General features: G+C 42.2%; 1 protein-coding gene across 2 annotated transcripts; it reads right to left on the bottom strand.

Moving 5' to 3' along the window:
- Nucleotides 1-29,982: 29,982 nt before the first annotated feature.
- Nucleotides 29,983-66,895, bottom strand: ythdf3 (YTH N6-methyladenosine RNA binding protein F3). Of its 2 annotated transcripts, XM_043689293.2 has the most exons (5): nt 66,589-66,895; nt 66,271-66,295; nt 60,981-61,060; nt 49,364-50,932; nt 29,983-31,910 (listed from the first exon to the last, which is right to left on the bottom strand). In XM_043689293.2, the coding sequence occupies exons 1-5, from the start codon at nt 66,610-66,612 to the stop codon at nt 31,890-31,892; spliced, it is 1,719 nt and encodes a 572-aa protein (XP_043545228.1). In that variant the 5' UTR covers nt 66,613-66,895; the 3' UTR covers nt 29,983-31,889. The 2 variants fall into 2 exon arrangements, with proteins under 2 accessions (XP_043545228.1, XP_043545229.1); XM_043689294.2 differs by lacking the exon at nt 66,271-66,295 and having other exon boundaries at nt 66,589-66,894.
- Between the last annotated feature and the right edge of the window lie 5,194 nt (nt 66,896-72,089).

Below are 72,089 nucleotides of genomic sequence, written 5' to 3'. Positions count from 1 at the left end.
ATACTCTTAGGGGTTATTTCTATAGTTGTTTCCTACAGAAATGGTTTCTAGAGTGTTTGATGTAAGAGAAAACTTTTTCACTGAATTGTTAGGATATGGAATGCACTGCCTAACAATGTGGTGGATGCAGATTCAATTGTGGTATATGAGGGCAAAGAATATTTTTTTGGACAGTAATGATATGCAGGGAAATGAGGACTAGATAACAGAGCCGGACTCAATAATATGGCTAGTGCAAACATCCTGGACTGAAAGGCCCCCTTCTGCACCAGAACAATTCTGTGATTCTGTAATACAATGAGATTTGAACTCAGAACCTTGTGACTAAGCAGTGAATGTAATCCACAGAGCTGTGGTTGGTGCTAGACACTGCAGCAGTGACCTGGTTAAAAGCTGGAGGGAGGGTATGGAGTGGGCCTCCCCACATTGTCTGCACCCTTGGATTTACGACACACGTGTTGCTCTCAGATTCCTCATCACCATCCAATTCCACTTCACTTAAACCATCATGCACCACAATTTCTGCTCACCTCCGCGTAATCAATCAGACTGCTGGCTTTAAGCAATTCCCATGTCTGAACGTTTTTCTGAGACTGTCCTCCAACTATTACATCAATGTGACAGGTATATTTACCTGTGCCTGGTTGTTTGGTGACTCTGCGAGGCTCAGGGACCCAGACATCCTGGACGTTATTCCAATGTGTTTTGGAGGAATAGCCATCTATCAGTTTGAAGGTCAGTCCTATCAGCCTGAAGGTCAGTCCTATCAGCCCTACAATTATTTAAAGTTTTTGTTGTCAGCATGTCTTTCTCAATGTCTTGGACACTATTTTGAATGTCTGGCTTAGCCTTATGGTGTACAAGGTAATTTTTCTGTCCTGCTGAATCAGGCTGAGAAAAGTTGTTATTTTTGCAGTCTCCAGTTTGTGAATTTTTTTTGTTACTTCTCTTCCTGTTACTTCTCTACAGTTGGTGCTCGTTGACTGAGCAGTCTTCTATTGGCTATTGAGTAAGCAGATTGATTATGTTTCCATTCCTAAAAAGATTCATTACTTGGCTGCATTTTTGGTCACATAATCAATTTTTAAAAATTCTTCCACACTGATTTAAATTAGAAACCATTACACAACAATGGGGATAATGTCTGTTTTTTCTAGAGTTGTCTGTATGGAATGAGCTGCCAGAAGAAGTGGAGGAGGCTGATACAATTATAACATTTGAAAATGTGTTGCTGGAAAAGCGCAGCAGGTCAGGCAGCATCCAAGGAACAGGAGAATCGACGTTTCGGGCATAAGCCCTTCTGCCGAAAAGTCGATTCTTCTGTTCCCTGGATGCTGCCTGACCTGCTGCGCTTTTCCAGCAACACATTTTCAGCTCTGATCTCCAGCATCTGCAGTCCTCACTTTCTCTACAATTATAACATTTAAAAGGCATCTGGATGGGTATATGAATAGGAAGAGTATATGAAAGAAATATGGGCCAAATGCTGGCAAATGGAAAATGGGACTATATTAATTGAGGATACCTGGTCAGCATGGTCACAAAGGGTCTGTTTCCATGCTGTATGACTCTATGACTCTTATGTTTTGAGTTCAGAGACAGTCCACAGATTTTGAGGTTTGGATAAGCTCACAAACAATTTCACAGATAGTTTCATCTTGTTATATCAACACCAGGGACCATCTCACTCATGGTCAATCGTTTCTAGAGATTGGAAATAATCTACAGAGAAATTTCAAATATCACCTGACCTTTAACAACTACCTGATAAATTACATAAATGCGAGGTATTGCATTTTGGGGAAAACAATGAAGGCAAGACTAATACAATTAAAAGTGAGGCCCTGGCTAGTGTTGTAGAATTCTTTCAAATTTCTGTACATATGGACAGGGTGATTAAGAAGGTGTTTAGCACACTTGCCTTCATTGCTCAGACCTCTGAGTGTAGGAGTTGGGATGTCATGTTGAGGTTGTACAGGACGTTGGTGAGGCCTGTTCTGGAACACTGTGTCCAGTTCTGGTCACCCTGTTACTGGAAGGATTTTATTAAGCTGGAGAAAGTTCAGAAGTGATTTATCAGGATGTTGCCATGAATGGAGGGTTTGAGTTATAAGGAAAGGCTGGAATCTTTTTCGCTGGAGTGTAAGAGGCTGAGGGGTGACTTTACAGAGGTTTATAAAATCATGAGGGGCACAAATAAGATAAATGGCAGGTGTCTTTTCCTCAAGGTGAGGGAGGTCAAGACTGGGGGGCATATTTTTAAGGTGAGAAGAGAAAGAATTAAAATAGACACAAGGGCCAACCTTTTTTACACAGAGTGGTTTGTGTGTTGAATGAATTGCCAGAGGAAGTAGTGGATGCAGGTACAGTTACAACATTTAAAAGACAATGAATAAGTAGATGGATAGGAAAGGTTTGGAGGGATATAGGCCAAGCTCAGCCAGGTGGGACTAGTTTAGTTTGCAATATGGTCAGCATGAACTGGTTGGAGCGAAAGGTCTGTTTCTATGTTGTTCAACTCTATAATTCTACCTCAGCAGCCTTTCTAATGCCCACTTTTAACAGAAAATGCAGGTCTAGAATATTCTGTGCTGAACACAGTCTCAGTTTAATGTCATGAATCAAATATTCCTTCACTGAGCATGACACAATGATGCTTACAGCTGACCACAGTAAAGCTGCCCAGAGTGTGCTCACATTTGTTGTGTTATAAAGGGTGATCTCTTTTTATTTTCAATATGGCTCCAATCAATGGCATCTCCAGGCATACAGTAGCCATGATGTCACAAGCATTCAAGCACATTGAAGTATCCTTAAACACAGCAAACCTGAAAAACCCAGCTCTGGAGCTGCGGATGGACCCACTGTGGAGCATCCACGATGCTGAGGAGGTCATGGACAGTAGGTATACTGATTTGGAAACTGTTGCAGGAGATGGCTCACCAGGGGAGGGCAGCAGTTGCCAAGATCATTGCACCATGGCGGGTACAGCTGTTCAGAAGGGTGGGAAAAAGACTCGTAGGGCCATAGTCATAGGGGATTCTATTGCAAGGGGAGTAGATAGGCGGTTCTGTAGCCAAAAACAATAGACGCGGATGGTATGTTGCCTCCCAGGTGCTCGGGTCAGGGATGTCTCTGATCGGCTGTAGAGCATTCCGAAAAGGGAGGGTGAACAGCCAGTTGTCGTGGTGCATATGGACACCAATGATATAAGTAAAAAAATGAGATGAGGTCCTGAAAGCAGAATTCAGGGAGTTAGGAGAGAAGTTAAAAAGGAGGACCTCAAAGGTAGTGATCTTGGGATTACTACCAGTGCCACGTGCTAGCCAGTGTAGAAATGAAAAAATAGGCAGGGTGAACATGTGGCTTGAGAGATGGTGTAGGAGGGAGGGATTCAGATTTTTGGGACATTGGGACCGGTTCTGGGGAAGGTGGGACTATTACAAATTGGATGGTCTACACCTGAACCAGACTGGAACCAATGTCCCTGAGGGAGTTTTTGCTACTGCTGTTGGGGAGGTATTAAACTAATGTATCAGGGGGCTGGGAACCAGAAGAGAAGACAAGTAGACAATGAGTTGGAAACTAGAGACTGTAAAAAATAGGATCATGAAGTTACGACGGGGAAGAATAGGCTGAGAGCAGATGAACGCAAAAGAACTGATGGCCTGAAGTGCATATACTTTAATGCAAGGAGTAGTGTGTGTAAGGCAGATGAACTTAGAGCTTGGATTAGTGCCCGGAAGTATGGTGTTATTGCAATCACAAAGACTTGGTTGAAGGAAGGGCATGATGGTTGGCAACTAAATGTTCCAGGATACAGGTGCTTCAGACAGGACAGGGAGGGAAGTAAAAGGTAGGGGGGTGGAGTTGCATTGCTGGTCAGGGATGATATCACGGCTGTGCTAAAGGAGGACACTATGGAGAGCTTGAGCAGGGAGGCATTTTGGTAGAGCTGAGAAATAAGAAGGGTGCCGTTACATTGTTGGGGCTGCATTACAGGCCTCCCAACAGTGAGCGTGAGGTAGAAGAACAAATAGGGAAACAGATTATGGAAAAATGTAGAGGCAACAGGGTGGTGGTGATGGGAGATTTTAAGTCTCCCAACATTGACTGGGATACACTTAGAGTCAGAGGTCTGGATGGGGTAGAATTTGTAAAGAGCATCCAGGAAAGTTTTCTAGAGCAGTATGTCAATAGTACGACTAGGAAAGAGGCCATATTGGACCTGGTGTTGGGGAATGAGCCAGGACAGGTGGTAGAAGTTGCAGTGGGAGATTTCTTTGGGAATAGTGACCACAATTTGGTAAGTTTTAGAATACTCTTAGACAAAGATGAGAGTGATCCTAAGGGAAGAGTACTAAACTGTACCAAGGCCAATTATATCAAAATTCGACAGGAGCTGGGAAATGTGGATTGGGGGCAGCTATTCACAAGGCAAAACTGAGGACCTCAAATGCTGGAAACCAGAGTTTAGATTAGAGTGGTGCTGGAAAAGCACAGCCAGTCAGGCAGCATCCGAGGAGGAGGGAAATCAACGTTTTGGACAAAAGCCCAAAAATTCCTGATGAAGGGCTTTTGCCCGAAATATCAACTTTCCTGCTCCTCGGATGCTGCCTGACCGACAGCTGTTTGAAGGGAAGTCCATATAGGTTTAGACAGTGGATTTGGATCGGCACAGGCATTGGGGGGGGGGGGGGGGGGGGGAAAGGAGGTGAAGGGCCTGATCATGGGCTGTAAATTTTCTTTGTTCTTTGTAAAGAAAGCGAATGCAATGTTGTCTCTTATCTCAAGAGGGTTGGAATATAAAAGCAGAGATGTACTACTAAGACTTTATAAAGCTCTGGTTAGGCCCCATTTGGAGTACTGTGTCCAGTTTTGGTCCCCACACCTCAGGAAGGACATACTGGCACTGGAACGTGTCCAGCGGAGATTCACACGGATGATCCCTGGAATGACAGGTCTAACATATGAGGAACGGCTGAGGATACTGGGATTGTATTCGTTGGAGTTTAGAAGATTAAGGGGAGACTTAATAGAGACGTACAAAATAATACATGGCTTGGAAAAGGTGGATGCTAGGAAATTGTTTCAGTTAAACGAGGAGACTAGGACCCGTGGACACAGCCTTAGAATTAGAGGGGGTCATTTCAGAACAGAAATGCGGAGGCATTTCTTCAGCCAGAGAGTGGTGGGCCTGTGGAATTCATTGCCACGGAGTGCAGTGGAAGCCGGGACGCTAAATGTCTTCAAGGCCGAGATTGATAGATTCTTGTTGTCTCGAGGAATTAAGGGCTATGGGGAGAACGCTGGTAAGTGGAGCTGAAATGCGCATCAGCCATGATTGAATGGCGGAGTGGACTTGATGGGCCGAATGGCCTTACTTCCACTCCTATGTCTTATGGTCTTATGGTATAATTGCCTTAGGGACCTTATCGGAGTGACTGAAGTGGGCTGTACTGGATTAATAAAACACATATATAAATATGTACATATATTAATTTATAAATGTGTGTTACAATCATAGCTGTGATAAAGTATTCAATATTATTGATATCTTTCTCATAGACTTGTAAGGTCAGAGTCTATCTTCAATAATAAAGTGAAAATTGAACATGAAAGAGTTTAAACTTATCTGGGAAGCAACAGTGACACCAAATGGCTGTTAAAACAGAAAACAGAGCACACATGGCTTTCCCAATTCACTGCAATGTGGAGCTGCACATTTATTCAGCCTGGAAACGCAACTACCAATACATACACTTCACTGGAAAGCAAGGTATTTGGGACAAAGGTGAGGGGCTCTTTGGCACAGCGGTACTGTCCCCACCCCTGAACCTGGAGAGCTGGGTTGATGTCCCCACCTGCTCTGGAGATCAGGAAAATAGGTTTACTTTTAAAAATTAGGACAAAGGAACTAACTGGTGTTGGGGAAATAGATGGGTTTAAAGGTTAAATCCCTAAGCACCAATAACCTACACCCCAGAGTATTTCAGGAATTAGCCCGAGGAATATGGATGTGCTGGTGGCCATCTTTCAAGATTGGATAGACTCTAGAACAGTTCCAATGAATTGGAAGGTAGCTAATGTGACCCCACCATTTTAAATAATTCTGGGTGGGAGGTGAGCTGTGAGGAGGAAACAGAGGTGCCTCATTATGATTTGAACAAGTTGAGTGAGTGGGTAAATGCATGGAAGATGCAGTATGATGTAGGGAAACGTGATGTTATTCACTTTATTAGCAAAGATAGGAAGAACAGATTATTATCTGAATGGTGACAGATTGGGAAAAGGGAAGGTGCAACAAGACCAGAGTGTTGTTGCACATTAGTCGCTTAAAATAAGCATTAAGGTGCAGCAGGGGTTGAAGAATCAACCTTTACCATGAGAGGTTTCAAGTTCGGGAGCAGGAATGTCTTGCTGCAATTGGACAGGGTTTTGGGGAAACCACACCAGGGGTATTGTGTGCAGTTTTGGTCTCTTTAGCTGAGACAGAATGTTCTGGCCATGGAGGGAATCCTGGACTGATTCCTGTGATGGCAGGATTAATGAGAGGAAATTAGAAAGCCACAAAATTATAAGTTCCATTTTTACTTCTTTATCATGACATGTTGGGAACTCAAGGGTTAAAAAGTCCCACTATTAACAGGACTCACTGCAGTATTGATTGCATGTCTGTCCTTTTACAGAAAGAGACAGGACATCACAGCAGGGGGAGGCTGGCTGACTCCAGGAGAACAGAATCCTTTGGCACCATACATGTGGATTTCACTTCCAGCCTCAGGCAAAGGTGTTTGTACAAGACTGATTTGGAAGTGCTGGTGTTGGACTGGGGTGAACAAAGTTAAAAATCACAACACCAGGTTATAGTCCAACAGGTTTAATTGGAGCGCTGCTCCTTCATCAGGTGGTTCACCATCACCTGATGAAGAAGCAGCGATCTGAAAGCTAGAGCTTCCAAATAAACCTGTTGGACTATAGCCTGGTGTTGTGATTTTTAACTCTGGACAAGACTAGTTGCCTCGACCATAATCTTATTAACTGCCTCCTGCTCCCATTATCATCCTTCCCCTACCTATTAACATGGACATGTGAATTCACCAATGAGAACAAAGCAAAATCCTTCTGTTTAAATATCTATCCATCAACATATGATTATGAAGAGGGATAATCAGTTCCAGTAAACCATTCACTAGTTGTCACGGGAAATCGGCAATCACCAGGCATGATAAAATTGTCATTACCTGTCTTAGACAATGCAACAGTAATCAGCCATGTAACTTGTAGACCTCTGTATTATTCCTATACAATAGCTTCCCCTTTGTGTGTGGAGCAGACATTCATTGCGAAGCGCTACCCACAAGTAGGCAATACAACTCCCTTGGTGTCAGTGAGAATCTCTCATCAGCTGTCCAAAACTAAAGCTTCTACTGTTGTACTGAAACTGGCGTCATCTGAATTTGTGGAAAAAGTTCAACATTTGGTGCCGCAGCTCAGACCTCAAATTAGGGAACATCTCACCGGGCTGAGTAAGATTCAGGAAATCTGAATAGAGCAGAACCAAGCGGTAGGGGTTCCCCGGGGTATTTTACCCCAGACTGCTCCTTGTGTTCAGCCAGACAATATGTCCCTCGCCCAGTGGAACCCGGACCTTGAAGAGGTCACACAAACTACCTGGACTCAGCTTGTAAGGTAGGTAAGTTTGTCCAGTTGCTCTAAATTGCTGTGGGGTGACATTGGCTACACTGTAATTTTGCAAATTCAGGTTTGGGAGCTGCCTGTTTTGATTTTGGCCGGTGGAATTTAATAGGAAAGATATATAATAGAAAAGAGAGCAGTAAATTTCTCGCCCTGCAGTGCTAATACAGCCAGTGGAAATTTGCTCATCTTACAGCAGACAGGTATAATGGGACAATCACTTGATGTGGCTAGGAAGGGGACCCCCCCTCCTTCAAAGCATATTTGGATATTTACCTGATCAGGAAAACGATTTGTGGAAATTAAGCACAAACGGCTGGGGACAAGATTTGGCTTCTGGGGGGAGCTTGGGGACCTGGGTGCCTGTGAGCAAGGGGTGAACCTGGTTTGGAAGAGAAACAGTGGTAAAAGGTGGAAATCCATGATTAGGGAATGGAGGGAGAGGGCTGTCAGCAAATAGCAGGACATCCTACTAACCAATTGGAGAAATAATGCCTGCGACAGGGAGATAGAGGTGTTAACAGTGGATGGGACTCCCAAGGGTTGGGAGGCGCTTAAGGCTGAATGTGAATGGGTGGATGGTGGAAAGAAAGGGAACAGGACAAACAGCGCAAAGAGGCCAAAGCTGGGGAAAATAAACTAGAGGGGTTAAAGCTGCAGCACTGCAAGGAGAACGTGAGCACTTCTCAGGATCCCAAGCTCAGGTCTGGCATACTCCTGAAGGGCTTTTGCCCAAAACGTTGATTTTCCTGCTCCTCGGATGCTGCCTGACCTGCTGTGCTTTTCCAGCACCACTCTAATCTAGACTCTGGTTTCCAGCATCTGCAGTCCTTGTTTTTACCTGGCACACTGACCCTGTTTAAGGAGGGACGGAATGATACCAAGGTAGAGGAGGAATGGGGATGCTATCCTCGTGCATCGGAGCCCCCCCACTGAAACACCTATGACCCCGTGCTCACCACCCTACCCGAGTCCAGAGAGATCTTGTTTAGCCGATTGGGTTAAAATGTACGCTAGGAAATCAGCAGCACCTTGTTACCTTTGTGTTGGAGTTCTCCATCACCACGTCATCCCCAAAACGATGTTCCTCATCAGGCGGCTACCCAACCCCCAAAGCAGATGAGGAAGATAAGCCACCCACTATCAGGGTTTATGTCCCATGGAAACCCCAAGAAATGATCATGATTATGAATTTGATGCCAGACTGTAAAGATAAGCCTGCCCAATCACTCAGTACGGCCGGCACACCATCCAGTTGTACGATGCCACAGCCCAGGACCTTTTTGTCGTTTTTTGCATGACCCTGTCACCAGAAGAAGTTACTAAGTGGTAGGAACTGATGGGTGAGAGTGACCGAAAGGGCCTGGGCCACACTTATGATGACTTCAAAGCCAGCTTCAAAGCGGAGACTCAAGTGAACCAAATTGTCCAGTCATTAGAGTGCGCCCTGCAACAGCCTGTTAACATTAGCAAGGTCCTAGACTGCAGACCTAATGTGAGTGTGTCCAGGGGAGACTTCAGGGAAAGATTTATTGCCTGCTATGGGACCTTTGTTGGTGATCAAGTATTCAACTGTGGAAAGGACTCACCACTGTCTCACTCTATGGTTCTACTCAAGTCTTACATGATATGCACGAACAACATTGACTGGTCTGAAAACACCAGGTCCCAGATAAGAAGAGCCCTTCGTTATTACTAGGAAGGCCAGAATGACCCCAAACCATGCTTAAAACCCACTCAAAAATGGCTGAGCAACAAACACAGTACACTCTCAGTCAGTACTAACAAATTTCAGTGATATCCCCAGGCACAAACTCTCCCCCAGGTGTCAGTCCAGTGACACCCACCGAGTCGCCCTTCCCCATGGGGACCTTGGAGAGGGGAACAGGGGGTGTCCCCGATGTACCTTGGAAGAGGCGGAGACAGGGTCGATACCCAGTGAGGCAGCCAGGCCAGTGTTTCAACCGTTGGAAACCCGGTCACTGGAAGGCCGAATGACCTTTTTGCCCGGAACCCAACAACCCATGCCCAGATCTGCCGCCCTGGACTCCTTTCATCTCCAGCAATCCATTCGCCTGTTTTCCAAAAGGGAACTTCCCAATCGTAGGCACGTTCCCCCCAGCAGGAACCTAACATTACCCTTCAAAGAGCTGGGACTCCAAGGAACCCAACATTACCCTTCGGAGAGCTGGGACTCGAATCCTACTTATGATTGATACAGTGCAACCAATTCCACCCTCAAACAGGAAATTCTGAGGGGTAAGGGATTTCAGATATCAGGCGAGACCGTGGCAATCGCCGGGTTGGAAGGAACAAGCAGTGTTTATCCTAAAACTGTTCCACTGGAGGCTGAGTTCTGTGGACGAGCCTGCTCGGATTTCCCTCACAGTAACAGTTAAGATCAGATGGAACTTGACTGGGAGGGATCTGCTTTGTCCCTGAGGAATCAAGCTCACCCGTACAGATAAGGGCATTACAGTGGGACTACATGGCCAGATGCAATTCCCCCAGTTTGTGGATCCCCCAGTGATGGGGGCTCAGCATTGAACAATCTGCCTTTACACCACTATTCCTGACCCCAAACCCCCAAGTGATGGTTTGCTATGACTCTACTGGATGCTCCGTAGAACATAGCCGGTACTACCTGTCGCTTGAGGGCATGGGATTCTCCATTTCGGTTATCGGTGAGGTTGAGGGTGAGGAAGGCTCTGCTGATATTGTTCAAATCCGACACGACCTGTGGCGGCAAACGGGGTTGGTAGTCCCACACATCACTCCAAACGTTGGCCCATGGTATAAACCTTGCCTACACCCTGACACAACTTGCTTCTGACACTAGGGGACTGTGGCAACACTTCACAGAGGGCCATTTGAAATACCTATACTGGGAATTCCCCCAGCAGAAGGTCGGCATCCTGACCCACCACACATCCTCTGTGAACCCACCCAGGGACGTTGAACCCCAGCTGAGGGCTGCCTCCAACCACAAAGGTGGCTGCACTTCTTGACCGCCACCCCCCCCCCCCCCCCCCCTCCACCCCCCGTGCAAAAACAATTAAAATCCAACCAGACCATGCCCTCGATCCCACAGTATCCCATCAAACCAGAGGCAGAATGGGGAATCCAGACCTTCATTAACTCTTTCCTGGCACAAGGTATTCTATTTCCATGCAAGTCACCTTGCAACACCTCGATCTTCCCAGTGCCCAACCTAGGCTGATGGGACTGGAGGGTGGTGCAGGACCTGAGGAAGATCAATGATATTGTGGCATCGTTACACCCCCTCGTCCTGAACTCAGCTACCACATTAAGCTGCACACCCACTGATGCCTGTGTCTTTACCATCATTGATCTACAGCAGGCCTTCTTTTCCATCCCGCGGAACAGTGCCCTGTTCCAGATCATTTACGTATATCACAAGCAACAGTGGCCCCAGCACTGATCCCTGTGGAACACCACTGGTCAACTTTCTCCATTTCGAGAAACTCCTTTCAACTCCTCCTCTCTGTCTCCTGTTGCTCAACCAGTTCTTTATCCACCTAGCTGGAACACTCTGCACACCATGTGACTTTACTTTCTCCATTAGCTTACCACAGGTAACCTTATTAAACGCTTTACTAAAGTGCATGTCTATGATATCTACAGCCCTTCCTTCATCTATCAACTTGGTCACTTCCTCAAAGAACTCTAAGTTGGTAAGGCACGATCTCCCCCACACAAAACCACATTGCCAATCACTGATAAGCCCCTTCATTTCCAAATATAAATAGATTTTATCCCTCAGTACCTTCTCCAGGAACTTTCCCACCACTGACATTAGGCTCACTGTTCTGTAGTTACCCTGAATATCCCTCCTACCTTCTTATACAGGGGGACAACATGAGCAACCTTCCAGTCCTCCGGCACCTCACCTGTATTTAAGAATGCCACAAAGATACCTGTCAGGGCCCCAGCTATTTCCTCTCTCACCTCCCTCAGTAACCTGAGATAGATCCCATCCGGTCCTGGGGATTTGTCCACCCTAATATCCTTTAGCCTACCCAACACATCTTCTCTACTTATATCAACATGATCCAGAGTAAATAAACTTCTATCACTAATCTCAGCATTCATCACCTTCCCTTCCTCAGTGAATACTGATGCAAAGTAATCATTGAGAATCTCACCCATTCTCTCAGGTTCAACACACAGCCTTCCTTCATTATCCTTTCTCTGTTTCTCTGGTTACCCTCTTGCTTCTTATATAAGAATAAAATGCCTTAGTTTTTCCTTAATTCTGCTCACTAAAGCTATTTCATGACCCCTTTTAGCCCCCTTGATTCCTTGTTTAAGATTTGTCCTCCTCTCCCGATATTCCTCCAGGACCCGTTCTGTTCTGAGCTGCCTGGACCTTATGTACACTTCTCTTTTCCTCTTGGCCAGTCGTACGATTTCTCCTGTCATCCACAGTTCACGAATCTTGCCTTTCCTATCCCTTGTTTTCAAAGGGACATGCCTATCCTGTGCTATATTCAACCTATCTTTGAAAGTCTCCCACATATCAAATGTGGACTTCCCTTCAAATAGCTGCCCCCAGCCCACATTTCCCAGCTCCTGCCTAATTTTGATATAATTGGCCTTGGCCCCGTTTAATATTCTTCCCTTAGGACCACTCATCTTTGTCTACAAATATTCTAAAACTTACCGAATTGTGGTCACTATTCCCAAAAAAATCTCCCACCACAACTTCTACCACCTGGCCTGGCTCATTCCCCAACACCAGGTCCAATATGGCCCCTTCCCTTATCGTACTATTGACATGTTGCTCTAGAAAACTCTCCTGGACACTTCTTACAAATTCTGCCCCATCCAGACCTCTGACACTCAGTGTATCCCAGTCACAGTTAGGAAAATTAAAATCTCCCATCACCACCACCACCTTGTTGTCTCTACATTTTTCCATAATCTGTTTACCTATTTGTTCTTCTACCTCACGCTCACTGTTGGGAGGCCTATAATACAGCCCCAACAATGTAACTGCACCCTTATTTCTCAGCTCCACACATAATACATCACTGCTCAAGCCCTCCATAGTGTCCTCCTTTAGCACAGCCGTGATACCATCCCTGACCAGCAATGCAACTCCTCCCCCTCTTTTACTTCCCTCCCTGTCCTGTCTGAAGCATCTATATCCTGGAACATTTAGTTGCCAATCATGCTCTTCCTTCAACTAAGTCTCTGTGATTGCAATGACGTCATACTCCCAGGCACCAATCCAAGCCTTGGGAAGTTCATCTGCCTTACACACTATACTCTTTGCATTAAAGCAGATGCATTTCAGGCCACCAGTTCCTTTGCGTTCATCTGCTCTCTGCTTCTTCTTCCCCTTGGTAATGCTAACTTCATGATCCTATTCTTTACAGTCTCCACCTCGCTGTCTACTTGTCTTCTCTTCTGGTTCCCAGCCCCCTGCCACATTAGACCATAAGACATAGGAGTGGAAGTAAGGCCATTCGGCCCATCGAGTCCACTCCGCCATTCAATCATGGCTGATGCGCATTTCAGCTCCACTTACCAGCGTTCTCCCCGTAGCCCTTAATTCCTCTAGATAACAAGAATCTATCAATCTCGGCCTTGAAGACATTTAGTGTCCCGGCTTCCACTGCACTCCGTGGCAATGAATTCCACAGGCCCACCACTCTCTGGCTGAAGAAATGTCTCCGCATTTCTGTTCTGAAATGACCCCCTCTAATTCTAAGGCTGTGTCCACGGGTCCTAGTCTCCTCGTCTAACTGAAACAATTTCCAATTAGTTTAAACCTCCCCAACAGCAGTAGCGAAAAATCCCTCAGGGGCATTAGTTCCAGTCTGGTTCAGGTGTAGACCATCTAATTTGTAATTGTCCCACCTTCCCCAGAACCAGTCTCAAAGTCCACAGTCTGAAACCCTCCCTCCTACACCATCTCTCAAGCCGCATGTTCATCCTGCCTATTTTATCACTGGCTAGCACGTGGCACTGGTAGTAATCCTGAGATCTCTACCTTTGAGGTCCTTTTTAACTTCTCTCCTAGCTTCCTGAATTCTGCTTTCAGGACCTCATCTCATTTTTTACTTATATCTTGGGTGCCTATATGCACCATGACAACTGGCTGTTCACCCTCCCCTTTCAGAATGCTCTGCAGCTAATTGTTGACATCCCTGACCCGAGCACCTGGGAGACAACATACCATCCGGGAGTCTTGTTTTCGGCTACAGAACTGCCGATCTACTCCCCTCACAATAGAATCCCCTATGACTATGACCCTACGAGTCTTTTTCCCGCCCTTCTGAACAGCTGTACCCGCCCACGGTGCCATGATCTTAACAACTGCTGCCCTCCCCTGGTGAGCCATCTCCCCCAACAGTATCCAAAACGGTATACCTGTTTTGGAGACAGATGACCGCAGGTGACACCTGCACTGCCTTCCTACTCTTTCTCTGCCTTTTGGTTACCCATTTACTGTCTCCCTCAGCAATCCTAACCTGCGGTGTGACCAGTTCACTAAACGTTCTATCCACGACCTCCTCAGCATCATGGATGCTCCACAGTGAGTCCATCCGCAGCTCCAGAGTCATCATGTGGTCAAACAAGAGCTGCAGCTGGACACACGTCTTGCAAGTGTAAGAATCAGAGACATCAGCCACATCAAGCAAGAGGCACATGCCATGGGTCCGAGGTCTCCTGCCATTGTAAGCCTCAGCTTTACGTCAACTAATAAAACTAAACAATGCACCTAAATAGATGAAAGAAAAGAAAAATAAACCTTACTCTTTGTCTTCTGGTTAGAGGAGGGTGCAGAAGGGAGATACTACATGTGGGTATCTTGTGTATTGCCACTGCCCAAATTTACCCCAAGTCCTTAAATTCCCAGCAACCTCCTTGTCTCCAACATCACCTCTGCTCTGTCTCCCGTCACTCCCTGACAGGAAAAAGGCCGCAGGCTTTGAAAGTAAGAGTCTACACTGCTCTCTGACCTTCCCAGCAACCTCCTTGTCTCCAACGTCACCTCCACTGTTTTCTGCTGCTCCCGAACAGGAAAATTGTTGGGGTAGAGTGCTGCACCAACATCCCTGAGTCCAGTGACATCACTGACCTTTCTAAACACATCACCCAGGAAATCCAGTCTCCCCAAACTATTGATGCTAGGTTTAGTGGTGGCATTGAGGGGTGGCTACTAGGGGGCATTCTTGGAGAACTGGGTCACTGGCTGTCCAATAAAAAAGCATCTACTATTGTATTAAAAACAGTGCTGTCTGGATTTGTGGAAAAATACTTTACCAGATGTATGAAGAGAAATTGGATCGGTTAGGTTTATAATCACTGGAATTTAGAAGATTGAGCGGTAACATCATAGAATTCTAACAGGACCAGGGCAGGGTAAAGGCAGGAAGACGGTTTCAGAGGACCAGAGAGCCCAGAACCAGGGTCACAGCTTGAGGATACAGGGCAGGTCATTTAGGGCTGAGATATGGAGAAATGTCTTCACCTGGAAAACCTGTGGAATCCTCTGCAACAGCAAGTGGTTGGATCCAAAAAACAATTATGTTTTCAAAAAGTAGTTAGATATAGTTCTTAGGATTAAAGAAATCAAAGAGTATGGGGGAAGAAAGCAGGAACAGGGCACTGAGTTGGATGATCAGCCACAACATAACTGAATGGTGAAGCAGGAGCAGGCCATTCAGCCCTATGAGCCTGCTGCTACCTTTCAGGTTTCTATATAATCAAAGAAAATTTGGCTACACGGCCATTGAAGGATCTAAACACAAGGATAAAAAAAGTTTAAACTTTTAAAACTGAGGCTTTTCTGCGTCAGAAGTGAACATTGACCAGCAAGCACAAGACAATTGGTGGTGGTGGGGGGGGGGGGGAAGGGATTGCTGTGCAATTGAGGATATGAGTACAAGAAATTTAGAAATGCTTAAATTTATGGGTCAACAGATTTTTTTTTCATCCAATATATACATCATAAAGGTTCTCAAAATTAGGACACCGACACAACAAGCTTGATAACTTAATCGAGAAAAACAATTGATGGGCAGATTAAGCTGTTAGAGGACATTGAAACAGTGGTATGATGGATTTGATAAAAAGTGTCAGATTAACGCTAATACAGGTTTTATTCCAATCTCAATGAAAGAGATATTACTGTGGAGTTGATCGATTTTCCAATGGCTCCCCTAACTGCTGACATAAATCATTCAGAAGCGTACAACGGACGAAAAACTAATATTAGTGTCCTGTTTCAACAGTGTGTTTTAAACTACCAACATGTGTGATTGTATTTTCCATACTATCATTATAGTAGTAAGCAAGGGTACTTTGGTGCTGAATTGCTGGAAGTTCTGTGCAATAGTTCAGGACTGAATGCAGATGAGTCAATATCTATTTTTTTTTAGAAAATCGTTCAAATAAATTATAGTTTGGCCTTTAATTTTGTTGTCAAGATTAGAGTGGTGCTGGAAAAGCACAGCCTGATGAAGGGCTTTTGCTCGAAACGTTGAGTTTCCTGCTCCTCGGAAACTGCCTAACCTGCTGTGCTTTTCCAGCACCACTCTGATCTTGACTCTAATCTCCAGCATCTGCAATACTCACTTTCACCTTTTTAATTTTGTTGCACAGTGCATCAACTTGGTTCCCTCCCGTGGTATCTTTGTGCCACTGCAGCTGTAGCACTAAAGGCTGCTGTTAGAGACGGTACGTTTCCAGCACCACAATAATCTAGACTGCTGTTAGAGATGGTTTCAACTCCAGTAATTTTGAAAAACAAATTTCTAAACAAGCACAGGGAAATAAATAATTGATGGTTAGTTTGTAAAGGGTGAAGAATTTCTATTTTCTATCAATTTCCAGTTTTTAAGTTGACATTACAAGTTTAATGCTAAATTGAGTCAAAATAATTAAAGGGACAGTAAGCAAAATAACAAAGATAAGTTAATGCAGAGCATGGCAGCTCAGCCAAGTGGAATGTCCATCCGTGGCTTTTGGAGAATTTTGGACACTTCTCATCAACTAAATGAGCGTTGTTCAAGAAATGTTCTTAGCTGGACAGGCTTCAGCTCCGCGTTTCCTAAATTGACCAGCGACCAGAGTCACTTCGGCACGTCTATGATGCAGAGAACTATGTAGTTAGCACATTCAGGGAGTTGGTAACACTGCAGGTCAGGGGCGAGCAAGCAAATAAAGAATGGGTGATCATTAAGCAGTCGAAGAAAAATAGGCAGATAAGTGCAGGAGTCCCCAAAGTGCCTGATCACTGATTGATTTTCCAATCTGACAGTAGCGAGGTGGATAATTCTTGAATAAATGCATTAACAACGAAACCCATGGCACCATTGGTAGCCTCTATGTTCTGGAGGGGTGGAAGAGCAGCAGATGGGAAGTACTGATGAGATACTCTTTAATTGGGGAAATAGACGTGTGTTTCAGTATCCATCAATGTGATTCTTGGATGGTTTGTAATCTCCTGGTTGCTGGAGACTGTGATGTGACAGAATGGCAGCAGGTCATTTATCTGGGAAAGGGAAAACAGCCAGAAACCATTGTCCATATGGATACTAACAAGAGAAGTAGGGATACAGTCCTGAAATCAGAATTTACACAGCGAAGTAGAAAATTAACAAGCAGAGGTCTAAGGTAGTAACCCATGCCTTATTCTCAGTGCTACATACAAGTGAGTACAAAAATAAGAAATTAAGACAGATGATTGAGCAGCCGGAACAATGGTGTAGGAGAGGACTTCAGATTTTTGCAACTTTGGGACAAGCTACGGGAGATATGGCACCTGTACAAGCCAGACCAGTTACAACTGGACAAGCCAGGATTGAGTTCCTTGTGGGTATTCTGTTAGTACTGTTGGCAAAGGTTTAATATAACTCAGCAGAGAATATCAAATAGTAATAACAAGGATACACAAAATGTTGGGAGAAGCAAATAACACACTAAAAGAATACTAAGTTAAAACGTGGAGGAAGGGAGGAAGCAGAGAAGCTGTTTCCCCTTGAGGGAGCCTTTAGGAATAGAGGGGATAATCACAGAGTAAAGGTTCATCCATTTAATAGAGGGGAGATTTTTTTTTTCTCTAAGGGTAGTGAATCTGTGGAACCCCTTACTGGAAAGAGCTGTTCAGGCTGCATCATTAAGAATGGTCAAGTCTGATAAAGGGGTATGGGGAAAGGCAGGAAAATGGCAATGAGGATTAACAGAGATAAAACAAGTCATCCCAGCTCCAGGGCATTTCTGCAAGAGTTCCCAGGGTAGCACCCTAGGCCCAACCATTTTCAGCTATTTCATCAATGACTTTCCCTCCATCACAAAGTCAAAGGTGGGGAAGTTCACCGATGATCGTACAATGGGTCGAGAGTGTGGTGTTGGAAAAGCACAGCAGGTCAGGCAGCATCCAAGGAGGAGAATCGATGTTTCGGGCAAAAGACCTTCATCAGGAATGAGGCTGGGAACCTTGGGGGTGGAGAGATAAATGGGAGGGGGGTGGGGGAGGTAGCTGAGAGTGCGATAGGTAGATGGAGGTGGGGGGAAAAGGTGATAGGTCAGAGAAGAGGGTGGAGCAGATAGATGGGAAGGAAGATTAGCAGGTAGGACAGGTCATGAGGACGGTGCCGATTTGGAAGGTTGGAACTGGGATAAGGTGGGGGGAGGGGAAATGAGGAAACTGGTGAAGTCCACATTGATGGCATGGGGTTGGAGGGTCTCAAGGTGGAAGATGAGACCTTCTTCCTCCTGATGTCTGGTGGTAAGGGAGTGGCAGTGGAGGTGGCCCGGGACCTGCATGTCCTTGTCGGAGTGGGAGGGGGAGTTGAAGTGTTGGGCCAGAGGGCAGTGAGGTTGACTGGCGTGGGTGTCCCAGAGATGTTCTCTGAAGCGTTCTGAGAGTAGGCATCCTGTCTTCCCAGTGTAGAGGAGACCTCATCGGGAGCAATGGATACAGTAAATGACGTGTGGAAGTGCAGGTGAAACATTGATGGATGTGGAAGGCTCCTTTGGGGCTTTGGATGGAGGTGAGGCGGGAGGCATGGCCACAGGTTTTGCAATTCCTCCGGTGGCAGGGGAAGGTGCCAGGAGGGGAGGGTGGGATGTTGGCAGGCGTGAACCTGACAAGGTAGTTGCAGAGGAAACAGTCTTTATAGAAAGCGGATAGGGGTGGGGTCCAGTTGTAGCTGGCAGAAATGGCAGAGGATGATGTGATGGATATAGAGGTTGGTGGGATGGAAGGCGAGGACTGGGGGGGGGTTCTGTCCTTGTTGCAGTTGGAGGGGTGGGGGTTGAGGGCAGAGGTGCAGCAAGTGGATAAGATATTTTGGAGGGCATCAACAACCACACGGGAGGGGAAATTGTGGTCTTTAAAGGAGACCATCTGGTGTGTTGTGGTGGAACTGGCCCTCTTGGGAGCTGATGCAGCGGAGGTGAAAGAATTGGGAACAAAGGATAGCATTTTTACAGGAGGCAGGGTGGGAGGAGGTGCAATCCAGGTAATTGTGGGAGTCAGTCGGTTTGTAGAAAATGTCAGTGTCGAGTCGGTCACTGTTGATGGAGATGGAGAGGTCCAGGGAAGGGGAGGGAGATGTCTGAGATTGTCCAGGTGAATTTTAGGTCAGTGTGGAATGTGTTGAAGATGATGAACTGTTCACCTCCTTGTGGGAGCACAAGGTGGCACTGATAAAGTCATCAATGTAGCGGAGGAAAAGGTGGGGAGTGGTGCCGATGTAACTACGGAAGATGGACTGTTCTACGTAGGCGACAAAGAGACAGGCATAGTTGGGGGCCATACGGGTGCCCATGGCTATCCCTTTCGTCTGGAGGATTCAAAGGAGAAATTGTTGAGGGTGAGGACTAGTTCAACCAAATAAATAAGTGTGCTAGTGGAAGGGTACAGGTGGGGACATTGGGAAAGGAAGAAACAAGAGGGCTTGGAGGCACCGGTAATGGTGGATGGAAGTGTATAGGGATTGGATGTTCATGGTGAAGATGAAGCATTAGGGGCCAGGGAAATGGAGGTGGAGGACATGGGTGGTGTGCCAAATGTATGTGGGGAGTTCTTGGACCAGGGGGGAATGGGACAGTACCAAGGTATGTGGAGATTATAGGTCAGCTGGGGTAGTCAGGCTTGTGGATCTTGGATAGGAGATAGCATTGGGCGGTGCAGGGCTCCCGAACTATGAGGTTGGAAGCTGCGGGTGAGAGATCCCCTGAGGTGATGAGGTTGCATATGGTCTGGGAGATGGTGGTTTGGCAATGGGGTGGGTGGATCATGGTTGGGGGAGCAGTAGGAGGAGGTGTCTTACGAGTTGGCGTCTGGCTTCAGTGGTGTAGAGGTCAGTGCGCCAAACTACCACTTCACCCTCTTTGTCCGGTGGTTTGATGATGAGATTGGGATTGGAGCAGAAGGACTGGAGGGCTGCGTGTTGTGAGGGTGAGGGGTTGGAGTGGGTGAGGGGTGTGGACAGGTTGAGGCGGTCAATGTCTCGGCGGCAGTTGGAAATAAAGAGGTCGAGGGGGAGTAACAGACGGGCATGGGGTGTCCAGGTGGATGGCGTGTATTGGAGGTGTGTGAAGGGGTCCTCAGAAAGTGGGCGGGAGTCCTGATGGACAAAGCAAGCTTAGAAGAAGTGTTTGACCTCACAACACATGTTAAATTCATTGATCCAGAAACAGAGGGGGATGAAGGTAAGGCCTTTACTGAGGATTGATCATTCGGCCTCCGTGGGTCTGGGAGCCAGGACTTGGAGGGCTGCTGTATTACATCCTCAGAAAAATTTACACAGTTCAATGCATTTTCTAATCATATCGGACATCAAAGCTTCTAAGTGCAACAAACTTTCATGTACCCACCTCAATAACTGGCATTCATCAACCATTCCAGAAGCATCCCCAGGCCTCCAGAACACAAGACTGTGCCAGCTGTCATCACCGTGGCGATTGATGTCATCTCCGTCCCTGCCACCCAGCAGCCATGACTGCTCATGGCGCCTCCATGACTGAGGGCTAGAGCTGGAATGGGAGCGAAGACTGTACCTGGAGTGGACACAGCAGTGGAGGGACCAGGGATGGCATCATTTACTGAGGTGATGCTCACCCTGCATGTTGGAGGGGGTGTCGGAACGCGTGACGCCGGTGATGACATTGGGAGCAGCAGTGGCTGCGGGAGCAGAAGGGGACAGAAGTGTTGTTCCGGTTGGGCCTTGTGTTGGTCTCCGCAGCAGTGGATCTCGTGACGGTCACAGCGGCAGTTGTCTGTCCAGCGGTCACATAGGTGACATGGTCAGCCATGGCTGCAGGCTGTCAGGTAGTGGGGACGGAGAAGACACCATCGATCACCGTGGTGACGATGGCTGGTACGGTATCATGGCTGATGGCAGCCGAGCAGTTCTGGAGGCCGGGGGAAACTTCTGGAACGTTCGAGGAATACTGACTATTGAGGTGGGAATTCCCAGTATAGGTATTTCAAATGGCCCTCTGAAAGTGTGTTGCACTTAGTTTTTGATGTCCGATATGGTGTAGAAAAAGCATTTGTTAAGTGTGTGAATTCTTCTGAAAATGTAATACAGCAGGGGTCCTTTGCAGTTCTGAAAGAGTGTGGCCCTGAGCTGAGGCAGGGCTGACTGTAGAGAGATTAGGTGCCAGCGCATGGCTGAGAGTGTGGAGCGGAGGATCCAGAAGGACAACCGTTTCCGGAAGTTTTGCACTTGTAATCTGCACTTGTTGTCCAGTTCATGTCCAAATTATGTTGGTCTGAATGTGGTCCGGAGTTCATGCGAGATAAGTTGATTCTGTAGGCAGGCACTTAGGAAGGAGATGTGGCTGTGGTAGTGAGTCTGTTTCAGAACGTGGCTGAACAGCTTCAGGGCAGAAGAGATGAGCTGGGGAGTGCAGTGAGAGAGACTCACTGAAATCTTTGTAGAGAGAGAACCTTTTTAAAGTAAGCATCCTTGGAAGAGAGTTCGCAATGAGGTTAAAATCAATGAGATGCTGCAGATTAGAGCCATGTGCATGATTGTGCAATTGTCAGCACCATTCGCGACTCCTCAGATACTGAAACAGTGTCGGCCCAAATGCAACGAAACCTAGACAATATCCAGGCTTGGACTGACACGGAAAGTAACTGCCACACCACACAAATGTCAAGCAATTACCATCCCCAAAAAGACAGAATCTAACCACAGTTTCTGGCTTTCATTCCTAATCTTTTTGTAGGAGAAAGTGAGGACTGCAGATGCTGGAGATCAGAGCTTAAAAATGTGTTGCTGGAAAAGCGCAGCAGGTCAGGCAGCAAAGGAATAGGAGAATCGAAGTTTCGGGCATAAGCCCTTCTTCAGGAATGAGGAGGATGTGCCAAGCAGGCTAAGATAAAAGTTAGGGACTTGAGGGAGGGGAGTTGGGAATACGATAGGTGGAAGGAGGTGAAGGTGAGGGTGATAGGCCAGAGAGGGGATAGGGGCGGAGAGGTCGGGAAGATGATTGCTGGTCAAGAAGGCGGTGCTGAATCTGAGCGTTGGGACTGAGAAAAGGTGGGGGAGAGGGGAAATGAGAAAGCTGGAGAAATCTGCATTCATCCCTTTTTGTAGTCAATAATGTGGTGCTGGAAAAGCACAACAGGTCAGGCAGCATCTGAGGAAGAGAATCAACGTTTCAGGCATAAACCCTTCATCAGGAATGATTTTTTTTGTAGGTTTGTATTTAATTTGACCACAGCTGAACTTCAGATCCCCATACCCCATTTGCCTGAGATGCCCAAAGCCTGACTATCCCGCTTCAATTTATTGAGCAGCACCACAACACACTGATGCTGAGAGTTTGATAGATTCACAATCCTTCTGAGTCAAGAAATATCTCATCGCAATCCTTAATGTAATGTAAATAAAGTTATTCAGGTAAGCTGCAAAGAGTATCTGACTTCATTCATCTTCAGAATAAAAACATGGAATAATGAAACTAAAGCTACATTGGACACTATAATTAACACACTAAGGCATACGTTATCAGGTTTGAATTTACAGAATGAGATTGAATCTTTCCATCAATAGTAAAGACTGGTAACAGCTAAATAAGACTATTACATTTTTAGCTAACAAATATGCTTGCTGAGTGCTAACAATTGACCACCTGGGCTGCAGATAACTGACCCTGGCCAAATCTCTGGACTTGGTTAAGAGAGTTAACCACACCTTTCTTCAGAACACTTCCTTCAAATATGAATGGAAGAGAAGATATTTCTTGTTAAGTTGTAGGATGGAGAAAATGTAAGGGATCTGGGGATCAGTGCAGCTTTGAGATATGGTTAGTTGGTGCAAATGGCCAGAGTTCAAAAACTGCACACTTGAAAGTCTTTTTCCACAGATGCTGCCAGACTTGCTAAATTTCTCCAGCACTTGGTTTTCATTCCTAGAACATGATTGGTTTTCGCTGGTAGCTGGGCATTTCCGAGACATATCTCAATATCAAGGCTATATTCTCTGCTCGGGACTAAGCTGACTAGACTATAAAACCTAAATTCTAACTCAACCTTTTGCAATATTTAAAGTACCTTTGGTCAGTCTACTGACCTTGTCCCACCGCTGCAATCATCACAAGACTTCGGTTACCTTAGTCCGAATCTAGGTGTTGGCTCAATTGGTTTTCTAGCTGGTCTGTTCCTGGCTACAGGTTATATTCCTGTCTGTACGCAATCACAAAGAATACGCTAATAGATCATCACCATGGAGTGGTCTCCAATCACCCTAGAAGGACAAAAGGCTAAGAACTCTCTCTGCTAAGAATGTGTGGCCATGAGTAATGGTAATCCCATACTACAAAATAAAAGCTTCCTCCACTCATCAAAATTATATTTGGAATATGAAATGTCAGCCTCCCCATAAAAACTAGTAGACCCTTGAAGCCTGCACTGTCATTCAGCATGGTCATAAATGATCCTCTCTCACAATGCCATATTCCTTTCTCTCCATACACAAAAGGGTGCATCCCATGGATAACCACACCATGACAGACCTGATTAACGTGCCACCATCATTGATAGTATCTCATCAAGGCAATGTCAAGTTTCTGATCATGTTGATAGAGGTAACTGAAGGAGCAAGATGGCAAGAATGCTTTGTTTCCGCCAGATTTCTTTCGAGTTTTAGTGTTTTACAAAAAATGAAGCAGTCTTGAAGCTTCGTTAATGTAAAATAGAAGACACATCAGGCAATTCACAGAGAATACACACAAGTAGTAAGAGTATGGACCACCAGATCATCAGTTTTTATCATGATATTAGTCACAAATTACGATGGGATTTGAAGTAGCATTTCAGTCAAAGAACAATGTGGAGGTATGGTGTATGGACTGACTCTTGCTGTTAATGCTTGCAAACAAGGGGAGATTTCAAAAAATGGTCACATGCCCTTTAGCTGTAACTCCCAGGTTGGGGTGACCCTTATCTAAATAAGAAAACTGGTTGCCAGGAAACCCATATGATAACCATGGAAACTACTGGCACTTATTATTTGGACAGCTGTAGATACAGCATAATCTTAAACATACTGGCTGTAGACTATCCCCTCCCAGCCAGGATCAGAGAATGAGGCCACCTGTCATCCCGTTGTTCATTAAAGCAGAGTAACAGGAGTATGAGAATCATCAAGGAGCTAGGTAGCATAGAGTTTCCACTTTCTCAGTTGGAAGTACACACCCATTTCAGGCAACTTAAAGTGTATAGACCGATCAATCCCAGGTCTATGAGCCTGGTTGCATTACCTGCTAGTCATTGAAAACAACAGTCACAAAAGAACGATATTGTTGACTCAATACATACTAAAAAAAAAATGCATAAGCCATTATTACATGGAAGTCATTGCTGATGACTAACAACACAGGATAAAGTCCCACACAGGAGGTTAATGAGTAAAATTAGGGCGCATGGTATTGGGGGCAAAGTACTAGATTGGATTGAAAATTGGTTGGCTGATAAGAAACAAAGGGTAGTGATAAACGGCTCCATTTCGGAATGGCAGGCAGTGACCAGTGGGGTACCGCAGGGATCCGTGCTGGGACCACAAATTTTTACAATATATGTTAATGATATAGAAGGTGGAATCAGCAATAACATTAGCAAATTTGCTGATGATACAAAGCTGGGTGGCAGGGTGAAATGTGAGGAGGATGTTAGGAGATCACAGGGTGACCTGGACAAGTTAGATGAGTGGGCAGATGCATGGCAGATGCAGTTTAATGTGGATAAATGTATGGTTATCCACTTTGGTGGCAAGAACAGGAAGGCAGATTACTACCTCAATGGAATCAATTTAGGTAAAGGGGCAGTACAGAGAGATCTGGGTCTTCTTGTACACCAGTCAATGAAGGTAAGCATGCAGGTGCAGCTGGTAGTGAAGGAGGCTAATAGCATGCTGGCCTTCATAACAAGAGGAATTGAGTATAGAAGCAAAGAGGTGCTTCTGCAGCTGTACAGGGCCCTGGTGAGACCACACCTGGAGTACTGTGTGCAGTTCTGGTCTCCAAATTTGAGGAAAGACATTCTGACTATTGAGGGAGTGCAGCTCAGGTTCACAAGGTCAATTCCTGGAATGGCGGGATTACCTTATACTGAAAGACTGAAGCGACTGGGCTTGTATACCCTTGAGTTTAGAAGACTGAGAGGGGATCTGATTGAGACATAGAAGATTATTAAAGGATTGGACACTCTGGCAGCAGGAAACATGTTTCTGCTGATGGGTGAGTGCCGAACCAGAGGACACAGCTTAAAAATACGGGGTAGACCATTTAGGACAGAGATGGGGAGAAACTTCTTCACCCAGAGAGTGGTGGCTGTGTGGAATGCTCTGCCCCAGAGGGCAGTGGAGGCCCAGTCTCTGGATTCGTTTAAGAAAGAGTTGGATAGAGCTCTCAAAGATAGTGGAATCAAGGGTTATGGAGATAAGGCAGGATACTGATTAGGAATGATCAGCCATGATCATATTAAATGGTGGTGCAGGCTCGAAGGGCTGAATGGCCTACTCCTGCACCTATTGTCTATTAACACTCCTACCACAACAATTAGAGTAGCTTTATCGGCTTTCATCAAGAAAAGGTTAAAGGTAACTATTACCACAGTATAATCAAGTCCGTCCTGAAGAAGGGCTTATGCCCGAAAAGTCGATTCTCCTGTTCCTTGGATGCTGCCTGACCTGCTGCGCTTTTCCAGCAACACATTTTCAACTATAATCAATAGCAGTTTAACATTAACAGATTTAAGAATCATCTCATTAACTATTTCCTCAAATCCCCACTCAGAATATGAGCACAAGCTTTCATCTTCCTTTTAAACCAATTAAGACAGATGGCAAAGAAAACTTCAAGAGGAAACCCTAGCTTGAATAAAATGACGGGCTGACACCATTAGCACCTTTTAAACAAGCAGCCAATTGCTGTAAAAATACACAAGATTAAAGACTTGATAGTAAAATGGTAAGAATTTAAGAAACCAAAGCGCTCCAAGACAGAAAATCCAATTGAAAGTAAGAATGGAAGATTAAGAAATTGACCATGTAGAATCTGGAATGAAAGCTCCACCATTACCATCTGAACAGGAAACATGGTAAAATGTAAAATATTATCAGAAAAAAAAATCGGGTTTTAAGCAAGCCTGGTACGGTAATAATCAGTGATTATGGGTTGGATTGCTGCAAGTCACAGGGAAAGGCACACCATGATTTGAGACACTGCACAGGAGATGGTGGCTGAGAAAATTTACCACAAGAACAATTCAGGGAAGAGGACTAAGGCAGCTTAGCGCGCATTAGTCACAGCTGCTGTCACATATAAAAAAGTGCACTGAGATCTAGGTTAAGAAATAGAAAGGACCAGAGATGACAACGCAGTAGCAGTTCAATGGAAAACAATGGATTGCAGTATACATGATATACACACAAGACAAATTGTTCAGAATGTTGAAGAAGCGGAAGGGCACTTTAAGGATCAGATTCAAGAAGAATGAACTAGAACATTGATAGCAGAAATCCTGACTTGTAGATTGCACTGATGTTCAGTGCTAAACTTCATTTCAGAATAGCACTGGAACGATCACCGGTCTGAAAGTTGATGTAGGAATAAGGAAAGTGTTCTGAAAGGGACAGTCCATTCAATTAATTGAAGGACCAATTTGGCAAAACACACTATAACATCATGTAAAATGTGTGCAAGTCAACGCCAAAAATTGTATAAACCTAAGAATGCAGTAAATCAGGAAGAAAAACAGAAATTGAGTTGAGAGTCATTCGAACCAAATGTTAACTCTGATTTCTCTTCAAAGATGCTGCCAGACCTGCTGAGCTTTTCCAGCAATTTGTTTTTGTGCCAAAGATTGTATATCTTAACACACATTGTATATCTTAACACACATTCTTACCACTTGTTACAAAGATCTCCTATGGTATTGCATAATTGTTAAGAAAATATTGATAGTTAATAAAGTTGAACACCATTCCAACGACCAATGAACACTTTACCCTTCCTTTAATTTTTCATTTCAGATTTTCCAAAAGCTTTGCTACCTTTTGAACCATGAGACAGACTGTCAGAACAGTGTAGCACTAAAATAGCACGTTCAGATCATTCCCCAATCACCCTTTCCCTCTATACTGATTTTTTTTCCCTTAAACTATTCAATTACCCTTTGAAGACAATTGAATCTGTATCCACAGCCTGACCACCTCACAAAGTAATACTTCAGTCACCTCTTCTTTTTAGTGACCGCTTTAAATCTGTGCTCTCTGGTGACTAGCCCTGGTGTCACTTGAACATGTTCTCTACTTATACTACTCAAATCCTTCACAATTTTGAACATCTCCCATTATATTTCCTCTTAGCTTTAAGAGTGAGTTTCGCCAGTATCTTCACACAACTTAGCCATACAATTATTCAACAAAATCACTTCTACACCTTGTAAAAAGGTATGAACATCCTTGCTGAAGTGGGGATGTTACTCCAACTGGGACTGTCCTAGTGTTTGATATAGATTCAGCAGTAATTTGTTGATTTTTGTACACTGTGCGGCTCTTTCCAAAGTCCAGACTCGCACATGCTTTAATGATTTGTCCTGCCACTTTTTTGGATAAGATGATGCATAATATTTAAGTGATTCAAAACACTCAGTTCCTGGCATCACCTCTGTTCCTGTTAGATATTGGGATAGATTTCTGGTGGCATAACGCATTTCTACCATATGCAGATTACAATCTTCTATGTATGAACCAAAACAGTGTTATCAACAAACATGAACAAAAAACAAATCTTTATTCAGTAGCTATATCTGATTATGTTTAAAAAAAAACAAGAATCATTAAGTCTTACAAAACTGAATAAACTGTACTTGCCTTTTCGGACTCAAATGCAAGAATGAAAACGGTCCTTTACATCCCGACAGAGGACCCCTGCATTTAATACGGGAGAACAATTTTGTATGATTTAACTCTTCACCGTTCATTAGAAATATCTTTTGTATAAATGTGAGGCAACTGAAGAATTAAACATGTTCTTGATGGATCTGCAAATGATTTGGATGAATTCAAATTTGTTTGGTGACTCGCAGAATTACCTAGAACAGCAAAATTTAGAACCATATTAAATTGAATTTGTCACAACAAACAATTTGGCTTTTAATAAAAATCGGCAAAATCAGAATTATTATTTCTGAATCCATGTGCATTCACAGAATAAATCCAATATTGTGCCATTTTATTTTTAAGACCAAAGTTAAACTCAGACTGATGGACTCCAATGAGGTCATCTTCCACATTCCATAAATAATTTGCACTGAAAACAATGCATCCTGTCCATGAACTTGCAACCATGTCCTATTTATCCTTCACCATTTTTTCACAAGCAATGCTTTATCTTTAAATTCTCCTGCTTGTTTCCAAATCTCTGTTCACATTCCTTCCTAGTTCTATGCCTTCCACCAGCCCTACAGCCCTCTGAGATGTATGCATACTTCCAATGCAGGTCTTTTGTTCTTAGAACCCACGATTGATGGTTATGCTTTCTGCTATCTAAGCCTTTAGCGCTGGGACATTGTCCCTTTACCAATATCCCCTGTCAAAATGTTCCTTAAAAGCTACCTCTTTGACCAAGTTTTTGGTCACCAGCTTTAACAACTACTCAAGCCGCAAATCTTGGTCAATTTTATGCTTGCAAAAGACTTGGTACATTTTATATTCCAAGAAAGGTACTACATAAGAGCAAGTTGTTGAAATGAATACTTAACAGCATGTGTGAAGAGACAAACACATTTTGTATTGATCAATCATTCTTTTCAAAAAAAAAAGTTGTCAAATTGCTTTCTTGGGACTGGTAAATTCAGCCTACTTCCTTTGCCATACACCTTTGGATACTGTCATTGTAATTTTGGTTTCCGAATTTCACACACTAAGCTATGCAAGGAATAAAATGGACTGCTTGACTATGTACCATAACTCAAGAGAATTGTGGTAATTCTGAACTGCCCACGTTTACCTCAAAATTAAGATATTCAGATGAAATATTCATATGCAAAACTGATCACTGCATACAAAAATATAGATTACATTGACAAAAAAATCATGCAATCTAATTAGCACAATACAAAAATAGTCCCACGCAAGTGAAAACATTAAGTACTCAAATTAATGAGGCAAGACAATTTGATCTTTTGATCTTTAATTAAACATGAAACAGCAATTCAAAATTTGAGATAGAAAATGGAAAGTGACCAATGATGAGTGGGAAGATAAAGTAAATGGAGTAACATGTAAATTATGGCTTATTAATGCAAACAGAAAACAGCATATTTTTAAAAGTAGAACAATAGGAGGCCAGCTATTAATCAAGTTTTGTATAAGAAATATCAGAAATAGATCTTTTAAACATTATGCGATTTATATTTGATTGCAATACTGTTTCCTGGATAATGGCCTGAATAATGAGTTCAGTTTTGTAAATCTGTTCCTAAATTACTTTTACTGAACAAATCAAGTTATACCAGAAGTTTATTAGCATAACGAGGCTCATCAGGATGCAGGAAGACCTCCAAGTTTGACACTGTTATACAATAAATCAGATAAAAATGCTACTGTTTTCCAAATCAAAGAATTTTTTTTCCCTATTCATGCAATACCTTCATTTCATTTAATCATGATATACTTCTTACTCTGCATTCTACTTCAATTTTCTTTCACAGGCCTACAGTTTAAAAAATTGGATTGAAGTAGATCAGCATTCAAATTAAATTAACTCGACCAAAGTACACTGTATTTTGAAAACACGGAAACAAATTGCAATGCTAAAGCTCCCAGGTGAATATTACTTTGCTGTCAATCATTTAAAGACAGCTTTATGGATAATTACTTTATAGAGATCAGGAAAAGATCCATGCAACATACAGAGCGAGAGACAAAAGTGCATGCAATTTTTATAGGTAATAAAAGAGCTTCAAAAAGCTCATGAAAGCTTTCAGGAATTTACACTTTGTCCCAAACACTTGCAGTCTATCAATTAGGACAAGTGATCTACGAAATATGAGGGAAATTATACTAATTTAGAAAAAATCTATTGTTGCCAGAAGACCAAGTAGTAGATCCAAAGGCAACTATTTTAGCCAGTACAGTACTAACTGATATCAGTACGAGTGTTGAATTGTGAGAGAAAACAAAAATCACAACTATGAGACTGCAATCAGGCAACTCCATAAAATAAATGCATAGAAGTTATACATATCAATGCAAATTTACACTCAATTTATACTAGTTCATTTAATTTTAATATATGCAGGACTAAAAAGCAAATAAGCCATTTGTTACTTAGACTTCATGTACACAATGCAACTACTTGGGGATGATAAATTCTAAATATGCACTACTCCTTTAATGTGGTAGATTTAAATGATCCTGGACATTAAAAACACACAACTACAAGATCACATTAGGATACTGCCAAATTTAAATACATTGAAAAATAGTGTGCTAAAATAAGTTAAATAGCCTTTAAAATACAAACAGTAATTTTAAGCTCTGTGCTTATAAAAAGTCAATTTTCTATTAATTAGGCTATTGATACCTACTGAACATACATATTATAAATTAAGGCAATTATGTCAGAGTGTCAATATAGTGGTTTACGTAAACAGGAGTCTATGGGTTCAGTGTCTCCTAAGTTGGTTGATTTTCTGTAAAGTAGTATGAAAATGCGAAACATTGCAAATTAACTCATACCATAACACTTGCTAAACAAGTATTGGATTTATTAAGCTAGTGAATCACCTAGAGGAGAAAATTTTCCACTTCCATGATAATAATCTGCCAGAAAGGCAAACATTCAAAAGGTAGGAAGTTGTATTTAAAAGACATTACAGAAGTCTAAAAAGTTAAATCAAACTGAGGTACATTTACTTAGGACAGTGTCATCAATGTTTGTATCAAACATCTAGCATCTCCTCCATAGACAAATGCACTTTTCTGAAACACTATGTAATACATAGTACAATAAAGAAAGCATTGCATTTAACTGGTTGCACATAAATTTTTAAAAATTATATTTCAGAACCGAGAATAATTTGGGGAAGAATTTTGCATAACTTCTGGTTTGTTTCACATTTGGCAAAATATTAATTCCATTTATTCACTTTATTTACTACAATAATTTTCACATAGGCAATATACTAGATTAGTTTAAACTAAAAATTACATGATATCCAAATGGTTTCTGCAGAGCTAAAATTAATTTAGAAATGAAACTTACAACAGAAAAATAGTATGTTGAAGAGCTAAGCATCGTGAAATCTCAGATCATTGACCAAACTACACTCATTAATTGTTAGTATTAAACAAATCCAAAAAATTAATTGGTTTCTCACATTCACTCAATTTCTGGATTTCAACAGAGAGGTTGAGTTTATAAAGACAGTTATTGATAAAAAGCTTTAGGAAGGCAGAAAGTGCTTGAAATATAGCGCTCAAATGTGTTTTGTGAGACAACGGTATAAGGGCAAATGCAGCAATGAGAACTAACAGGGAAAACCAATCTTGTGTTCAAGTGTTTAAAAGAGGTCGCCTTGAGCAGTAAAGTTCCAATAACCATGGCTCCTGGAAGATACTAGCAAATTTCCAAGATTTGTGTCTTTAGTGTTGTAACTCTGGTACAGCATGTCCTTTCAGTTACTATTTGCTTCTATTCCGTTCCTGTAAAAACAGCAAGAAACACAGATGTTAGATGTGGGTTTGTGGCATCAGTTATTTTAACAAAACTTCCATTTCCAATGACAATAACTGTCATATAAGCCGCGAAATATAATTCATACTGCCATAAGATGGATAAATCCAGATTAGTTTCGAATAGCTTAATTCAATGAAATACCACAGTTCTCCATGCAGGATTCTTATGGAAATGGCCAGAACACTGCCACTATTTTTTAGGCCTAATAACATAAAGCCACTTTTGACTACTGTAGGTAAATTAGTACCAGTGTTGAGCTAAAAAAAAAATTCAAAAACAAAAGGTAACAATGTTATAAGAATATCATTCAAAACTGAAGAATGTGGAGAGTTAATAGTTGGCCCAGCATATGCTCCATATAAAACGTTTGTCAAGTTTGGTTTACTGATAAAGAGCATGGAAACGATTTAATAAAATACTTACAGCAAATCATGCAAATAGTGTTCACAGAAACTAAGCCTCAACCACAAACACAGGTTAAAAAGACTTAGTGAACATGGCTGTTTTAAGTGGGTTGCTGCCCATTTATAACATTTCATTTTTCAGGAATAAATTATGTCTTTAAAATTATGAAACACCTCAAGATACTCTACAGGAGCATTATAAAGCAAGGGCACATCTACCACAGATGCTTTTAGATTTCGTAATTGATTTGATTCAGTTTCAGGTAACAATTGACTTTCAGTGAAGTTAGAAGAAGAGGCCCCAAATATAGATTAGCCACAATCTAAGACATATAAACTTGCTGAAGGAAGCTAAACTTAGTAAACTGAAGGAATAATGGAGTGATGGAGACCAAGGTGACTTTTTTTAAAACTCATTCATTTGTGGGATGCTAGCATTGCTGGCTGGGCCCAGCATTTATTGGCATCCCTAGTTGTCCCTTGAGAAGGTGGGGGTGAGCTGCCTTGTTGAACTGCTGCAATCCATCTGCTGTGGGTTGACTCGCAATGCCACTATGGAGGGAGTTCCAGGAATTTGACCCAGTGACAGTGCAGGAACAGCGATATATTTCCAGGTCAGGCTGGTGAATGGCTTGGAGGGGATGGTGTTCCAAAATATCTGCTTCCCTTAGCCTTCCATATGGAAGTGGTTGTGGGTTGGGAAAGTGCTGTCTGAGGATCTTTGGTAAATTTCTGAAGTGCATCTTGTAGATAGTACACCCTGTTACCACCAAGTGTCAGTAGTAGTGGATGCAATGCCCATCAAACACACTGCTTGGTCTGAATGGTGTCAAGCTTTCGGAGTGTTGCTGGGGATGCAATAATCTAGGCAAGTGGGAGTAGTCCATCACAGCCCTGTCTTGTGCCTTGTAGATGATGGACAGGTTTTGGGGAGTCAGGTGGTGAGTTACTCGCTGCAGTATTCCAAGCCTCTGACCTGCTCTTGTAGCCACTGCTTTTATGTAGTGAGTGCAGTTGACTTTCAGATCAGTGATAACACCCAGGATGTTGATAGTGGGGGATTCAGTGAAGGTAACACCACTGAATGTCAAGGAGTGGTGGTTAGATTGTCTCTTGTTGGTGATGGTCATAACCTGGTATTTGTGTGACGTGAATGTTATTTGCCAGTTGTCATCCCAAGCCTGGATATTGTCCAGATCTTGTTGCATTTGGACATGGATTGCTTCAATATCTCAGGAGTCACGAATGTTGCTGAACATTTTGTAATCGGTGAACATCTCCACTTCTGACCTTAAGATGGAGGGAAGGTCATTGATGAAGCAGCTGAAGGTTGAACCGAGAAGACTACCCTGAGGGACTCCTGCAGAGATGTCCTGGAGCTGAGATGACTTACCTGCAACAATCATGACCATCTTCCTACATGTCAGGTATGACTCTAAGCACTGGAGAGTTTTCTCCCTGACACCCACTGATTCCAGCTTTGCGAGGGCTTCTTGAAGCCACACTCCTTCGAAAGCAGCCTTGATGTCAAGGGCTGTGACACACCTCACCTCAGGAATTCAGCTCTTTTGTCCATGATCAAACCAAGACTATAATGAGTCAGGAGCTGAATTGACCTGGCAGAACACAAACTGGGCATCACTGAGCAGATGACGCTTGATAGCGCTGCTGATGACACGTCCATCACTTTACTGATGACTGACAGTAGACTGATGAGGTGGTAAATGGCTGCATTGCATTTGTCCTTATTTTATGTATAAGTCATTCTGCTATTATGTGACAGTTGTGTGTTGCTCTGTGACTTCGCTATAGAAAATGGTGCAATGGAAAACTGCTATAGAAAATCACGGTGTGGAAGATCACTAACAGAAAATCTCTATACCTGTTCAGCAGAAAGTTTGTGTTACCTAAACAACACCCACAAGCGCATTATAGCCAATTTCCACTGACAAAATGCACTTTATAGCAGAATGACCTGTACAGGATATACTGAAAATGGTATAAATTGAAAATAGGAGGCTCCGACAAACAACAGAAAGTACAAAATCACAAGGTACAATGAAACGGGTGGATGACCTGCCTTAAGATGATCACTATTATACTAGGCTGATGCAGTTAGTCATATAACATACCAGGAACATGACATTAAGATGTTCAGATTGTTTAAGGGAGCGACTAGCATCAATCAAGTCTGAAGTGCAGTGACAGTAAATGCAAATTCATTATTTCTGATAGCTACCTGGGCACTGATAATAAGGTTGCATGGGGCTAAACGTTAACAGAAAATGGAGTTTAAAAATCCTCCACCTGAACAAGACTGATAGCCAGGAACAGATCTTGAGTTTGAAGAAGTCGGCAGGATAGAAGAATGAGCAATAAATGCAGGAAAAAAGGTGACAACACAAATAAGATAATGACGACAAATAGCACTGGCATAAAGTGCTTGAATTACTGCAAAAATAGCAACAAATCTACCCAATGAAGTCGTAACACCTATGGTCTTTTAGTTTACTCCAAATGTTCAAAGCAGCAATGCTCTTGATCATTCTATTGCCATATTGAATTATTAGCCAATATACCACAAAGTGGAATAAAAATAATTGAGCCAACAGTAATCAGGTTTATTGGATTAGGATACATGAAATCTACTACCTCAGACTTTAATTCCTGAACCATATGGAAAAACAATTACACTTGCAGGCTACCCAGAATGAGGATATCAGACATATAACTGGAAAGCAAAAATATAACAAGCTACAAAGGTCTCTGCTACTTAAAATCCTGGAGTTAATTCAAAGAATTTTAGTTTGGTTACAGCACAGAAAGAGGCCACTCAACAGGTTGTGTGCATGCTTGTAACTTAGCTAGTCCTGTATCCTCTGCAATCTGCTTCTAACACACCCATGCAGAGCATCTCAAATCCTAACCACTCAATGCATTAAAAAAATTCCCCATGTTGAAGTTGATTTATTTTCCAATCGAGTTACATCAGTGTCCTCTGGCTCTTGAACTTTCCATCATGGGAACAGCTTCCCTCTATCCATATGACTCAATTTAACATTTCTAGCAATCTCCATGCAACTTTTTATTGCTGTCCAGTTTCTCAAATCTATCCAAATAATTTTAAGCCCGTCATCCCTAGAGGTATTCTCAACCATTTTCTGAGCCCTCTTAACTGTCCACATCACTCCTCAAAAGCAATACAGAATTGGACACAATACTCACTTGAAGCTGAAATTAACCTCTGTTTTCCTACTCTTCATCTCTTTAGAAAGCCAACAAATCCCATATATTTTAACCATTCTCTCAAACTGGGGTCTGTCAATTTCTATAATTTATGAACTGTCAAGTTTAAACTTCTTTTGGAATACTTTGTTTTATTATTCTTATTGCGATGTATTACTGAACACTTGGAATTAAAATGATTTGCCAAGTGTCTTTGCATTCCACTATCTTGGAGTCTTTCATTATCCTACTCACCGTTCATAACACTAGCAAGTTTGTGCACCTGCAAACTTTCAGTGCATCTCATACATTTGGATCCAAGTAATAATCCAAAATCAAGGAAAACAGTGACCGAGTACGGAGTCTCGAGGTACTCTGCTGAAGACCTTCCTCCAAGCCAAAAATCAAATGGTCACCATTTCTCCTTGATTCATATTATTCAGCGGACTTTGTGCCAATCTTACTACTTTCTTTTACTCCATTTGTTCAAACCTAGCTGGCTAGCCTATTACACGACACTTTATCAAACGTCTTTGGTAGCTCCATGCATATATCAACATCTCATTACCTCAGAATATACAATCAAATTAAAAATGATTTGCTTTTAAACAAATCAATGCTGCTTTCCAAGTGACTTAATTCTATTTTCCATTATCATTTCTAAAAACACTCCCAGAACTAATCTTAAAACTGACTAAACTGGTAGTTTAGTTTTTTTTTAAAAAAGAGGACATAACATTTTATAATTCTCCAATCCTCTGCCATGACCTTATAACCAAACAGAATCCAAAGATTGTGTTCAGTATTTCCCTTTTCAAATATAAGATTTCATGAGACAGTTACATATTAAACAGTCTTCTTTAAGAGGACAAACAGAAAGCCCTGGGATTAGGGGGTGGAGGGTTCATAATAAATACTGCTGAGATCATATGATTTGGTTGTCACGTGTAAAGATGTGAGATGAAACCTATTAAAAATCAAGGGACCATTTTCAAACCTTGACACAAGAGGGGCATCCTGGACTTTCTGCATTCTGACTCAGAGACACAAAAAAGGGAAATTAAAATAGCTGCTGCTGGAATAACAGAGGAAAAAGTCTGTCTTGTGTTATGCATCCCACCAAGAACCAGAATCCTGGTGAATCACTTAACTAGGGTTGTGGATGGAGCTCCGAACTAAGTAGAGGTGTGGAGACGGGTAATACAGCTGCATGAAACTGTATGGGGGAGGGGGGGGGAGATGGGAGGAGCTCCAAATTAATATTTCCAAAACAAGCAATAGGACAGAGTATGGAATGGTCAGGAATCTAGCTTCAGAGACAGCAGATAAGGAAGAAAGTGAGGATTGCAGGTGTTGGAGTATCAGAGTTGAGTATGTGGTGTTGGAAAAACACAGGTGGTCAGGCAACATCCGAGGAGCAGGAGAATCGACGTTTCGGGCATAAGCCCTTCATCACAATTCCTGATGAAGGGCTTATGCCCGACACATTGATTCTCCTGCTCCTTGGATGCTGCTTGACCTGCCATGTTTTTCCAGCACCACACGCTCGACAGCAGATAAGGGGATAATAATGAGAAGAGGTGCAGTCGATGCAGGACTGAGAGTATTGTACTTAAATGCAAGCAGTATAGGAAACAAACAAGTTTCCAGCACAGATTGAAATTGGCAAGTACAATGTTATGGGAATCACAGAGACATGGCTGCAAGGGGATTAAGGCTAGGAATTAAATATCCAAAGATATATAGATGGGAAGAGTTGCCTTGTTAGTAAGAAATGAAATGAAATCAATAGCAAGTGACATATAGTTGGAAGGCGGAGAACCAGTGTAGGTAGATTTCAGGAAATGCAAAGGAAAAGACGCCCTAGTGTGAGTTAATTACAGGCCTCCTAGCAGTAGTCAGTATGTCGGGAAGAAAATAAATCAGGCGATTAAAAAAGGTATGTAAGAAAGGCAGTATTACAATAATCACGGAGACTCCAATATGTAGGTGGACTGGAAAAATCAGGTTGGTAACAGATCCCAAGAAAAGGAATTTGTGGAATGTCTAACAGATGGGACAGCTTGTGTAGCCCACTAGTGAACAGGCAATTCTGGATTAGGTTCCCCATGGGAGACTGGTGAGCAAGGCTCGATCTCATGCAATACAGGAGAACTCACCATTTGGATACAGAACTGGCTCAAAGGTAGAAGACAGATGGTGGAGGAGGGTTGTTTTTCAGACTGGAGGCCCGTGACTAGTGGAGTGCCACAAGGATCGGTGCTGGGTCTGTTATTTTCATCATTTATAGAAATGATTCGGATGTGAGCATAAGAGATACAGTTACTAAGTTTGCAAATGACACCAAAATTGGAGGTGTAGTGGACAGCGAAGAAGGTTACCTCAGATTACAACAGGATCTTGATCAGATGGGCCAATGGGCTGAGAATTGGCAGATGGAGTTTAATTTAGATAAATGTGAGGTGCTGCATTTTGGGAAAGCACATCTTAGCAGGACTTATACACTTAATGATAAGATCGTAGAGAGTGTTGCTGAACAAAGAGCCCTTGGAGTGTAGGTTCATAGCTCCTTGAAAGTAGAGCCACAGGTAGGTAGGATAGTGAAGGCGGCATTTGGTATGCTTTCCTTTATTGGTTAGAGTATTGAGTACAGGAGTTGGGAGGTCATGTTGTGGCTGTACAGGACATTGGTTAGACCACTGCTGGAATACTGCATGAAATTCTATTCTCCTTCCTATCGGAAAGATGTTGTGAAACTTGAAAGGGTTCAGAAAAGATTTACAAGGATGTTGCCAGGGTTGGAGGATTTGTGCTTTCAGGAGAAGCTGAATAGGCTAGAGCTGTTTTCCCTGGAGCGTCAGAGGCTGAGGGGTGACCTTATAGAGGTTTATAAAATCATGAGGAGCATGGATAGGATAAATAGACAAGATATTTTCCCTGGGGTGGGAGAGTCCAGAACTAGAGGGCATAGGTTGAGGGTGAGAGGGGAAAGATATAAAAGAGACCTAAAGGGCAACTTTTTCACTCAGAGGGTGGTACATGTATGGAATGAGCTGCCAGAGGAAGGGGTGGAGACTAGTACAATTGCAATATTTAAAAGGCATCTGGATGGGTATATGAATGGGAAGGGTTTGGAGGGATATGGGCCAGGTGCTGACAGGTGGGCCTAGATTGGGTTCGGATATCTGGTCGGCATGGACGGATTGGACTGAAGAGTCTGTTTCCTCACTGTACATCTCTATGACTCTCTAATTGTAATGAGGCAGACCTGATTAGGCAGTTTCAGGTGAAGGATCCCCTGGGGGGGGGGGGGGTGTGCAGTGACCGTAACTTGATAGAATTCACCCTGCAGTTTGAGATGGAGAAGCTGGAATCAGATAAAACAGTATTACAATTGAGTAAAGATATAAGGATGGAGCTGGTCAGAGTTGTTTGGAAGGACAGCCTAGAAGGGAAGGTGGTGGAGCAACAATGTCATACAGTGAGAGATGTGAAGCACAGCTCGGTTGAGGTCGTCCACGTTGACCAGATATCTTAAATTAATCTAGTCCCATTTGACCCATACTCCTCTAAACCGTTCCTGTTCATGAACCCATCTAGATCCTTTTAAATGTTGTAATCATACTGCGTCCATCACCTTCTCTGGTAGTTCATTCCATAGATTAGATTAGATTACTTCGTGTGGAAACAAGTCCTTCAGCCCAACAAGTCCACCCAGACCCATTCCCCTACACCGAACACTACGGGCAATTTAGCATGACCAATTCACCTAACCTGCACATTTTGGACTGTGGGAGGAAACCGGAGCACCCGGAGGAAACCCACGCAGACACTGGGAGAATGGGCAAACTCCACACAGTCAGTCGCCTGAGGCGGGAATTGAACCCGAGTCTCTGGTGCTGTGAGTCGGCAGTGCTAACCACTGTGCCACCGTGCCGCCCAGAGATGCGCCACCCTCTGTGTGACAAGTTGCCCCTTACGTCTCTCAAGTCTTTCCCCTCTCACTTTAGAAGAAACATTGAAAGGAGGATGGGCCAACCATGGCTGACAAGTGAAGTCAGGGAGAGCAGAAAAGCAAAGGACAAAACTAAACATATAATATAGCGAAGACAAGTGGAACGCTTTTAAAAAGCAGCAGATAGTAACTGAAAAAGCAATAGTGGGAGAGATGATGAAATGAAGACAAGCTAAACCCCAGGGTTATCAAAAAATCCCTACAGTACAGACAAGAGTCATATGGCCCATGAAATCTGTAGACCGTCCAAAAAGCAACCCACCCACTGCCCCACCCAGCCCCAACACATCCTCATTGTCCACTGGAGTAATGCCAAATTACTGGAGGGTGGCAAATGTTATTTTCTTGTTCAAGCAAGGGAATAGTGATACCCTGGGAATTACAGACCAGTCAATATTACACCTGTGTTGGGCAAAGTATTGGAGAGGATTCTGAGAGACAGGATTTCTGATTACTTGGAAAACTATAGTTCGATTAGAGATAGCATGGTTTTGAGGTGGGGCAGGTCATACCTCACAAACCTTACTGAATTCTTTGAGGATTTGACCAAACACATTGAAGGTAGAGCAATGGATGTGGTGTACATCAATTTCAGCGAGGCACTTGATAGGGTTCCTCATAGTAGGCTCATTCAGAAAGTAAGGAGGCATGGGATACAGGGAAATCTGGCTGTCTGGATACAGAATTGGCTGTTCCATACATGACCGAAGGTGGTGGTTGAGTAAAGTAATCACCCTGGAGCTTGGTGTTTCGCAGGGATCAGTTCTGGGACCTCAGCTCTTTGTGATTTTTACAAATGATTTGGATGAGGAAGTGAAGGGTGGGTTAGGAAGCTTGCCGATGACACAAAGGTTGGAGGAGTTGTGGATAATGTGGAGGGCTACTGTAGGTTGCAACGGGACATTGACAGGATGCAGAACTGGGCTGAAAAGTGACAGATTGAGTTCAACCTGGAAAAGTGTGAAGTGATTCACTTTCCAAGGTCGAATTTAAACGTAAATGTTAAAGGCAGGATTCTTGGCAGTGTGGAGGAACAGAGGGATCTTAGGGTCCATATCAATAGATCCCTCAAAGTTGCCACCCAAGTGGATAGGTTAGCTGACAGAACATAGAACATTACAGTGCAATTACAGGCTCTACGGCCCTCGATGTTGCGCCGACCTGTGAAACCAATCTGAAGCCCATCCAACCTACACTATTCCATTCTCGAATATATGCCTATCCAATGACCATTTAAATGCCCTTAAAGTTGGTGAGTCAATAACTGTTGCAGGCAGGGCATTCTATGCCCCTAATATTCCGAGTAAAGAATTTACCTCGGACATCTGTCCTATATCTATCATCCCTCAATTTCAAGCTATGTCTCCTCATGCTAGCCATCACCAGAGGAAAAAGGCTCTCACTGACCACCCTATCTAATCCTCTGATCATCTTGATCATCATAAGTCACCTCTCAACCTTCTTCTCTAACGAAAGCAGCCTCAAGTCCTTCAGCCTTTCCTCATAAGACTTTCCCTCCATACCAGGCAACATCCTGGTAAATCTCTTCTGCACCCTTTCCAATGCTTCCACATCCTTCCTATAATGCGGCGACCAGAACTGTACGCAATACTCCAAGTGCGGCCACACCAGAGTTTTGTACAGTTGCAGCATGATTTCATGGCTTCAAAGCTCAATCCCTCTTCCAATAAAAGCTAACAGACGTCCCATTCTTAACAACCCTATCAACCTGGCTGGCAACTTTCACGGATCTATGCACATGGACACCAGATCTCTCTGCTCACCTATACGACCAAGCATTTTACCATTAGCCCAGTACTCTGTATTCCTGTTGCTCGTTCCAAAATGAATCACCTCACACATTTCCGCATTAAACTCCATTTGCCACTTCTCAGCCTAGCCCCGCAGCTTATCTATGTCCTTATGTAACCTGCAACATCCTTCCGCAATGTCCACAACCCTACCAACGTTAGTGTCAGCCACAAACTTACTATCCCATCCTTTTATGCCCTCATCCAGGTCATTTATAGAAGTGACAAACAGCAATGGATCCAAAACAGATCCTTGTGTACACCACTAGTAACTGAACTCCAGGATGAACATTTCCCATCAACCATCACCCTTTGTCTTCTTTCAGCTAGACAATTTCTGATCCAAACCACTAATCCCATGTCTCCGTATTTTGTGCAATAGCCTACCGTGGGGAACCTTATCAAACGCCTCACCGAAATCCATATACACCACATTAGCTTTACCCTCATCCACTCGCAAAGAACTCAATAAGGTTTGCAAGGCTTGACCTACCCCTCACAAAACAGTGTTAACTATCCCTAATCAAATTATTCCTAATCAAATATTCCTTTCTCAATAATTATAAATCCTCTTTCATTATCCTTTCCGACACTTTACCCACAAGCGAAGGAAGGCTTACTGCAGATAATTACCAGGGTTGTCTCTATTCCCCTTCTTGAACAAGGGTATATTTGTTATCCTCCAGTCTTCTGGCACTATTACTGGAGACAATGATGGCAAAGATCAAAGCCACAGGCTCTGCAATCGCCTCTCCAGCTTCCCAGAAAATCCTAGGATAAATCCCTACCAGCCCATGGGACTTATCTCTTTTCACACTTCCCAGAAGTCCTCCTTATGAACCTCAATCCTGTCTCATCTAATAGCCAGTATCTCAGTATTCTCCTCGACAATGTTGTCTTTTTCCTGTGTGAATACTGACAAAAAATATTCATTTAGCACCTCTCTTATGTCCTCAAATTCCACCAGAACCTCCCACTGCTGTCCTTAACCGAGTCTAATTTTACCCTAGTAATTCTTTTATTCCTGACATACCCGTAGAAAGCTTTAGAGTTTTCCTTGATCCTACCTGCCAAAGACTTCTCGTGTCTCTTCTTAGCTCTCTCTTTAGGTTCATCCTGGCTAACTTGCAACTCTGTCGGGCCTTCACGTCTCATCTTTACATAAGCCGCCTCCTTCCTCTTGACAAGAGATTCAACTTCTTTAGTAAACCACACTCCCTCACTCGACCACTACCGCCCCACCTGACAGGTACATACTTATCAAGGACACACAGTAGCTGTTCCATGAATAAGCTCCACATTTCAATCATGCTCATCCTTGCAGTTTCCTTCCCTATCCTATGCATCCTAAATCTTGCCTAATTGCATCATAATGGCCTTTTCCCAGCAAAATCTCTTGCCCTGCGGTATACACCTATCCCTTTTCATCACTAAAGTAAACATAACGGCACTGTGGTCACTATCACAAAAGTGCTCATCTACCTCCAAATCTAATACCTGGGTGGGTTCATTACCCAGAACCAAATCCAATGTGGCTTCGCCCCTTGTTAGCCTGTCTACATACGGTGTCAGGAAACCATTCTGCACACACTGGACAAAAACTGACCCATTTAAAGCACTTGAATTATAGCATTTCTAGTAATATTTGGAAAGTTAAAGTCCCCCATAGCATCTACCCTGCTCTATCCAGAATTCTTTACATCTCTGGAAATTTTCAGAGATCTGTAGAAATCTCCCAACAGCATGACCTCTCCTTGCTTGTTTCTAACCTCAGCAGATATGTTCCCATCAAATGTCCTCTCTGCCACCATAATACTGTCTTTGACTAACAATGTCACATCTCCTCCTCTTTTACCACCTTCCCTGTTCTTCCTGAAACATCTAAATGCTGGATCCTACAACAACCATTCCTGCCCCTGCTAAACCAGGTCTCTGAAATGGCCACAACATTGAAGCTTTAGATGTATAGGGTATAAGCAGGCAGGGAAATAGTTAAGTTCTGAGATTTGTGAAACAAGAGGTTCAGCTGAGCATGACTCAGATCAGATAACAACTTACAGTTAACAATGGGATGCTGCAGGCAAGGGTAATGGGTTAACTAGGTGGAAAAGCAATCATTATGTACAGCCATATAACAAGATGAGGTAGAATTCATAATGCGATGTCAGTTAACAAAGGAAAAAGTATTCATTATGTGAAGTCAGTTATTCATCTTGTAACAGCAGATGGCTTAACCTTTACTATTCATACTCGCTGATTGTAATGGTCACTCCATCAATATGTATGTTGCCTTATCTGGATGCTCCTCCCTTAAAATGACTATATAGTTAATTGAGAAAATGCTGTTCCAGAGAAGACCGAGAACTCATGTCTCTGGACACACAGGCAATCGTTCTCTCTCCCTCCAGGGCCCGGAGTAAAGATGAAGGAGGTAAAACTACTCAGTGTTTTGCTTTGACTGGAGGGTGTGGGGGGGGCAACGGGATGACAATATAGTAAGTGTGCAAAGGAGATTTATCAGGATGCTGCCTAGACTGGAGTGCATGACTTATGAAGAAAGATTGAGCGAGCTAGGGCTTTTCCCTTTGGAGCAATGAAGGACGAGAGATGACTTGACAGAGGTGTACAAGATGTTTTCTTCGAGTGGAAATAGGCCATTTGGCCCAACAAGTCCACAATGATCCTCCGAAGAGTAACCCACCCAGGCCCATTCCCCTACCGTATATTTACCCGACTAATGCACCTAACACTATGGGCAATTTAGCACATCTTTGGACCGTGGGAGGAAACCAGGACACCCAGAGGAAACCCAAGATGACAAGGGGAAAATGTGCAAACTCCACACAGACAGTGGCCAGAGGCAGAAATCGAACCCGGGTCCCTGGCGCTATGGGACAGCAGTGCGAACCACTGAGCTACTGTGCCACCCCAAAGATGATGAGAACCATAGATAGAGTAGATAGCCAGAGACTTTTGCCCATGGTGGAAATGTCTATCACGAGGTGGCATAATTTTAAGGCAATTGGGGGAAGTTTTAGGGGAGATGTCAGAGATAGGTTCTTTACACAGGGAGTGGTGGATGCATGGAAAGCAGTGCCACCAGTGGCAGTAGAGTCAGATATATAAAGAACATTTAAGCGACTCTTGGAAGATAGTACAGGAAAGGTATGTCAGTTAGTCTGATCTTAGAGCAGGATAAAAGGCTGGCATCACACAAGGGCCAAAGGGCCTGTACTGTGCTGCACTGTTCTGTTTATTCTATGTTCTATCAACCCACCTAGTCGCACATGCCTCGGACACTGGCCATTTAGCATGGCGGATCCACCTAACCTGCACATTTTTGGGCTACAGGAGGAAACCAGAACGTCCAGTGGAGAGGTAAGCTGAGGAGATTGTGGAAGCATTTGTGCTGCTCCTTTAGGAATCACTGGAGTCGGGGGGGTGCCAAAGCACTGGAAAATGGCCAATATAACACTGTTTAAGAAGGGAGGGAAGCAGAAGATTGGGAATTATAGGCAGGATAGCCTAAATTCAGTCGTTGGTAAGATTTTCAACTCCATTAAGGATGGGTTTGCAAAATACTTGGAAGTGCATGGTAAACTGTGTGTCGGCATGGTTTCATCAAGAAATTACGTCTGACAAATTTGTTGGAATTCTTTGAGGTGGTGACAAGAAGGGTAGACAACAGAAAGACCGTAACATGATCTATTTGGATATCCAGAAGTTCTTGTGACAAGGTGCCAAACAGGAGGTTATTAAATAAGAGCCAACGTGTAAGGGGCAAAGCACTGGCATGGACAGAGGACTGACTGACTGACACAAGGCAGAGAGTGGGGATAAAGGGATTTCTTTCAGGAAGGTAGCCAGCAACAAATGGAATTCCGCCAGGTTCAGTGTTCAAACTACAACTGTTCACATTAAACATCGTGGCAGCACAGTGGCTAGCACCGGTGCCTCACAATGCCAGAGACACAGCATCAGGCTTGCACATTCGCCTTGTGAGGGTTTCCTCTGGGTCTCCAGTTTCCTCCCACAATCTAAACATGTGCAGGACAGATGAATTGGCCATACTAAATTGCCAAGTCAAAGGTAAATATAAGGTAGGAGAATGGGGGTGGGGTGGAAGGTTGCTTACTGGTCGGTGTGGACTTGTTGGGCAGAAGGGCCTGCTTCCATACTGTAGGGAATCTAATCTAAAAACATGATCTGCGCAAACGGACTAAGAGCACTATTGCTACGTTTGCAGGTGGCACAAAGATAGTTGGAAGGATAGGTATGTTGAGAACATGAGGAGATGGTAGAAGAACTTTTGACAGGCTAGAAAAGTGGTCAAAGTAGCAGCAGATGGAACACAACGCAGGAAAATGTTATGCACTTTGTTCAGAAGAATAGAGGTACTAAGTACTTTCTAAATGAGGAAAGGCTTTGGAAATTTGAAGCTCAAAGGGACTTACAAGTTGATTAGAGTATCATATATCATGGAAACAGACCTGTTGGTCCAACTTGTCTGTGCTGACCAGATATCAGAAATTAATCTCCTGCCATTAGCAAGCACTTGGCAAATATCCCTCCAAACCATTCCTATTCATGTACCCATCCATATGCCTTTTAAAATATTGTATTTATACCAGCCGCCACCACTTCCTCTGGCAGCTCATTCCATATATGCATCACACTCTGCGTGAAAAGATTGTCCCTTTGGTCTCTTTTATATCTTTCCCCTCTCACCCTAAACCTATGCCCTCTAGTTCTGGACTCCTCACCCCAGGGAAAAGACTTTGCCTATTTATCGTATCCATGCCCTTCATGAATTTATAAACCTCTATAAGGTCACCCCTCAGCCTCTGATGCTGCAGGGAAAACAGCCCAAGCATGTTCAGCCACCCCCTATAGCTCAAATCCTCCAACCCTGGAAATATCCTTGTAAATCTCTTCTGAACCCTTTCCAGTTTCATAACATTCTTCAGCTAGGAAGGAGACCAGAACTGCACACAAAATTCAAAAATGGCCCAACCAATGTCCTGTACAGGCATAACACGACCTCCCAACTCCTATGCTCAATGCTCTGACCTATGAAGGATGCCTTGTTCACTATCCTATCTACCTACGACTCCACTTTCAAGGAGCTATGAACCTGCACTCCAAGGTCTCTTTGTTCAGTAACATTCCCCAGGACCTTACCATTAAGTGCATAAGTCCTGCTAAGATTTGCTTTCCCAAAATGCAGCACCTCGCATTTATCTAAAATAAATTCCATCTGCCACTGCTCAGCCCATTGGCCCATAGTAATCGGAGGTAACTTTCTTCGCTGTCCACAATACCGCCAATTTTGGTGTCATCTGCAAACTTACTAACTATACCAGCTATGTTCACATCCAAATCATTAATATAAATGATGAAAAGTAGTCGACCCAGCACCAATCCTTGTGGCACTCCACTAGTCACAGGCCTCCAGTCTGAAAAACAACCCTCCACCACCACGTTCTGCATTCTACCTTCAAGCCAGTTCTGTATCCAAGTAGCTCATTCTCCCTGTATTCCATGAGGTCTAACCAGTCTCCCACGAGGAACCTTGTTGAACGCCTTACTGAAGCCCACATCGATCATGTCCACTGCTTTGCCCTCAGTGCTCTTTGTTACTTCTTCAAAAAATTCAACCAAGTTTGTGAAACATAATTTCTGGTGGTAGGTTTGTTTGAACTGGAAGGCTCATTTTCAGACGTTAATCACCATAATAGGTAACATCTTCAGTGAGCCTCTGGATGCAGCACTGCTGGTGTTTCCTGCTTTCTATTTTTATGTTTGGGGTTCCTTGGATTGGTGATGTCATATCTTGTGGTGATGTCATTTCTTGTTCTTTCTCTCAGGGGGTGGTAAATGGGATCCAAGTCAAATGTGTTTCTTGATAGCGTTCCGGTTGGAATGCCACGCTTCTAGGAATTTTCATGTGTCTGCGTTTGGCTTGTCTTAGGATGAATGTGTCATCCCAGTCGAAGTGGTTTCTTTCCTTCTCTGTACGTAAGGATACTAGTGAGAGAGGGTCATGTCGTTTTGTGGCTAGGAAGGACATCACTTCGACTGGGACAACACACCCATCCTCGGGCTAGCCATGCGATTCTTTTCAATTAGTGTCTGGGAAGCACATACCTCTTTATTAAAAGTCATTGGTCTCTACAGGAACTGTAACACTCAATTTCCACCCCACTTTCCTCCACATTCTTAGATGCATCCTATCCGATCTGGATGACTCTACAACCTTTATTACAGCCACCCACGTTAATTTTTTCTCATAAAACTTTTCGCCAATCCAATTTATCATCTACTTTTTCTCACACTATGCATCAGCAGCATTCTTTTCCTGTTAAAGATAAGCACAAAATTCTATTTTAGTCATGTCCTCTGCTTCCCATGTATGGATCCCTGTTTTGGTACATAATCAGCACCGCCTCTTACTACATTTCCATTTGCATACCTGAGAAGGCTTTGCATTCAGTTTTATTTTAGTTGCTAGTCTCTTCTCATACTGTCTCATTTCCTTTCTCACAGCACCTCTGACTTTTCTATTTCAACCATGTTTTTAGTACAGTTATCCTTCTTTTAGAAATCCTAATGTGCTGCTTAGAAAGTATATTGCTGTAAATGAAAATTACTTCTTCTAAAATGTATAATAAATCTGTAATATATTCCTTACATGCAATATTTACATTAAAAACCTGCTGGCCAGTCTGAAGCCAACCAACCCCAAAAATCTTCCTACTAACTGTCTGCTCGCTGCTTCCCCTCCCAGGTACAGTGTCTGTCAACACCAGAATATCACATTACCTTCACAAACTTTGACTAATGTTTCCTCTACTCGTTCCATTAGTCCTTTCTCTAAAACACTAGAAATGTTACATTATATATCATATCCAATCATGATTATAAAAAAGGAATTTTGCTCCTCTAACTGTAAAATTTCCCATGATTTCTATTGTCTTTCACTGTTCCAAAGTGCCAACAATATTTATCAATTCTGAGTGGTTGCCACAGCAAACTCATTGCATGCAACAAATTATATGTGTATCACAAATGATCAATTTAGAAGAAACACATTTTACATTAGAAATACCATTCCTCAGGCTAAATGCAGCAATGTACTAAAATCTCCCAGGTGATACCATTTAGAGATGAATGGAAAACCATATGGTCAGTAGTTCTCGGAATGGTTTCTTTTGATGACTACTCAAATAAGCAAATATAATCGATTCTAGAAATAATAATACCCAGTTGCACTTAAAGGTCATTCAAATTGGTGACATCTACATAAAATCTTTAAGTGTTAAGTTTGAAACAATATGCTCAAATGTTTAACTCAGAAGATAAACACCATAATCTGGATTCTCAGGTGTTCTAAAGGTCTCAGATCTGTAGCTGAGAATCAGCAATATCAGGGCGGCACAGTGGTTAGCATTGCTGCCTCACCGCACCAGGGACCCAGGTTAGATTCCCACCTCAGACGACTGTCTGCGTGGAGCTTGCACATTCTCGTGTCTGTGTGGGTTTCCTCCGGGTGCTCCGGTTTCTTACCACAGTTCAAAGACATGCAGGTCAGGTGAATTGGCCATGCTAAATTGTCCAGAGTGTTAGATGCAATAGTCCGGGATAGGGTAGGGAAGGGAATGGGTCTGGGTGGGTTAGTCTATGGAGGGTCGGTGTGGACTTGTTGGGCCAAAGTGCCTGTTTCCACACTGCAGGGAATCTAATCTAATAAAAAAAAGTTTATTGTTCAACACAGATTTCTGACTTGCGTTGACAATTATTTATTAGATAGGTTGTTTATAAATTGAGAGATTATGGGAGATAAATAGATATATATTTCATCCTCTACACACACATGCGCTAAATAATAGAAACAAAGAAATTGAACAACAATACTCATAAAGCTGCAGACTAAACATCAGTTTCAACATTTATTTTATACTTACTCTACGTATGGCTTCCTCCTCCTCTTGACGCTTTTCATAATGTGCAAAGTCATCAAAGATTGAAGTGGTATGCTTGTAAGTAGCAATTATTTTAAGCACTTGCTTGGCTTTTTCCAGGGGCACCTCCTGTGTGTCCCTTGAATTGGTAACTGGTTTGTTATCATTGTTTTCCAATCGAATATGCCGAAGCTGGTTATTGGGTACATCTTTCACAAAGATCCACTTAACTTCAAACTTGCCCTTCCATTTATCCTGTGACCAAACTCCAGCAAAAGCATTATAGTCCACTGCTGACTTCATCTCAGCCACTCCACAAAAATGTCCACTCCCATTTACACTAAAGAGTAAATAGAGTGGTCCTTTACCATTCAAGGAGCGAAAAGCAGCATCCAAACGTTTATTACCATGTTCAGTACTGCACCAAATAGAGTATTTGATAGAACGGTGTATATCGTCCTCAGAATAGCTTTTAATTATAAATACTCGACCTGTCTTCAGACTCCAGTCAAAATCTTTGGGGTTGTAATTATGTAAGCCCTTTAATTTTTCCAATACAGGATGTACTTCTCCTCCTGACGGTGAAGTGCTTAATGATGCTATACCCAACACAAAACTCTCACTACTTGCTCCACTGGTCTGATTAAAGCTAGCTCCCCGATTGCGAGGAGCCACCCAACGATTTTGTGGCTGCTGTTGACCTTGAGACTGTGATGGTTGAGGTCCTGGATTCTGTGGTTGTTGCTGATTTGTTGGATGGGTCTGAATAGCAATTGGTTGCTGGGGAAGCTGATGCTGCTGAACAACAACTGGAGGAGGCATAACTTGCTGTACAGATGGGACTTTGGGCACATTGCCTTTGTCTTCCCAAGTTCCAATATTCATGTTGTGTTTTATAGGCGGTGGTGGTACTGCAGGTCCACCTAGTCCCATGTTAGTCTTAGGCTTTAATTTTGGCTGAGGCTTTGCTGGTTTCCTCGCAATAGCAGCCCATGATGTAGGCTTAGGTGCTGAAGTGCTCGTTGCTGGGGTGCTATTAGCAACAATGCTACTGCACATACCTGTACTACTAAGAGCAGAGCCTACAGTTTTAGTGACAGCTGTTGTCATATCTCCTCCGATCTTCAGTCCAGTCATGCCTTGTTCAATGCTATTTATGCCAGGCACCTTGCTCAAAGAATCATTGCCAAATCCAGCTTGTCCATCAGCTATGGCTCTTCCAAGAGAACTAGGTGGGTATCCATAGCTGTTACTGTATGCAGAATTTTGGGTTGACTGTCCTTGAGATCCACTTGCTCCCCAAGTAGAAAAGTCTGCATTTCCAGGAAAAAAGTTAAATCCATGTTGATTCAAAAATGGTGGGGTACTCCCCAAGGCCCCAGGCTGACTAAATACACCGTCTGGTATAAAGTGATGCTCACCATTGCTCATCTGTCCATACGTTGTTAAGTATGGCATTGGAGGATCTCCCCCTGTTGACCAGGGAGCTTCACCAAGTGAATAAGGAAATCCAATGGAAGGGGCATAATAACTGGGCATGTAAGGATCGGACATTGGTGGGTAGCTGTTGCTCTGCAAGAAGAAATAAAACAAAGTTAAAGCTATAAACATACAGACAAAGACTATGTACTTTCTTATTAAGACCACATGTTCTGTAAGGCAAAACACAGCAGACAGTTTTCGAAGTATGTAAGTAATTAAAAGGTGCAAAATTGAATCATTACAATGCAGATAGAGGACATTTGGCCCACCAGGTTTGCACTGACCCCACCCCCTCCCCACCCTATCAATGTAACCCCACATGTACCATCATTAACCTAACAAGCTTGCACACTCGGGAAAAGTTTAGCTTAACTAATTCACCTAACCTGGATGGCACGGTGGCTCTGTGGTTAGCACTGCTGCCTCTCAGCACCAGGGACCCCAGTTCGATTCCAGCCCAGGTGACTGGCTTTGCAGAGTTTGCACATTCGCCATGTCTGTGTGGGTTTCTTCCGGTGTTCTAGTTCCCTCCCACAGTCCAAAAATGTGCAGGTTAGGTGTATTGGCCATGCTAAATTACCCATAATCTCCAGGGATGTGCAGGCTAGGTGGATTAGCCACGGGAAGTGCAAGCTTTAGGGATAGGATAGGGGCTCAGGTGTGGGTGGAATGCTCTTTGGAGGTTGGTGTGGACTTGATGGGCTAAATAGCCTGTTTCCACACTGTAGGGATTCTATCTTCTAATCTGCACATTTTTGCATTGTGGGAGAAAGCCAGAACACTCCTGAGACTGGAATTGAACCCAGGTCCCTGGCACTGTGAGGCAGTAGTACTAACCACTGAGCCAACACAACTTAACATGGCTACACAGCTTAATGTGATTAAATGCTGCACTTCTTTTGAAGTCAGAAGGTGCAACTCTTGTGCCTCCCAAAGTGAGAGTGGTTGACGTTAAGCAGCTCCAATCGCCAATTAAGAGGTTGAGTTTAATTTTAAATTAAATTAATTTAATTCAAAGCTTTTGCCTTCATGTGGGAAAGCTTCTCTACACAATGGAGCAGACTAATTTATTCTCACTCAGACACAACACAAATTTACTTCTAAGGTAATGAAATCTTTGCTTTCAAGTGAATGGCAAGAAGCTAAGCAACTTGAATGCACATTAAACAATCTCTCAGCAGTGTTTGTTGTCACAGCAAATTTAATACAAAGCCATCAATAAAAACACTCAATTATTTGGCAGACATTCAACTATCAGGCCATATTAAATTATCAGCTGTAGGAAAAGCAGTGATATGACTCAACTCACTTTATAGTTGTATATTAGGTTTATATTATAATCCTAAACTGTTTCAATAGTTAATTCAAAAAAAGTACAAAAGCAAGAAACAGTTATTCTATACATCAAACATTTATTTTTGAGACTTAATAATACCCTGGGAATTCAATTCACTCAGTAAAATTGCTCCAACCTAACTACAAAAATTAAGTTGCCTTATTTCTAGCATAATTACAAACAGCATAAGTTTGTACTTCCAAAACTAGGATATTTCTAGTTGTACAACAGCATCTAATGAATGAAGAAAGATAATTCAGCATAGTTTTTCCAAAGAGCTCAGCCTAGGTTCAAATACACAAAATAGGAGCAGGATTCATCCACCAATAAACAAGTTTTTTTCAGAGACTTTTGGGAAATGAAAATGGAACAACACAGTCAGAAAATGTGTACTATTTAAGTGGGCTAGAGGACTTAAAACAATGCCTACCTAAATCTTTTAGACGACATTCTAAGTTACATCAAATATAGGTTTCAGCAGCATACATGAAAAATGCTTAACTTCTTGAAAAATCAGCATGGTAATTTTGTTTAATTTTGTAGGAACTGTAGAACTGCTCTTTATTATTTTTGAAAACAGTAACCATCAGTTTTACTTCATTAAACAGTTTGCTTTACCAACTTCTACAGATCAAAGACAAAGCAAAGTCTGGCCAATCATGCATGGATGAGTAAGGGTTGCATCACTTCCTGTTAACATGGAGCCAACAGATCTCAGTGAAATTAGCTAAAATAAAACCAATTCCAATGAGAAAAGAAAATAGCTGGAATGGACAAGGGAGGCTTCAATTCATACTAAACAGTATTAATTGTACCAAACATAACAATCTGATGAAGGAGCAGCACTCTGAAAGCTAGCGCTTCCAATTCAACCTGTTGGGCTATAGCCTGGTGTTGTGTGATTTTTAACTTTGTACACTCCAGTCCAACACCGGCATCTCTCAATCATACCAAACAGTAGTTGAGATGTTTGTATGCAGAAAGTTTAAGGTTTCCTACTTTGACTTTTTTTGTTGTGCAATAGCCAGAATTAAACTTTAACAAGTGTTAGCATTCTAATCATTTAAGAGCAGATGTGATTTGCATTATACGTACAGCTAGTCTGTCACCCATTGCAATCCAACCATTTTTGATAATTACTCATCCGTACTTGCTTATCTGATTAGACAATCTCTTGGCATCTATGATACCATGTTAGGCACTTACAATTAGGGCCAGTGTAGAGGAAGAGAAGAATCAGAATTATGATTCTGCAAAGCACCAAACAAAACTGAAACAGATGTACAGTCAATAAAAGTAGTACAGTGTTCCAAAAAGCAGCTATCATTAGCTTCAAAATGTAAATTTATCGAATTAAAAAATGTTATTTACTTTTCAATAGAAACTAAAGATTTTGAATGTTTCTATCTGTCAGGGTAAGCTATTGTGCCCGTATGCATATATTTAATGACAAAGCAGAGCTAAACACATCATTAAACCTGTAATTTTCATACTGAACAACCAGGATCAGTATGGTGGCTCAGTGGTTAGCACCGCAGCCTCACAGCACCAGGGACCCAAACTCAATTCAGGCCTCAGGTGACTGCATGGAGTTTGGTCATTCTCCGTGTACCTGCTTGGGTTTCCTCCAGGGTGCTCTGGTTTCCTCCCAGAGTTCAAGGACCTTCAGGTTTGGTGGGTTGGCCATGCTAAATTGCCCATAGAGTTAGGGTTGTGCAGGCTAGATGGATTAGCCATAGGAAATGCAGGGGGTGGGTGAGATGCTCTTTGGAGGATTGATGCAGACTAGATGGGCCAAAAGGCCTCTTCTGCACTACAAAGTGCAGCACGGTGGCACAGTGGTTAGCACTGCTGCCTCACAGCGCCAGAGACCCGGGTTCAATTCCCGCCTCAGGCGACTGACTGTGTGGAGTTTGCACATTCTCCCTGTGTGTGCGTGGGTTTCCTCCGGGTGCTCCGGTTTCCTCCCACAGTCCAAAGATGTGCAGGTCAGGTGAATTGGCCATGCTAAATTGCCCGTAGTGTTAGGTAAGGGGTAAATGTAGGGATATGGTTGGGTTGCGCTTCGGCGGGGCGGTGTGGACTGGTTGGGCCGAAGGGCCTGTTTCCACACTGTAAGTAATCTAATCTAAAAGATTAAATTAATTAATTTTTGAACAAAAAGAACTTGCACATATAAAGCCTTTAATGTATGAAACCATTCGAAGAAACTTCACAGATATATACCGGGATATAAAATGAGATGGAGTCAATAGGCTTTAAAAACTATTTAAAAAACAGAAAATAAGTTAGGTTCAGGAAAGAAATTCAAGGATAAGGCATGGTGGTTGCAAACATGGCACTAATTATATGCAAGGAGTGGGAAATGTAGTTGATGTAAAGGTTTATCAGAAGGTATTAAGAATACAAGAGAGCACAGAAATAGAAAGAGTCATGCCTACTAAAGCATTTTCATATGAGAATTGTAAATTAGGTATTGGGGGACCAGGTGACAATGTTAGTCCACAAGCACTAGAAGTGATGGGCCAGTTGCGCTTGGCATCATGTCGAAACTCATAGCAGCATTTTTGATGAGTTTCGGTTTATGGCGTATGGAGAACAGGAGCCCAGGAGAATGTTTGTATCGTCAAGTCTGGAGGTGATAAAAATATTAGATGATCTGAGACAGTGGCAGGTCGAAGGGCCTTACTTTAGGTTCCTAGGCCTGGTCAAAGTGGCAATTAATAGGTCCAGGCAACAGGCTGTTGAAGGGGTTATAGTGCTGATTGGTCTGCCCCTCTTTTGTGCTCCTGTGATCAGTGGCCCATTGTGAAGGAGTATGCGGTGTTACTGGCACAATAGAGGCTTTCACAGACCAGTGGGCATCACAGTGGTTTGTGTATCATCACCCTGGAGAATATTAACTTAATATGTTCCTGTTCATTTTTTGTAAGTTTTGTTAACTGTTTCATACAGTATCCCACCTGGTGTGGTTGAACTTAATTATAGTTTTGCTTAAAAAGAGCAGAGAGGGAATTTTCAAGAGTGGTTTCCAGGCATTCTGCACGATCTCCATTTGAAATTACAAAATGCGGGAAACGTTCAGCAATTTGGACAACATCTATGGAGAGTGTACTTGAAAGATTAACTCTTCCGCCCGACGATGCTACTTGACCGACTCTGTGCTTCCAGCAATAACACACTTATATAAAAGATCACATTTCCTTTAATGTGTAATTTCTTACAAAAGGAAGTCCAAGGCTTCTGTAAATTTGATAACCATAATGATATATTCGTCATAATGAGCACCAGTGATCCTAATTTAAAGATTATCTCAGGCAAATTAATCTCCCTATTTCTAATGAGTCACACTGAGAAAAATGTCACATTTTTCCCAAAGGGCTGCACAAAATTTCATGAAATGTGTTCACTTTTCCAATTACCCAACTTTGACAATATTCTTTCACATCTTAAATTCTTCCACATTTCACTTTTACTGCTGATATCAAAGTCACAATTAAATCACCATAAAATATTTATAAATTCACATTACCTTAAGTTTTAAATCCTTGGAATTATCCCATAAATGTGTAACTTTGGATTAATGACTTGTTAAAAAGACTACGCAAAACTTACTAAACACGAGTGTGTAAACCGAATCTTTAACTGTGGTCTTGAGTGGAAGCAGAATTGTAGACAATGGGAGATATCAGGATTGGGCTTGCTGCTGATCTCCTTCAATGAACTAATTGATTCTTACTTAAGGTTCATACAAAGATAGCCCCTTTAGTGGGGTGTTTATAGCATCTGTAGAAACACATCTCAGAAGGCAACCTTCTGCAGAGACCAAAATAGATAAAAAGGAAAAAATCATGTTTTCTTGATCGCTTTCTCTCTCAAAGCTTTGACTTCCATGGAAAATGGTTTTATAGATGCTTACTGTCCTTCAGAATTTGACTTGAACAGACATTAATCATCACAGTACCCAATTAATCTTTTGGGTTAACTGTAGTTGGACATATGCCTGAGAGTTTGATGTTACATCATGAGTGATCACATGTTGACAGTACAGCAAATATTAGGTCCTCTGTAACTGCGTCACTGCAGATATACAACCCAGGTAGGGGTTTCAGATAGGTGACCTGATAACCTCAGTCTGCATAGGATAAAACCATTTGATTTCAAACTTAGGCAAAATCTTTGAAGAGCCTTGGGAAAAGTTGATGGGCAGGGAGATCTGGGAGTGCAGGTCCATTGTACCCTGAAGGTTACTGCACAGGTGGATAGAGTGGTCAAGAAGGCATATGGTATGCTTGTCGCCATTGGACGGGCTAATAAGTATAAGGGCTGGCAAGTCATGTTAAAATTGTACAAGACATTGGTTTGGCCGCATTTAGAATACAGTGCACAGTTCTGGTCGCCACATTACCAAAAGGATGTGGACGCTTTAGAGAGAGTGCAGAGAAGGTTTATGAGGATGTTGACTGGTATGGAAGGTGCTAGCTATGGAGAGAGGTTGAGTAGGTTAGGTTTGTTTTCATTAGAAAAAAAAGGAGAATGAGGGGGGGACCTGACTGAGGTCTACAAAATCCTGAAGGGTATAGAGGGGGTGGATTTTTCCTAGGGTGAAGGATTCAATAACAAGAGGTCACGCTTTCAAGGTGAGAGGTGGAAAGTTTAAGGGGGATACATGCGCTAAATACTTCACACAGAGGGTGTTGCCAGCAGAGGCGGTAGAGGTAAGCACGGTAGAGGCATTTAAGATGTGTCTGGACAGATGCATGAGTATGTGGAGAGCAGAGGGATACAGATGCTTAGGAAGTGGGCGACAGGTTTAGACAGTGGATTTGGATCGGCTCAGGCTTGGAGGGTCGAAGGGCCTGTTCCTGGGCTGTAAATTTTCTTTGTTCTTTGTTCACTGATGTTTTATTGAAGTGATGTTTTAAGCTTGTATCTTTAGTGTTGGTCATTCATACTGAATGTTAATGTTAGAATCACTGAATTTAGAATAATATTTGGAAACGGTAATAATCAAACTAATCATTTCTGCAATAACATTTTACAAATGGTTTGTGACTTTATTAATATAATACTGCTAATGACTAATCATAGGCTTTGCCCATAATCCATCTGAAATTTGAGTTAGATTAAGTGTGTGTCATTTAGTGGTGGTATAAGTGGAAGTCATTTAATGCAGTGATTTACTTTAAACATTTCTGAAATGGATCATGTCCCACTGGTAGACTTGCTGTTAAATGTTCTAATGTGTCATTTTCTTCATTCAATGCAGTCTACCAAATGCAACGAACTTCCTCTCCTAGTCAGCTGTATATACCAGGATCAGAAGCAACCTGCATAGCTCGAGAACCCACCTGCCACCATGGTCAGAGTCAGGAAATCCCTTTGACTGGACAGCTCAAACAATCCCATAAACGCAAGCCAAGCATCTTCACTTTGAAAAGGCCAGTGGAGACCTGCTCAATTATTTCAAATAAAGCCCACAACAGGACCTCATTGAAAGTCCAGAGGCAAAGCAGTCTGGAAAAAAGTCCAAATCCCAAAGTTTGAACATTACCTTTCTAGATTGTTCTCCTGGGTTATTTCCAACAATATCCAGGAAACAATTCTAAATTGTTGCGCTCATGTGCACACTGGCACTCAGCTCCTCTTCAATAAAGGAATCAAGATTAAATTGGAACTCAGAAGCTACTGATTCTTGAAGAACCCAGACTAAGCACTATTGATAATTATTTCAAATGCTTTACTGATGATTGGAAAGCAGCAGATGAGTAATTATAAACAACTTGTGTATATAGTAAAATATAATAAAACATCCCAAAGCTTTCCTAGGAGTGTTGCCAAATAAAATTTGAATGTAAACTATCTAAGGAAATATTAAGGCAAAGTTTGAAAATGAGTTTCTTAAAGAGAGACAGACTTTTAGGGAGGGAATTGCAGGGCTTAGAGTCTCAGCAATTGAAAACGCAACCAGCAATGACAGCGAAATTAAAATCAAGGATTCACAATTGGCCAGAATTGGATAAGTGTAGGTATCTCACAGGGTCAAGTAGATGTGATCAAAGAGATAAGGAAGAGTACAGACAGATCTAAAAACAAGAATACCAATTTTAAAAGAGATGTACATGAGAGTACATGAATGATAAAAAAAAACATTACCTGGTGAGATACAGGGCAAAGTTTGATATGAAAGAGAGTACAGAGAATAAAACATGAGAAATTGGATAGCAGCCCATTGTTATCTACAAACAAAACTGTCCAAAGGCATGAAAGAGGATGTCAATAGCAGGAGACAAGGACAAAGACAGAGTAGGTAAAATTAGACACTCAGTGATATTGTCGCTGTGTGATCAGAGGTTCATCTTGTGACTAAATGGGACACCGAAGTTGTGATCAGTCTGGTTCATCTCAGACAGTTGCCAGAAAGAGGGATAGTTTGTAACAGGAAGCAAACAAATGGCTTCCATCTTCCTACTATTAAAGTTGAGAGAAATTTATGTTTAAGCAGCATTGATAGTCTTAACAATTGAAGTTGGAGAGGATGACGGAGTCATATGTGGTGACAAGTAGACCTGGGTGCTATCAGGGTACATTCTGAAACTGATGATGCATTTTCAGATAATATTGCTGGAGGGAGGGTTGATGATAAATCCTTAGGGATATTTAAAGGTAGCTGCAGAAGCCTATATCTGGACAGATAAGGAACAAACTGTACATTCAAAAGTTGAACCTGACCTGATTCTAAATAGGGCTCTTACATAAGTTGCCCACTCCCTATCACCAATATTATCCAGTTAACAATAACTAATGACAAGTCTTTCATGCCCGCAAATGTATAGTATTAAAAATGCAGGGAGGAATCAGCCGATACAATGAAGGGACACTGAGTGCGAGCACATGCAGGTGCGATTGAGGGAGGGAGCAACAAAATTGCATTTATAATACACCATACAGAAGTTTACCACAGAAATTCATAACTTATTCCACTTAGTCAAGTGACAAGATTATTTCTCATGTTAGCAAATGTAACAAATCCTGTGAGATGCAACTGAGATGACCAGATCCTTTTATTCAAGGAAAACAAAACAAACCAGGATAGGGTTCCAGAACTGGCAGTGTTATAACAATGCTATAAATATTTTACAATCATCTGGGTTAGAGATAGTATTTACAATTAACATATCAAGAACATTGAAGATATGGGATGTCAACACAGGGCTTGAACCAGCAAGGATCTGACCAAGAGCACACCCAGTTTTAATTTATTGCAAGCAACCCATTTAAGTGGTGGCTGGCAACTGCAGTGCATAATGGAAGCTTATACCCACAACCTTTTCAGGGATTAACATTTGCCGGAAAATGCACCAGTACTGCAAGGGCAAGTATCAGAGGCTTCCGTAGTCCAAACAATAATATATGCACAGATTTATCACTTCATCCAAGAACATGCATATGCATCACATCTGCTGACAGACTATGGATCTCCCCTTGTAATATTATCTTTTTTAGATTTGCAAGGTTCTGAATGATTTTAAGCTTAGCTGCATAATTTGAGATTATGATCAGTTCAACTTCAGCACAGTACCAAGGAAATTGTGCATTATTACAGGTGTTATCACATGGAGAAACAAACCTATCTGCAGCTTGGGTGGCTGTAAAAATCCCCTCTCACCATAAGAGAAGTAGGGCAATTCTTTCAATATCTCTGCACAGGACTTTGCTGAGGGCTCTTGTTTACAATGGAAGTGTCCCTACTTCTGGACCAAATCATACCTGCTCCAGAAGTTCATCATAACGCCTAAAATTAAAAATAAAGGATAGAACATGGCTAAATGCAAATGTTTTTAGCTAGTTTGTTAACTGATTAAGGTGGGAACTGCACTTAATAGTTCAATGAATTAAAAGTGTTTTCAAATCAGACTGCCCACAAGTATTTTACAAATGTTAACTGTTTCCTTATCAAAAACAAGACAAAGTTTAAAATGAAGATCTGGAAATAAAATAACATGCTGTTAGCTTGTGTTTTTAGGGACTTTTTAAAATTTTCTGGTCAACCTTTACTTCAAATTCCCTGTCTTCTTCCTGGTGACTCAACAGACTGCTGCCCAGCATGTCACCCAAGATATTTTATCTTTAGGGCACTAAAAGGAATTTGCAACAGAGGATTGTTACTTGTGCTTTGGAACTGCTTTCTTTTGATGTATTCTCAAACACACAAGTGTTAACTTGTCAAATGTCTTGGTATTGAAGTGATTTAATTGCCAATCATAGCAAGTACCTAAAAATACTTGTGCTGTCTCCAACAAGCCCAATTTCAGCAGCAGCACTGAAAAGTAAGGGGAGTGGTCCAAGAGACAGACTTCAAGATACCATGAAGGCAGCAGAGTTTGTTGGTGTTTTAATACAGATGCGAGCTGACTGATTTCTGACCACACCGGTTCTAGAAACGCTGTGCACCTAGCCCAACTATTTCCACATTATGTGCTTTCAAATTGTTCTTTGACTGGATTGTTATTCACTACTGCAACTTTCACACAAATTATTTAGAGTTTTATTCAAGATAGAAAGTTCTGCCTTAAGCATGCTGCACAAGAAAATATTTCTAAAAAAAATTAGTTTTACCACAGCATTTAGTACAGTAATTTCACATATATATTTGATAATACCATTAACAAATTCATGGAAATAAAAGCTTTCCATTATGAATACCTTTCCGATTTTAACCAAGTAATGTACACAAAGCCTAAAATTTAATGAACACAAAGCCCAAAATTTAATGAATTTTGAAGATTAAATGTTAATTACCTGATTCGTTTGGCTGGTTAAATAAGGTTCAAAATCATCATCATTCACTGCGTCTTTTTGATGCATCGAACCGTTCTGAACTGTAATGGAAAACATTCCATTAGAAAATGTCCCTTAAATAATGTAGTCACCTTTGAAAATTTAACTTTTAAAGTTTATTTCACATTGGATAGCATAACAGGATGCATCAGATTCAATGTTAGAAAAAGGACAGGTGTCTCATGAAATGCTAATGAACTTATAAATGTAGTTTCAGAACATACTGTATGAACATACATAGTACGCCGAACTAGAACATTACGTATTTGCACAGCAGATCATGATCTTTCTTCAAAAAAAGGTATTATCTCAAAGGGTGATCTCAAATAATTTAGAACAGTAATATGGATACAAAAGATAACTAGCATAATTACATGACATATCAAAGCTCAAATCATTAATAGTCCAAAATAAACGTTCACCCTTCCAAAAATGCCAAATGAGAAATTGTCCCAAAAAACCTCACTAAACCAGGATGATGTATAGTTTTACAATTGTATAAACATTCCACTATGAAATATATAATATATGCTGGTTAAGGTGCAATATTAATGCCAAAATAAATCTAACTGCATGGGTAAACAAAGCCTAAGGTCAGATTTTAATTATTTGTTCAGTGAACTGTGTAAATTGCAATGTGAAACTTTGAAAGTGTAAGCAATTTAATATTCTTAGTGAAATATAAAATATAACATATGCACTTGCAATTTTTTTGCATATAATTGGCTTTTCAGAGACATTACTCATTCAAATTAAAGTTGTCTTTTTGAAGGACTGAATTGTTATATTGTTGATGACAATCAATTCTGCTGTATTAGTAATCGCATTTGAGGCAATAAGATCAATTAATTACACACAAATTCAGGTCTTAAGAGTGGGCAAAAATATGATAGATGGAACACAGTGCAAAGTACAAGTTATCCATCTATGTAGTGAGAGTGTTTTTGGATGGCAGGAGAACTGGGGACACATTGAATTCAGAGGAAATCGGGTGACTTTCTACACGAATAGAAGTTAGTTATTATGCAGGTGCATTAAACAATTAAATAGACAAATAGTATATTAGCTTTTGTTACAAATGGAATATAAAAGTATAAAAACCATTATTAGTTATGGAGGATATCAGGGAGACCATACCTAGAATACTACATGCAGTTTCCTTAACTTGCTCTCGAGGTGTGGGCAACCAAAGGTCACAAGACTGTTTCAGTGATGAGGGGCATTACTTCATGAGGATTTGATTGATTGATTTGATTTTTCATTGTCACATATACCAAAAGAGTGAAATGTATTGCTTTGAATGCTAACCTGAAAAATCATACCTTACGTAAATACACCAGGGTAATAGAGCAGAATGCAGAATAGTGTTTCTCTGCACTTTTGCTCTAATATGAGATGTCCATATAGAAGTCTGATGACAGAAGAGACATCAAAAAACTAGGCTTATCTACAGTCACTGCAGTTTAGAAAAATATGACATCAACATGAAACAAAATAGAAAGTGATACCCCTGAACTCTGATATGATCACTGCCTCAGAATAAGGGGTTCAGTTACTTAGGATTGAGACAAGGAGAAATTTAACACTACAGTGGCAAACTTCTAGAATTGTCTATTGGACAGCTATGGATGCTCATTTATTGAACACATTCAAGGCAGAAGTTCATAATTTGTTTGGTGTTAAGGCATTTAAGGGATTTGGGAATGGTGCTGAAAGGTAGAAAATCTTGCTGAATGGTCTACTGCAGCTCCTATGTTCTAGGATCGGGAAATTCCATGCAGTACATCTCTATGACTGTATAATGACCAATTTCAGTTCCTGGTTAAAAGTTCCCAGCATTAATTAGCTTTTTTTTAAAAAATTGGTTTTTCATCTGTAACTTTCTGATGGTTCCAATACAGTTGCATTGTTTTTATTAAAAATTGAAAAGTCCCTGGTGCAATGCGAAATGAAAGTCAAATGATTTGGTGAAAGGACAATAATATTATAATAGATAAGTCATTATCTAAGTATACTCACAAAAGCTAAGGTAATCATGGGATAAATTCATACACTGATTAATCTCGAGCCACGGACTTTTACCTTTCCTCATTTTAGGAATTTTGCATGAGAAAGTATGACATTTAAAGGTGATGGACAGGAAGTACACAAAAATGCAACATTTTCTATTCCATCATCTTTATGGCATGTCAAAATAAGCTGCTGTATAATCATAAAAACATATTGCAATATTACTTTATTAATATGCAAATGTTTGATTCAGAGGGCCCAAAATGGAATTCCAGTTAATTTGAAAATAAATTGATTCACATATCAATAAAGCAGCTGTTATTAATAAATTTAATGCTGATGTCAAATCAGTTGTAGCCATTTAGGTTTCAGTGAAATCCTTTATTTCTTCATATTTCTCTTTGAAGAGGCACGCAAATTATTGAATACAAGAGTTAAAACATAAGCTATTATAGCCACGTGAATAATTGGGAATCCCAATGTGTCCATCGTATTTCTACTCTGACCAAATTATAAATAAAGTCACTGTAATACATTTAACTGCTAAGGGCACAAAGTATGACATATATGTGAACTTCATTTTTTTGGTATTTATTGGTAAACAACAAGACAAGAACTATGCAAGTATGTTGTTTGATTGAGTGCTTGCTTGGTTACAGAATGGCAGAAGTAAATAGTTGTACATAAATTACATTAATCTGCATTGTTTGAGTAAAAGATATTTTGCAGTAGTGCATGTGGTTAAATGCACCTGTGCCTAGTTAGCAATTTCACACTGGATTACACTGCACAAGACATGCTATTTCCATGTTATACTGCTGGGCACACAGCTGACTTCCATTTTGTGGATAAATGAATAATTTTGTCAAACAGTTTGTGTAGACATCAACTATCAACGCAGCCAAGGTCTGAGAGGGTGAACAATTAACCTAACTACAAAGTTCAAATCTGCAGTTTAAGATTGGAAATCCAATGCTCAGTTATTAGTATTCCTAGACTCAACAATTTTCTCAAAAGACATATCCACTGCTAGAAAATGATCTGAACTTCAGATTTTGCTCCCATTCCATCAGATCAATTGGCCAGTGAGTCAGTGCCAGCCAGTGATCAAACAAATTACTTCTGCATACCATTCATACGGTGGAAAATCTTAGAACTTTTAAAACAGGCCCCTCTACAGCTGGAAATCAAACTTTTCATCAAACCTCAACAGTTTAACCACTTGAGTTCACACCAATAGTGACCAATACGTAATACAATCAGCTGGATGCACCAAGTATGCACAAAAGGAAAGACAATTGGGTACATTCTTACACATTGTTCATCGCACAATGTAGGCATACCAAAAGACCACTGGGAGTGTGCTATTAGGCAATCTGGACACACCAGAGTTGTGGGTGTCTACTATCACATGTGGGCACACCAACTGTGCACCGGACATGTATTACTGCATAATATGCAGAGAGTATGTTATCACACCATGCGAGCACATTGAATGTGTTAGGTGTGTGCTATGACACAATTTGGGCACACAAACAAAGCAATGGATTCTCCTGAAGAAATTATAAATATTTTACAATGCTACAAGAATTAAATTGCCAACTCACTTTCAGCTTCAAATATAATGGCTCAGATTGTTCTGTCAAAATAACAGAGGCTAATGGTGCTCACTATCATTTATGTGCAAATGACTCACGGACTTAAGACAAAAAAAATCAGTAACTAAACTTGATTATTCAAAATTGACAGACGAGTTATGCCAAACCATTATTATTTTTGCTGCTCCTCGGATGCTGCCTGAACTGCTGTGCTTTTCCAGCACCACTCTAATCTCAAATCTGGTTTTCAGCATCTGCAGTCAATGTTTTTACCTTATTTTTATGAAAGTGCATCTTGCCAACTCTGACCTCTGAAAAGTATTAAATGATAAAATTGTGTCCGCGCACGTAACTTATGAACCAACTTGCCGCAGAATCACCATCATAAATGTAAACTCTCAACCCATTAGACTTTAGTTGTGGCTGGAGACTTGAAAAAATTTCCTGTCTCTCATTTGTTTCAATCTAATCTCTCTTTTCTCTGAATTTGGTCACCAATTGATACTTTGCGCAATGATTGACAATTCATTTCACAATTCTTCAATCTGTTTGGTTATGAGGACATAATTTCTTGTCCTAGTTCTAATTGCAAGAGTGCCAAATGCCATCACCCTTTCTTCACCATTATCAACTTGCATTTTAATTCAATATTAAAAACCTACACATGCAAAACCAAGGATAACCAATCAGATACAATTGGATGTCCTGCTACAAAAACTTCCCTTCAATGAGAGGGGGAAAGCACCTACCAACACCCAGCCCACCCCCTCCACTGTAGATTATATACAGCTCTATATGGCATAGTTAACAAGTAAAGCACAGGAGTTGAAACAGAAAACAAAAGTTGTTTCTTTAGTTTTCAGATACAGTTCTTCAATCAAATAATTTATAAATTGAATAACTTATTTGAATATCTAAAATTTAATTACTATGTCATAATCATGGAAATGTACAGCACAGAAAGACACTTCAGTCCAACTCATTCATGCCAATCATACATTGTTTACATTCAAACACACACACAATCTTGGCTGAGTGCATCAAAGATGTAACAGAACTGTCCAGGTGTTTCAAGCACTTAAAGGAAAATGTGCTCAAAAGTCAATTTTGTACATTTAACTAAAATAACAATTTTACTGCATTTAGAAACAATTCAAGGCTTCAAGCTATTGCACAAAAGATAATAAATCAATTTTAAAAGCAAAATCAACATTTAATAACCTCAACTAAGAATCTGCAACAGAAAAAAATAGAATTACAGACTTAAAAGTGTAAACAAATGATAAAGCACCATGAACTTCAGCCTGAACAGCTGTGTAACCACATTCATACATAGAAAATCAAGATAAATTAATACTTGATTCAATTAAGTAAAAGGTGGGAAGCTCATTTTCCCTGTAGGGGCAAGCTTGAAATCATGTCTTGCGATATGAATACTGAAAGTGTTCTTAAGTTTGGTATAAGGGCAGAAAACATTTAAAAGTTTTCAAAGTTTGATTTAATGAATTCAGAAATGAAATAAAAAGGTGCTGATGTTAGGAAAATCAAGTTAAGCGCGCTCTAGCAAAGCAAACAAAAATATACAAAAATGTCAAAGCACTCAGTCTGTGAAATCAAACAGATTGAGTAACGGACCAACTCACCTTTACTTCCCTGGCCTTTCGGTCTCTGATGTAGTACCGTGTTTAATAGAAAGCAAAAAATACAAAAGAAAAGGAAACAAAAAAAAACACACAAAAAAGAAGAAAACACCCGTCAGTACCTTATGGAAAATCGGAATTAAATATTAACAACTCTATTTCTTTTTAAAACACAAAAAAAAAGCACACGCACACACACCTTGTTACGAGATTGTAAACGGCAGGAAATGGTGAGAGGTAGAGGAGTCACGGCCTGTGAGGCGGTGGTCCACACTCGGCCCTCTCCCTCTCCCTCACTCTCACTCTCCGCCTGGCACTCACCTGATCCACGCTGGTAGCAGACATTCTTCATCAAAGGGCGAGCGGGCGGGCGGGCAGCAGGCGGCAGGGGCTCGGCCTCCGGATCGGCCGAATCCTCTTCAACCCGCGCTCCCAGCACCAGCCTGAGGCAACACCGGCTCCAACAAAATAAAACGCCCAGCAGCAGCAGCAGGTGGTGGTGGTGGACGGCGCCGCGGTGTGTTTAATCTCCGCCCTCCCCGGTGTTTGCTGAGGTGCTGCTCCGGCTTCCTCTCCAGGACACAGTGGTTCTCTCTCACAGACTCACACATACAATGGCGGAACACTCCAGCACCCACTTCCGCTCACAGCCTCTGACCTTCCGGTCCCCTGACGTCATGGCATGAAGGACAAGTGAAGTCAGGGAAGGGAGGGAGGGAGGGAGAACGGCCAGCGGCGATTACAGTCCTCCGAAGGAGGGGGCGCACGCCCGGGAGGACCGCAACACGACATGCTGAGGTGGAAAACGGCGGCGCCAGCTGCCATTATAGTCCTCCTAGTCGGGGGAGGGCGCACATGCTGCAGGACCCCAACACGGACAGGCAGCGGGAGAAAGCGACGGCGCCTGTTGACATAATAGTCCTCCAAAACCAGGGGGCGCACAACTGGAGGTCCCCAGCATGAAGAGCCATTCTAAACAAAAAATGCTCAAAGCTTAGAGCAAGCTAATGTTTCCAGTCCAGATGTGATTTGGATGGTAGTTTTGGATTAGGGTGTGCAAAGATAAAAATCACACAACAGCAGGTTATAGTCCAACAGGTTTATTTGGAAGCACTAGCTTTCGGAGCGCTGCTCCTTCACCAGGTGGTCGTGGAGAATAAGATCATAAGACACAGAATTTATAGCAAAGGTTCACAGTGTGATATAACTGAAATTATATATTGAAAAAGACCTGGACTGTTTAAGTCTCTCATCTTTTAGAATCAGCATGCTGGTTTCAGTTCTTTCATATGTAAATCCAGAACTTTTTTAAAGTTACATTCTCACATGAACTTTTAACAATTGGTTTCATGTCAGCCCAGATAACGCAGTTCAGGTGTGAGCTGTCCTGTGTGAGGCTGTCTGTGTTCTAATGGTCAGACTGATTCTAATCTAAAAAAGGGATTCACAGAATCTTACATGGATTCATGCAGTTTTTGAGTGAAATAAAATGTAATTCTGCAAGTACACATTCACCCCACAAACTTATATGTGTATGTGTGCATGTGTGTGGGGGGTGGCAGGGGGAGGGGTATGAGTGTGTGTCTGTGAGTGAATGGAAAGGGGTATAAGTGTCTGTGAGAGGGTGTGTGTATGGGTGTGAATGTGTGAGCGTATGAGAGAGCTCGTGTTTGAGGGAGCGTCTGCGTGAGTTATGGGTCTGTAGCAGTGTGAGTGTATGTCTGTCTGCGTGTGTAGTGCAGTAGGGTCACCTGTAGTGTGACATGAACCAAGGTCTCGGTTGAGGCCCAGCCCCGTGAGTACCAAACTTGGCTATCAGCCTTTGCTCGCCAACTTTGCGTGGTTGCCTGTCCCAATGCTGCTTTAGAGGGTGGTCACCCGAAGGTCCAAGGTCGAACGTCCCGGACTGCGGAAGTGTTCTCCAACTGGGAGGGAACACTCCTGTCTGTTGATTGTTATGCGCTGTCTATTCAACTGTTGCCATAGACTCTGCTCAGTCTCACCAATGTACCGTTCTTACAAGGGCATTCTTGAGTACTTCCAAGTGCCCGTCACGTTCCTCCTCACCTGAACAGATCCTGTGTATGCATAGGGCTTGTCCGTAGAGGATGACTGTTTTAATATGTTTCGGGTGGAAGCTGGAGAAGTGTAGTATTGTGAGGTTATCATGGGTTTGCGGGAGAGTGAGGTGCTGAAGTGCCCATCCTTGATGGAGATACATGTGTCCAAGAATGAGACAGATACTAAAAAATAGCCCATGGTGAGTTTGGTGGTGGAATGGTACTTGTTGATATCACTGTGTAGTTGTTTCAGTGATGAGCCCTGAAAAAAAATGTCAATATAGCAATCCACAGAATTGGAAGTCCTGTGCAGAGAAGAAGTCTTGTTCAAACCTGTTGGCATATTGAGGTGCAAATTTGGTCCCCATGGTTGTTCCTTGTGTCTGGATGAAGAACTGATTGTCAAAGATGAAAATGTGATTGAGGATAAAGTGAATGAGTTGTAGGACGGTGCTCAGAGACTGGCAGTTATTGGTGTTGATGCTGAGGCTGTTGCCACGATGCCGACATTATGGGGAATGCTGTTGTAGAGTGCTGAAATGTCCATTGTGACAAGAAATCTTCCCAGTTCGACTGGTCCATGGGTGCTGAGTTTCTGCAAGAAATCTATAGTGTCGCGACAGAAGGTGGGGGTCTCCTGTACAATGGGTTTCAAGATGCCTTTGACATAGCCAGAGAAGTTCTCACACAGGGTCCCAATGCCTGATGTGATGGGACATCCTGGTGTGTTGGTTTTGTGTACCTTCAGAAGACAGTAGAAACTGCCGACGTGAGAAGTATGTGGGATGATGGCGCATGCGAACTATGAAGGATTGGATCTAAAGTCCTGATCAATGTATTTAGTTCACATTTTTAGATTAGATGTTTTGGATTAGAATCAATCTGAACATTGGGGCACAGACAACCTCACACAGGGCACCTCACACCTTACATGCATTATCTGAGCCAACATGGCACCGATTGTTAAAGTTCACTTGAGAATGCAACTTTAAAAAAAATTCTGGAATTTACACATGAAAGAACTCAAACCAACATGCCCATTCTAAAAGATGAGAAACTTAACAAACAGTCCAGGTCTTTTTCGATACATAATTTCAGTTACATCACACGGTAAACTTTTGCTTTAAATTCTGTGTCCTACGTTCTTATTCTCCACAACCACCTGATGAAAGAGCAGCACTTCGAAAGCTAGTGCTTCCAAATAAACCTATTGGACTATAACCTGGTGTGCGATTTTTAACCAAGTCTAGATGACTCTTCTTCAGAGCTGAAGTGAAATGAGAAATGAAGAGCGAGCTGTGATGGTCTGGGCTGCGATTACAGTCCTCCTAAGCAGGGGACGGTAACTCTGGAGGACCACAACACCACATGGTTTGGAGGAGTCTATGTTGGACTGGGGTGGACAAATGTTTTAAAAATCACACAACAGCAGGTCATAGTCCAACAGGTTTATTTGGAAGCACTAACTTACAAAGCGTTGCTTTTTCATCGCAACGCGACAGGCAGAGAAACAGAGCTGTGGTGTCAGCTGCGATTATAGTCCTCCATTGTAGAGGGCGGGCACTCTGGAGGTCTTCCAACCACCCCCAACAGAGAATATCTGAGGGCTGCGGCAATGCCAGCTTCAATTACAGTCCTCCAAGGTGAGGGGGTGCTCACATTGGAGGACCTTCAGCCTCCAAAATGACAGGCAAAGGAAGATTGAGCCTTGGTGTCAGTTACTATTGCAGTCCTCCAGACTATCTCAAAGTGATCTCTGATCTGCAGTGGGGTAAAAACAATGACTGCAGATGCTGGAAACCAGATTCTGGATTAGTGGTGCTGGGCTTTGCCCGAAACGTCGATTTTGCTGCTCTTTGGATGTTTCCTGAACTGTTGTGCTCCTCCAGCACCACTAATCCAGAATCTGATCTGCAGTGTAAATTTCATCCTTTGTCTCATTTAAGTCTTTAACTCAAATCTTCTTTCCTTCCTTTAAAGTGTTACGGATCTTAAACTGTACTGATGAATACAAATAACTCTCCTTTACTTTATTTTGTCTCCGTCCTCCACTCAATCTCGCCCTCTGCCATGTTTTCACAATTCCCTCTCAATTTCCTTTTTCTGACTGGAATTATAATTTCTTAACTTCATCCTGTGACACCCCACATAATTGAGCCACCATATTTGAAAACAGAATACAAAACTTCAACTTAACAGCATAAATATGGAAATTCCTGCTTCTGATTATGTCACCATGTTGTTGCAGAGGACCAAGCGAAAGGAGGACCCCAGGGACAGACAGTCTCCAGCACCTGGAGGAGCGGGTGAGAGGACACATCAAGACTGCAGATCTAGAGAAGCAGACAAGGGGAGACATTGAGGCAGGCACACTCCCTGAAATGGCGGCTTACCAGCTGTGTTGTATTCGGCTCTGTGGGACTTGGTGGACCAGGACATGCTGGAAGTGTATTAGATTAGATTCCCCACACTATGGAAACAGACCATTTGGCCCAACAAGCCCACACCAACCATCCAAAGAGTAACCCACCCAGACCGATTCCCCAACCCTATAATTACCCCTGACTAATGCACCTAATCCTATGAGCAATTTAGCATGACCAATTCACCTAACATGCACGTCTTTGGATTGCGGGAGGAAACCGGAGCACCTGGAGGAAACCAACGCAGACACTGGGAGAATGTGCAAATTCCACACAGACAGTCACCCGAGGTGGGAATCCTTCCTTTAGGGAAGGAAACTGCCATCCTCACCTGGTCTGGCCTACATGTGACTCCAAACCCACAGCAAAGTGGTTGACTCTTAACTGCCCTCTGGGCAATTAGGGACGGGCAATAAGTGCTGGCTTGGGCAGCAATGTCGTCATCCCCTGAATTAATAAAAAAACTCACATGCTTTTGTGTGGGACATGAATTGAATTTATTGTCATGTGTACCAAGGCACAGTGAAAAGCTTTGTCTTGCGAGCAATACAGGTAGATCACAGAGTTGAGTAGCATACAAAATAAAGACACATGTACAGGTGAATGTTAAGAGTTTGTGAGTCCATTCAGTATTCTAACAACAGTTGGGTAGAAACTGTTTTGAAACCGACTGGTGCGTGTGTTCAGGCTTCTGTACCTTCTCCCCGATGGTAGAGGTTGTAGAAAAACATTGCCAGGGTGGGATGGACCTTTGAGAATGCTGCCGGCCTTTCCTTGACAGTGGGCCTGGTAGATGGATTCTATAGAAGGGAGGTTAGCCTTTGTGATTGTCTGGGCCTTTGTGATTGTCTGGGCCGAGTTCACCACTCTCTGTAACCATCTCTGATCTCGAATGGTACAGTTGCTATACCAGGTAGTGATACACCCAGACAGAATGCTCTCGATGGCGCAGCTATACAAGTTGGCAAGGGTATTCCTGATGAAGGGCTTTCGCCCGAAGCGTTGATTTTACTGCTCCTCGGATGCTGCCTGAACTGCTGTGCTCTTCCAGCACCACTCTAATCCAGAATCTGGTTTCCAGCATCTGCAGTCATTGTTTTTACCTAGGGTATTCACTGTCATGCCAAATTTTCTCAGCTGTCTGAGGAAAAAGAGACGTTGTTGGGCTTTTGTAACCAGTGGGTCCATGTGAAGAATCCAAGAAAGCTATGGTTAACCACTCCCAGAGCTTGACACTTTCCACTAGTTCTACTTCTGTGCTGTTGATGTGCAGGGGGGCATGAGTAACATCCTGCCAAAAGTCAATAATGAGCTTCTTGGTTTTGCCAGATTACTGTTC

The sequence above is a fragment of the Chiloscyllium plagiosum genome, unplaced genomic scaffold (assembly GCF_037043375.1).
Source record: "Chiloscyllium plagiosum isolate Xiang-an unplaced genomic scaffold, Cpla_swu_hap1 HiC_scaffold_4, whole genome shotgun sequence".
Lineage (NCBI taxonomy): Eukaryota > Metazoa > Chordata > Chondrichthyes > Orectolobiformes > Hemiscylliidae > Chiloscyllium > Chiloscyllium plagiosum.
The sequence above is the reverse complement of the archived record's forward strand: the minus strand, read 5'-3'. Positions and strand labels throughout refer to the sequence as shown.

What these genes read in the sequence shown, in the direction of transcription:
- ythdf3 (XM_043689293.2), bottom strand. Translation starts at nt 66,612, where the DNA reads ATGTCTGCTACCAGCGTGGATCAG. An exon ending in GAAAGGCCAGGGAAGTAAAG is followed by an intron (nt 61,061 to 66,270) that starts GTGAGTTGGTCC and finishes TTTCCATTACAG; the next exon opens with TTCAGAACGGTTCGATGCAT. An exon ending in TAACCAGCCAAACGAATCAG is followed by an intron (nt 50,933 to 60,980) that starts GTAATTAACATT and finishes TTCTTCTTGCAG; the next exon opens with AGCAACAGCTACCCACCAAT.